Source organism: Chelonoidis abingdonii, chromosome 1 (assembly GCF_003597395.2).
Source record: "Chelonoidis abingdonii isolate Lonesome George chromosome 1, CheloAbing_2.0, whole genome shotgun sequence".
Taxonomy (NCBI): domain Eukaryota; kingdom Metazoa; phylum Chordata; order Testudines; family Testudinidae; genus Chelonoidis; species Chelonoidis abingdonii.
In genome coordinates, this window is record NC_133769.1 from 42,024,340 (window position 1) to 42,081,627 (window position 57,288).

Below are 57,288 nucleotides of genomic sequence, written 5' to 3' on the forward strand. Positions count from 1 at the left end.
TTATCTCTAGCTTGCTTGCTAGCATATATATACCTGCCCCTGGAAATTTCCACTACATTCATCTGATGAAGTGGGTATTCACCCACGAAAGCTCATGATCCAAAACGTCTGTTAGTCTATAAGGTGCCACAGGATTCTCTGCTGCTTTTATTAGTGTTCTTGTGGTGCCTCATTGACAAAAGGAGATGTTTTTCCAAGCTGTGATGGGACCCCTGAAACATATGCAGCTGAAGTATTCAAACATATTGTAACTGAACAGCACATCTGTGAATGGAATGGGCTGATCAGCTACCAAGGTGGCCCTAGAAAATACGCTCTTCCCCAAAATGTGACTACCTATCTGGAGTTCCTGCTTCATGAAAAGTTTTCAGCTCTCAGCAACCATGATTGGGTCAGAATCCATGAGGGAATTAATAGGATGCTGTGTTTGCTTCCACATGGCTTAGCCTGTTGTGGCTGCGTGCAAACATGCACAACTCCACAGCTTGCCTCCTCCCTGATCATAGCACATTTCTGGACAAAATCAACACTCCAGTCGTACTTGGGAGAAATGATTTTGTTACGTGCCTGAGTAACCCCTACATGGGTTACCTCTACCAGAAATGGACTAGATTGGGAAATAGAACACAGTTTCCAAAACACATGCTGAGTTCACTGTTTCTAGACAGCTCCATAGACCATTGAGCAGTTATAGAGTGGCATACGTACAGGCATGGCAATGTAAGATTATTATTTTTAAGAAACAGGAATGGCCCTGGCAAAAATTTGTGCCTTTCAAGTAAAAATACTCTTTAAAGCTGTTCTTTATTGTTTGTATTTCCTGATCGCCATTTTGAACTCCATGTGGTGCAGGGGTAGGGGGAGGAGAGGGAGATGGGACGCGGAGGCGCTGGATACAATCTATCATTATAGTATATACACTGGTAGCGAGGCTTCTCATAACTGTTGCACTGGTTTTTAGAGCGGAAAACCCTGCCATTATTGTAGTAATAAACTTTATATTGGAATCAGAAAATTACCAGGCTCAGGGGCAGCTTCTGTCTCTTATAGGTTTTCTGCCAGCTTGGCAGTTGGGATGACATCAAAGAGCTCTTCTGAGTATGGGATGTTGCTGACCCTGGTTTCAGAAACAGAGTCACTTTCTGCTCCTCAATTGAAGTCTACTGCTGGCTTTCGTCAGTTCCCACAGTAGATTCAGGAGCCAGCCTGGCACCATCTCAGCTGACCAAGTCATCATGCACCCTGGCTGGCTCTGTGCTGGGTGCAGTGCCCAGCATCTGGTCAAACTCCTCAGAGAAAGGGCATGAGACTGGTGAATTGCCTGAGGTGTGGTTCTGGTCTGTGGTCTTCTGGACTCACTCTTGAGCTGCTTAATCCACTCCATGCACTGGTTCTCAGTGTGGAAAATTTGTAAAGCTGTCAGCTTTTAAGCTGTCTGTTCTTACGCATGGTCATTGCTGGTATTTCTTCCTAAAGTTCACAGTTTTACTGACCTCACACCAGAAATTTACCAAAATCTGGCTGTGCTCCTGTGACTAGGAAGTAGCGCACTTTGCAAAAGGCTTGTTCTGTTCAATCCCCATTGCAAACACAGAACGCTCTTCGATGGTATGCTTGCAGCTCAGTGATCAGAAGACAATGGAGTGGTTAATGCTGAGTCTGACTCACTGAGCTGCTGCTGTACACCGAGGGAGGTGGCTTCCATTTTCCAGAGATTGTTGGGGTAGAGAGGACTAAAGGTATGTCTACACTACGAAATTAGGTTGAATTTATAGTAGTTGATTTTTTAGGAAGTGATTTTATACAGTTGATTGTGTGTGTCCCTGCTAAGCGCATTAAGTCAATGGAGTGCGTCTACAGTACCATGGCTAGCATAGACTTTTGGATATGGATAGTCTGGATTTGCACTATGGATAGCTATCTCACAGTTCCCGCAGTCTCCACCGCCCATTGGAATTTTGGGTTGAGCTCTCAATGCCTGATGGGCAAAAACATTGTCGCGGGTGGTTTTGGGTACCTGTCATCAGTCGCCCCTCCCTCCGTGAAAGCAACAGCAGACAATCATTTTGCACCTTTTTTCCGTGCGGGCGCCATACTGCTTTCAGCAGATGGTGCAGTAGGACTGCTAACCCTCATCATCGAACGACTGCTTCTGCGGCAACTCTGCTCTCCTGCTCTGGCCCCAGACGGTGCAATAGGTCAGAAAAACTCGTCTTCCAACCACTGCTTCCACTGCTACTCTGCTCTCCTGCTCTGGCTGCAGATGGTGCAATAGGTCGGAAAAACTGATCTTCCAACCACCGCTTCCGCTGCCACTCTGCTCTTCTGCTCTTGTCTCGATCGATAGCAAATTTTTCCATGTTGGCTGTCATGGACTCCCGCTTCCGCTGCAACTCTGCTTTCCTGCTCTCAGGAATCCACCTCACAGGTCCACTCGTCATTCTCTATAAATATCTATTCTTGTGGCATCTGTCATCAGCCACTGCTTCCGCTGCAACTCTGCTCTCCTACTCTTCTGCAGATGCCATACCACAGCAAGCATGGAGCCCACTCAGATCACTGCGGCAGTTATGAGCATTGTAATCACCTCTCATATTATCCTGTAGTTTGTTCAGAACCAGAATCTGCAAAAGCAGGTGAGGAGGCAAAGGCAGTGTGGTGATGAGAGTGATGAGGACATGGACACAGATTTCTCTCAAAGTATGGGCTCTGGCAATTTGGACATTCTGGTGGCAATGGGGCAGGCTTATACCATGGAATGCCAATTCTGGATCCAGGAAACAAGCACAGACTGGTGGGACCACATAATGTTGCAGGTCTGGGATGATTCCCAGTGGCTGAGAAACTTTCGCATGTGTAAGGGTACTTTCATGTAACTTTGTGACTTGCTTTCCCCTGCCCTGAAGCGCAAGAATACCAAGATGAGAGCAGCCCTCACAGTTCACAAGTGAGTAGTGATAGCCCTCTGGAAGCTTGCAACACCAAACAGCTACCAGTCAGTCTGGAATCAATTTGGAGTGGGCAAATCTACTGTGGGCTGCTGTGATCCAAGTAGCCAACGCAATCCCTGAGCTGCTGCTACCAAGGGTAGTGACTCTGGGAAACGTGCAGGTCATAGTGGATGACTTTGCTGCAATGGGATTCCCTAATTGTGGTGTGGTGATAGACAGAATGCATATCCCTATCTTGGGACCAGACCATCTTGGCAGCCAGTACACAAACCGCAAGGGGTACTTTTCCATGGTGCTGCAAGCACTAGTGGATCACAAGGGATGTTTCATTGACATCAACGTGGGATGGCTCGGAAAGGTGGCATTCGCATCTTCAGGAACTCTGGTCTGTTTCAACAGTTGCAGGAAGAGACTTACTTCCCAGATCAAAAAATAACCATTGGAGATGTTGAAATGCGTATAGTTATCCTTGAGGACCCAGCCTAGCCCTTAATGCCATGGCTCATGAAGCCATACGCAGGCAGCCTGGACAGTAGCAAGGAGCAGTTCAACTATAAGCCGAGCAAGTGCAGAATGGTGGTAGAATGTGCATTTGGAAATTCGAAAGCACGCTGCCACAGTTTACTGACTCGGTTAGACCTCAGCAAAACCAATATTCCCATAGTTATTGCTCCTTGCTGTGTGCTCCACAATATTGGTGAGAGCAAGGAGGAGACATTTATGGTGGGGTGGGAGGTTGAGGCAAATCGCCTGGCTGCTGGTTACGTACAGCCAGACACCAGGGCAGTTAGAAGAGCACAGCAGGGCAAGCTGTGCATCAGAGAAGCTTTGAAAACCATTTTCATGACTGGCCAGGCTACAGTGTGAGAGTTCTGATTGTTTCTCCTTGATGATAACCCACCCCCTTGGTTCACTCTACTTCCCTGTAAGCCAACCCTGCTCTCCTCCCCACTTCGATCTCCGCTTCCAGAGGCAATAAAATCATTGTTGTTTCAAAATCATGCATTCTTTATTAATTTGTCACACAAGTGGGGGGATAACTGCCAAGGTAGCCTGGGGGGTGGGGTGGGGGAGCGAGGGAAGCCCGGTGGGCTGGGTAGAGAGGAGGAGGGAGGCAGGCCACACGACACTTCAAAAACTTATGAATGCAGCACTTGCTGTTGCTGGGCAGGCCCCTGGATGGAGTGCGTTGAGTGCCCGCGTCCCCCCCACGCCCTGTTTGGGCCTCTGAGTGAGTAGCTTATGGAACTTGGGAGGAGGGCAGGGTGGTTACACAGGGGCTGCAAAGCAGTCTACGCTTATTCCTGCCAGCTCAACTATACGCCCAGAGCAGATCAGCTTGATTCTCAGTAGCCTCAGCATTGCATCCTGCTCTCTCATCATGGCTGCTTGCTCTTGTCCCGCACCTTTTGTCTGCTCGCCCCATGTCCTCGTGTTCATTTTTTTGCTTTCTGGATCTAGCCATTGTTGCCTCCACGCATTCTGCTGAGCTCTTTTCAGTGCAGAGGACTGCATGAGCTTCAGGACATTTCATCACGAGTGCGTTATCTTGCTTCTTATCTGTGCGCTCTGGGACAGCGATAATAGGGAGCGTTGAAAATTTGCAGCTGTGGGAGGAGAAAAGGGGAAAGGGGAGTATTTTTCTTTTTTAAAAAACAGGAACCCACATTTAGAAAACCAAAGGTTTTAGGGGAACTTTCCGGTGGAACCAAGCTTTACATTACATAGCACCTTTTGGTAACAAGGTCGCATTTGCCTCTGATATTGAGGGCCTGCCGGTTTTCGGAGGGGCTGTGGTTTTTGGGTTAACGGGCAGCACAAACCAACAACCCCCCTCACCCAATTCTCTGGAGATCGCTTCACTCTCCCCCCCTGCGGGCTAACAGTGGGATGTTTTCTTTTCAGCCACAGGCACACAGCACCAGCAGGAACGGCACCTCTGATTCCTGTTTAATAAATTCCCTATTTCACTAGTGACCTGAATGTATCAGTCTCCTGAAGATAACACGAGGATAAAGAATGGATGTGGGGATGCCTTCGAATGCATTCAGTAGCTGTATTGCACGAATGCATCCCAGTCTTCCAGGGCAATTATCATTAAACACACTGCTTTAAACAATGTATTATATTTACAAAGTCACTCACTAGAGTGCCTTCTCTGCCTTCAGGTCCGGGAGCCCACTTTGGAGGGTTGGGTGAGTATTGCCTCCGGGTGTAAACTTCTGAGTCAGGAGACGTTTCTCCACTTGCCTTGCTTGCCTTACCTCTTCCTCTCAGCTCATCTTTCCTGTCCCCAAATCCTCCATCCCTGTTTAGTGAGACTTTCCCCTTGCAGGAGTCCGAACAGGGGTGGGTGTGGTGGGGCACCTCCTCGAATTGCATGCAGCTCGTCATAAAAGCGGCATGTCTGGGGGTCTAACCCGGAATGGCTGTTTCCCTCTTTGGTTTTTTGGTAGGCTTGCCTGAGCTCCTTAAGTTTCATGTGGCATTGCTGCAGGTCCCTGTTACAGCCTCTGCCCTTCATGTCCTTGGAGATTTTTTCAAATATTTTGGCGTTTCGTCTTTTGGAACGGAGTTCGGATAGCAGTTTCATCTCCCCATATAGCAATCAGATTCAGTACTTCCCGTTTGGTCCATGCTGGGGCTCTGTTGCGATTTTGGGACTTCATAGTCACCTCTGCTGATGAGCTCTGCATGGTCAGCTGTGCTGATCAGCTTGCTACGCTGTCCAAACAGGTAATGAAATTCAAAAGTTCACGGGACTTTTCCAGTCTACCTGGACAGTGCATCTGAGTTGAGAGTGCTGTCCAGAGCAGTCACAATGGAGAACTCCGGGATAGCTCCCAGAGGCCAATACCGTCGAATTGTGTCCACACTACCCCAAATTCAACCCAGCGATGTCGATTTCAGTGCTAATCCCCTCGCTGGGGCGTAGGTGCCAACTTTCTCCGGCACCAGTGGGTGCTCTCACCTTCCAGCCCCTGGCCCCTGCCCTGAATCCACCCTTTTCCTGTCCCTGGCCCTGCCCTCATTCCATCCCCTTCCTCAAAGTTCCCACCCCAACTCTGCCCCTTCCCTGCTCCTTCCCTTCCCCAAATCCCCACCCTAGCCCCGCCTCTTCTCCAGCATGCTGCATTCTCCCTTCTTCCCCTGTTCTCTCCAGCTGTTTCGCAGCGCAAGTGCTGGGAGGGAGGGGGGCGAAGCAGGACGCAGTGGCGTGCTCGCGGAGGAGGCAAAGGTGGAGGTGAGCTGGAGGAGGGGGGCAGGGTGGGGGCACGGGGAGCTGCCAGTGGGTGCTCAGCACCCACTAATTTTTCTCTGTGAGTGCTCCAGCCCCAGAGCACCCATGGAGTCAGCGCCTATGCATCGGGGAGGAGTACAGAACTCGATTTTAAGAGCCCTTTAAGTTGACAAAAATGGCTTCATCATGTGGATGGGTGCAGGGTTAAATCAATCTAATGCAACTAAATTCAACCTAAACTTGTAGTGTAGTCCAGGGCTAAGGTAGTTAGTCCATAGGCAGCAGCAGCTCCAGGCACCAGCACTCCAAGCGCGTGCCTGGGGCGGAAGGCTATGGGGGGCACCTTGACAGTCCCTGTGAGGGCAGCAGTCAGGCTGCCTTTGGTGGCTTGCCTACGGGAGGTCTGCTGGTCCCGTGGATTCGATGGTAATTCAGTGGTGGGTATGCCGAAACTGCGGGACCGGCTGACCTCCTGCAGGCAAGCCGCCGAATCCATGAGAATGGGGACCTCCCGCAGGGATGTCACCAAAGGCTGCCTGACTGCCAAGCTTGGGACAGCAAAAAAGCTAGAGCCGCCCCTGTCCATAGGATTGTGGGATACTTCTGCTGCATTCCCAGGATATGAGTTAAGTGGCACTGTGTCTATACTGCAAAGCAATAGGGCTCGAATCCTGGGTCCTGGCTTGACTCAAGCTCGGACCCTCCATCCTCATAGGGTCCTGGGACCCTAGGTCTGAGCCCTGGGTTACTGTGATTTGTGTGTAGATGGAAGAGGGATTAGGCTTGACCCTAAGTTTGATTCTGGGTTTATACTGCAGTAGAGACGTACTACCTCTGGCTGAAGGAGGATTTCTCACTAAGATGGAGTCAAAGGCCTCTCTAGAGTCCTTGGAACAGGTGACAACTGGTCACCAATTGCCCCAAGAAATAAGGATGATCACGATAGCGCCATGCTTGACAGCGGAATCCCCGGCTGTCTATTGTGCTTTGGGACCTTTGCAAAGGACTATGGTGTGCTGAAAGCAGACATCTGAGGCTATTTGGGGCTCATCGGGGAAGAAAAACCAATTCAGATGGGAACAGTTTTCCCTAGATTTATGGTCTCAAGCAGTGGCAATGGCTATGGGATTTCTGCCCTTGATGGCAAAGGAGGATGTACAGTGCTTTGAGGAAATTGTGCAGGTGATGGCACTGGACTGTTTTGTCTGATCCTACCAGGAGGGCCCAAAAAAGTAGATTTGCCACCATCAGGTAACACACCTGAAGGAGGCATCACGACTCATACAGAACTTCTCTGTGGCAGAACTGGACTGTCGGATAATTGAGAGACCTTTGAAACAGGTCCCCCTTTTGAGAGTGAGGCCAGCAGTGGCTAAGACTGAGGCTGTGGCCAGGAGATACACAGGCTTCTACTGAGAAGGTCCCAATGGGTCATGGGGCCAGGTTACAACCTTCAGGAAGGTAAAGGCCAGGGTGTGAATTTGCTGGGTGCAGTCTGGTCTGTTAAAGCCATAGGTGCTGGAATTAGGGGTGCTGGGAGTGCTGCTACACCCCCTGGCTTGAAGAGGTTTCCATCATATTCAGGGTTGACAGCCTGGTTAAGTTGCTGTCAGCACCCCCACTGTACAAATTGTGCCAGTACCCCTGGCTGAACCGCTCTGTCCGTTTTAATTCTCCAGTCCAGCATGTCTTTTACAATGCTTTGCCAGTGAACAGCAAACCCCTTCAGGCTCTGTTCACTCACAGCCACCAGCATGCAGTCACACTCAGCTGAGTTACATGAAAACTGTCCCAGACTCTCATGAACTACACAAGGGACAACACCCACAAATTCCCCAATCTCAGCATTGCAACCCAGAAACATGCATCTCAGGACCCCCCACCCCAAACAGTGTAAGCTCATTAAAAGTTTATCATTCCATCAAAGAGTAATGAATATGCAACAGCCTTTGTTAACCTGAGTAGAGAGCCTCCAAACACTTTCGCCAAAACACATTACTTTACATAAAAGATTGAAACAAGTTTATTAGCTAGAGAAAGATAAGATTAAGTGATTATAAGGGATAGGCACAAAAGTCAGAACTGATTACCAAAGAAATAAAAGACAAAACTGCAATCTAATTCCTAACCTTTACCATGCTAAATAAGATTAGAAAGCAAAATGGTGTCTCACCAAAAACTGTCAGCAGACCATACTGACTGCTTTCCAGACAGGACCATCCTAACCCCCCACTCCACAACAGTTCCGTGATGGTTCTTTGTCTTTCAAACAATCTTGCTGCTATTAGCAGAGGTAGGGAAAGAGAAGTAACGAGGAAGCCATTGTCTCTTATTTTATACCCTCCTCCTCTCGTTGAGGATGACCACCCCTTCCACTAGGGTGCAGACAATCAGTCTGTGGTGTATGTGAGAGTCAAAGCTCGTTCCAGGTGAATTGTAAATTTCTTGTTCATGTCTTCTGCATACATGAGGGTGTGATGTTCTGTACCTTGTGGGAACACCCAGCCCCCCATGTTCATCCTTATAAAATGATTGTGTGGTATCCAATGCAACGTTTGTCATGTTGGGTGTCTTTGGAAGGCTCATGATGCACTGAGCATTGTTGTTATAGTGATGTTATAGTCATGGATTGGAGTGACCTAGCAGATTCCCAGTCTAGATAACACCAGGGAAACGTCACAGAGGGATGACATGCAAATCCTTTGTTTACATTCCCCCCAATGGCAAATGGTTGCTTCAGTAGCTAAGTTTTCTAACTCCTGTGGTCAGTCTTTTGTTGACACTGAAGAGCGAATCTGCAAGTGTTCCTCAGAATTGCAACGTATTTCAGTAACGAAGATATAGCAAAATCTTATAACTCCATGTACAATGTACACACATTTTAACAGAACAATGATGCTCAGCAGATTATGAGTTTTCAAATGATACTTCATAAGGCATACTTTGTACAAAATATATCATAACCATATGAAAGTGGTGAATGTAGGATACAGGGTGTCATATGGAGTACAGTATTAGATCCCAGTTTTGGGTCTGGAGTTGGTGAGAGGGTCCCTGACTAAAGGTAAGGGGGAGTTCCATGGTGGGGTTGGGGAGTCCCCTAATTTACTTCTGCCTGGTCTCTCTGCCCATAAAGTATCAGGACTGTCCCCATGTAGGGTGATTATTTACAAGACTTTTATAGTTTCACTCACAGTGAATGGAACAGAGATGTTAGGCCTGGTGGATTCAGGTTCCTGGGAGACATTTGTGCAGGACCAGCTGATAATCCCATAGACCAATAGGCTTCATCCATTGGGATATCCAGCCCTATCCCATGGCCAATGGGAGGTTGGAATACTGTAGCTAGACAGTTAGCTTACCTGGTGGGTTTGGCCCATGACTATGGTTCCATAGCCAGTCTCTGAATGGAATCAGTTGAGATAGACCAGAACCATCACCAACACCTAGAGAAGAACTGGCCATTGAGGGCTCTTTCTATTCTTTGATCTTGAACCCTTTGGTCCCTGGCCCAAATATCTAAAGGAATGTCATCGTACAAGGGGATGTTGATGACATTGCTATTCTTTTAGAGCCCAGCAGCCTCTGGAAAAGGCAGAATGGGCAATGTAATGTTGAACCATACATTCTGCATTTGTAAGGACAGGACCCCTCTGTCATAGCTTTCCTACTCAGATCTGAACCTTAGAGTTCAGAAAAAGATGCTAGCATGAAACCTCCAAGCTTAATTACCAGCTTAGATCTGATAGCGCTGCCACCAGCCAGGAATTCCAGTGCCTGGCTCACTCTGGTCTCCCCAAAACCTTCCCTGGGGGACCCCAAGACTCAGATGCCCTGAGTCTCACAACAAAGGACTTAGAATGCCTGGTCTCACAACAAAGGGAAACAACCCCTCCCTTGTCTCCTCGTTTTTCCTCCTGGATGACCCTGGAGATCACCCTGTTTCAATTCTCCACCAATTCCCTGTGAGCTGCAGACTCATATCTCCTTGAGCCCCAACGTAGAAAAATCCAAGAAGTTTTAAAAGAAAGCTTTATATAAAAAAAGAAAAAAAGGACATAAAAATGTCTCTGTATCAGGTGACAATATATACAGGGTTATTGCTTAAAGAAAAAAAAATGAAATAACAGCCTATTCCAAAAAGAAATACAATTAAAACATTCCAGCAAACTACCAATGTAATACAAAAAAACAATATAAGCCTATTTCTTTTCTACCTTTGACTTACAACTTGGAAACAGAAGATTAGAAAGCCTGTGAGATAGAGTGATCCCTCAGAGACTAGAGAGCAACAGAAACGAGACAAACCACATACCCAAAACTTCCCTCCTTGAGATTTGAAAAATCTTGTTCCTGATTGGTCTCTGGTCAGTGTTTGGTTCTCTTGTTAACCCTTTACAGGTAAAAGAAACATTAACCCTTAGCTATTTGTTTATGACACCCCCAATCCCTCTCTTGGGGTAGATGCTCAAGTCCAGTCAGTCAAAGCCAAAGGGATGATGCAGTATTTCATCGCTGTCTGGAAGACTGGCTAGTGTGAATGGGGTATTAGTGACCTGCCTGGGATTCTCGGTACTTTACTGTGAACTTGAGGGGAACATCCTGGATAGGCCAGACAGAAATAGCTGAAGCAAGCTCTTGTTCCCAACCAGACCAGAGAAAGGTATTGAGCTTGGCCTGCCATGCACTATGGTCACATCATTTAGGGGAAGAATGAGTCCAGGAGAAGGGAGCAGATTGATTCATTTGTCTGGAAATCTACCAGACATTAAAGACTATTGAGCTTCTTGACCTCAATACAGTTGGTGACAGACATGCCCACAACGGCTCCCTTTGTCTCTCTCTGCTGGTGGGAGCTCTGTTTGATCAAACTGGGGTGGACCTAGAGGGACCCTAAAGCCAATCTGAGTGGTTGCTGATTTATCCTAGGAACTATGCGCTGGAAACCCAGAAATATTGCACCTTTATATCTTTGCTGATGCCAAGCACAGCTAATGAGGACATTAAAGTATTCCCACTTAGAGATCCCAAGGGTGATCAGAACACTGTGTTCATGTGCTGGAAATATGCCTAGATTAAGTATCAGAACGGGTAGCCGTGTTAGTCTGAATCTGTAAAAGCATCAAAGAGTCCTGTGGCACCTTATAGACTAATAGACGTTTTGAGGCATGAGCTTTCTAGGTGAATAACCCACTTTGATTGGATGCATGCAGTGAAATTTCTAGGGGCAGGTGTTAAAAAAAAAAAATTCCTTCTCCACCCTATGGGTGGTAATGTTCTTCTCAACCTTGGGTCCATCTACCAGAGGCCTGGAGATTGAGGGTCTGCACAGTATCTTAACTGATTCCTACTGCACTCTTCTGGACAGAGAGCCCTGATGCTGTTCCTGGGATCTCTTGGAGCCACTCACCAGCTTAGGAGTCACAGCCCCGAGTGCTCCTACCACATGGGACCACATTTGCCTTCACTTTCCACATCCTCTCTAGTTCCTCTTTCAGGCCTGGTACTTCTCCAGTTCTTTCATATTCCTTCTCCTGATGGAACTTTGCACTGCTATATCTATCACCACCGCTGTCTTCTGGTCCTTGCTATTACCACGATGTCGGTTGATTGGCCAGTACGTGCCTGTCCGTCTGATCTGGAAGTCCCACATCTTAGCCGCTATTCTCCACAACCTTCTGTGGAATCTCCCAGCTGGTCTTGGGAGGGTCTAGCCCATACGCTGTGCGATGTTCCTGTACACAATGCCAGCCACTTGGTTGTGCCGTTCAGTGTATGCTGTTCCTGCCTGCATCTTACATCCTGCCACTATGTGTTGGACTGTCTCTGGGGCCTCTCTGCACGTCTGCACCTTGGGTCCTCTCTAGTGTGGTAGATCCCTGTCATAGAGATAATCTGTGCTCAGTGCCTGTTCCTGTGCTGCTATGATCAGTGCCGTGTGTCTTAGTCCAGCCCTTCCAGCCACTGGTAGGATTTCCCAATGTCAGCCACCTCAGCTATCTGTCGATGGTAACATCCCATGCAGGGTCTTGTCTTGCATGGCACTTCTTCTGCTGGTCTTCCTCCCATGTCTCGCTGCTGCCTCAGGCCATTCTCTCAGCAGCTCATCTTTGGGGCCATCTTAACTGATGTACTCCTGGATGTTCCGAGTCTCATCCAGGACAGTGGCTTTGACGCTCACCAAGCCCGCCCGCCTTCTTTCGGCTGGTATACAGGCTCTGGGTATTGGACTTGGGTGGGTGAAACCTCCGTGCATTGTGAGGACTTCCAGGTTTTCACTCGGCAGCCTCATGTCCTCCTTTGGCAGCTCACTATACCGGCAGGGTATCTGATGACTGGCAGGGCATATCCGTTGATGGCATGGATCTTGTTCTTCCACTGAGCTGGCTCTTCAGGACCTGTCTTATCCTTTGATACTGGTGTTGCTGTCTTCCTTGCCTCCTATCAATGTTTCCATGTGACTGTGGGACGCCAAGTACTTGTAGCTGGTCTATATGTCTGCTGTGTGGCCCGCTGGTATGTTCCACCCCTCAGTCTTGACTACCTTCCCTCTCTTCACTACCATCCGGCCACACTTCTCCAGTCCGAATGACATCCCGATTATCCTCATGTAGATCCCGCGTCAGGTGATTGCGAGTCGATGTCTCGTTCATTCTTAGCATACAGCTTGATGTCATCCATGAGAGGGAGGTTGGTATGTGTATGTTCACTGAACCTGTACCCGTATCCAGTCTTGGTGATTATTGCTCGAGGGGTTTAAGCCTATGCAGAACAGCAGTGGACAGTGCATCACCTTGGTATATGCCACCTTGATGGCCACGTTGTGCAAGCTGCCTTGAGTTGACTCTAGTGTTGTCTTCCATAGTCCCAATCGAGTTCTTTGAGGAAGGTCCTTAGTGTCCTGTTGACTTTGTATAGCGCCAGACATTCACAGATCCACGGTGCGCACATGAGTCATAGGCTTTCCTGTAGTCAATCCAGGCTGTGGCTCAGATTGGTCTTGTCTAGACCTTGAGTCTTGGGCGACTGCTCTATCTATGAGCAACTAGTGTTTTGAGCCTCTGTGTTGTTCCTAATGCCCTTCTGAGCTGTGCTCATGTACTGGTCCATGTGGTCCTGTAGCTTGGCAGCTATGATGCCTGATAGGACTTTCCATGTTGTGGGGAGGGAGGTTATTGCCGGTAGTTGGACGTTTTCTGTCCCCTTGCAGGGGTCTTCATGAATCAGCACTGTCCTTCCTTGTGTTAGCCAGTTTGGGTGGGAGGCCTGCTGCTAGCAGCTGTTCAATCTGTGCTGCTACGCGTTCATGCACTGCTGTTAGTTTCTTAGCCAGTAGGTGTGGACATGTTGGTCCAGCTCTTCATGTTCTTGACCCGCTGCTGGATGTCTTCTACTGTGATGGTGACTGGTTTCTGTTCTGGGAGATTGCTGTGCTCTGTTCTCAGGTCCTGCAGCACCACTTGCACTGGTGTTATTAAAGTCTTCTCTTTCTCCCATATGTTCTTCCAGTACTGTCAGTTTCTGCTGCTGTGGCTTGCTGTTATTGTGTTGTTGCACTGCAGTTGGGAGTACACCTTGGATGGTTCTTTGGAGAACAGGGCATTTACTTTTTTGGCCTCTGCTTCTCTAGTGTATCTCTTTAGCCTGGTAGCTAGTGCTGTGAGCCTTTGTTTTTAGCAGTCTCTAGGCTTCAGATGGAGTCAGGTCTTGTATTTTTTCAGTAGCCGAAGTCTTATCCTTAATCTCTACACCCTTCTGTAGTTCACCAGCTGACTAACTTTCTCCGAGTCACCTTGATCTTATCCTCCAACCTCATTTTCCAGGGTGGGTACATACCTGTTGTTCTTCTTGATCGTGTGCCAAGATCTCAGGCGATTACAGAGGCTGTAGCGTATACCAGTTCATTGGTTTGAGTTATGGTGGTAGTAGAGATTGTCATGAGGGCTTATGGCATTTCTAACATACTATCTGATGGTACTTCTCCACTGAGCTGGAATCGTCTCGGATTGACTGTAGCTAGTTTCTCCATGATCTTATGCCTCTATCAGCTGCTGTGGCTCGCAATGGAGGGTGGCATGGAAGTTTCAGCTTCAAGTGTGGGTGCACATCACTTGTTCTTCCATGTCTTCTTGAGTCTGGGATGTAATGTGGAGTTAGTCTATCTCAGCTGTGACAGCAGCTTCCTCTTTACTATGTTGAAGCGTTGGGTAACTAGCTGTTTCTCAGTAAGAGTGGATGTAGGTCTTTTGCCATCCACAGTCCCTCATACGTTTCATATAGCCCTCTCATTAGGTCTACTGTTGTAGAGCATTCATCAATTCCAGGTTCTCTTGTCTCATCCATGAATGGTGTTCCAGTAGCCCACTTATGTCAGATTGTCCTGGTTCCTCAACATCTGGCGCGCGGACCTTGTTAATCTGGGCGACGTCCGAGCCGCATGACTCTCCTAGTTCGTGTCACTCTCTATTTGAGGTAAGCTAGGTGAAAGCGTTAGGGGGTCTTTTGCCCAAGGACCCTACTAGAAAGTTAGGTACCAACCGGGATTTGAACCCCAGTCTCTCGTATCAAAGGGCGGCGCTCTTTTACAGACACACACACACACACACACACGATAATGACGTTAGTTCAATTAGGGAGGATGAGGCCTCTTCTAGCAGCTGTGGTGTGAAAACCAAGGGAGGAGAAACTGGTTTTGTAAGTTTGGCAAGCCATTCACAGCATTTGTTCAACCCTGAGCTGATGGTGTCAAATTCCAGATGAACTGAAGCTCAGCAGTTTCTCTTTGAAGTCTTGGTCCTGAACTTTTTTTGCTGCAGGGATGCCACCTTAAGATCTGCTATCGTGTGGCCAGGGAGGTTGAGTGCTCTCCTACAGGTTTTTGTATATTTGCCATTCTAATATTGATTTTGTGTCCATTTATCTTTTCATAGAGACTGTCCAGTTTGGTCTGATGTACATAGCAGAGGGGCATTGCTGGCATATGATGTGTATATTACGTTGGTGGACGTGCAGGTGAATGAAAACGGTGATGGTGTGGCTGATCTGGTTAGGTCCTGTGATGGTGTCGATATGTGAGCAGAGTTGGCATCGAGGTTGTTGCATGGATTGGTTCCTGAAGTTAGAGTATTATGGTACGGTGTGCAGTGACTGGTGAGAAATGCTTCAGGTTGGCAGGTTGTCTGTGGGCGAGGACTGAGCTGCCACCAAAGGCCTATGAAAGTGTGAGATCATTGTCCAGGATGGGTTTGCAGATCCTGATGATGCATTGGAGGGGTTTTAGCTGGGGACTGTATGTGATGGCCAGTGGAGTCCTGTTGGTTCTTTCTTGGGTTTGTCTTGCAGTAGGAGGCTTCTGGGTACACGTCTGGCTCTGTTGATCTGTTTCCTTATTTCCTCGTGCAAGTATTGTAGTTTTGAGATGTTGGTGGAATTTTGTAGGTTGTTGGGTCTCTGTTGAGGGTTAGAGCAGATGCGGTTGTACTCAGTGCTTGGCTGTAGACAATGGATCGTCAGTGGGATCTGAGAGAAGTGGCCTGTAGAATCTGGTATTGGAGAGTTGTCTGGCGGCCTCCTTTTGGTAGTCAGACCTGTTCATGACGACAACAGCACCTCCTTTATCAGCCTCTTTGATTATAATATCAGGTGGTTTCTGAGGCTGTGGATAGCATTGCGTTCTGCACGACTTAGGTTATGAGGCAAGGGATGTTGTTTTTCCACAATTTCTGCCTGTGCACGTCAATGGAAGCATTTTATGTATAGGTCCAGACTGTCATGCTCATGAAACCTCATGCTCCAAAATGTCTGTTAGTCTACAAGGTGCCACAGGTCTCTTGCCTAGATTAATATATGATTGTCAGGGCCCTGCTTGCCACCTGCAGACAGATGGGCTAACAGACCACTACAACTTTAAGTTAAAGGGAATGCTGCAAAAATTTGTTACTACTGAACCTCAAAATTGGAGTAAAATGGTACAACACTTATTGTTCATAGTTGCAGAGGTCCCACAGGCCTCTATGGGTTCCTCACTGTTTGGCTTATTTTAAGGTAGTCTGTACAGGGGTAGTAGTAAGAAGCCCCAAAACAAATGGTGCAGTTTGAATGTGCTGGTACCAAGCTGAATAAGAGTATCTGGTTTGGCATTGACTTCAGGAAAGCTAATGCAGTGTTGAGGTTTGACACCTATCCCATGGACAAGCTCTTGGATAGAAAAGGAAAGGCTACTACATAGATAACAATCCTGGACCACAGCAAGGGGTTCTGGCAGACACCCTTTACTCCAGAGTCCAGGGAGATAACATTTGGACTACACCAATTTTGGACCCTTCCATTTGGGCTCCAGGAGTCCCAAGCCACATTCCAGTGATTGATGGATAAGGTGATTTTACCTCACCAATCATATCCTGCGGCTCTCTGCGATGTGGTAATCTATTTAACCATCTGGTTGGAACATCTTGAGGGGGTGCGGCAATACTACTGTCCCTTAAGGCAACGAGACCAACAGCCAACCAAGCTGAGTATCAAATTGGCAATGCAGAGATGAAATATTTGGACTACATCTTGGGGAATGGGTAAGTCAAACCTCTGGGCAGGAAGGTTACGATCCTTCTAGAATGTGTGAACCCCACTACAAAATGGTAGGTCACATCCTTTGAGGTTAGCGAGGTATGATCAATGCTCCGTGCCTCAGTTTTCACAATAGCTACTCCCTTATCTGATCTCTCGCACCGTAAGGCACTCTGGAAGGTACTGTTATTCACTGGTGAAACCTTGTTTTGGACTGAGTTAACTTCAGTGAGGTTGATGGGTGTGAACACATCCTTTGCTTAACATAACTGTAAGGCTAAGAGTCATGAACACTCACATAAGACAAAAGGGTTATGTGAACCCACCCAGGAGTTTTTAGACTGGGTGAGTGAAGGGGCTTTTGCTGAGTATTATTTTGGGTAAAGTGTGAGGAAATAGAGAACAGAAACTAATAAAAAACCATCCTCCTGAGCGATGCATATTTCAGCGCTGTAGAGTGGCAGTGTAGACAGTACACCAGCACTGGTAGTTACTCCCCTCATGGGGGTGGTTTTTATTACAGTGCTGAGAGAGCACCTTAATGTTAGTAGTAAAGACATATGAGAGAGACAGGTAAAAAGCAAGAAAACCTAGCCAAGCAAGGCTTGGCTTGCTCAGAATATGACCCTGCTAAAAGCTAGAGAGTTTTTAGGTTTCCTGTTGGCTAATGAGGCTTGGGGCTATAAGCTAAGGAACTATTCTTTTGTTTCTGGTTCCTCCTGTGTCAGAGAAGAACTTGCACATTCCTGGTAAATAAACAAGATTGCAAATAAAAAAAATACCACACTATCAATGTTTTTTACCCCCCACTGAAACATCTGTAGGATCCTAAACTTTGACTAGCCGCATAGGGTGAAAAAAGGAACAGTACATTGGCTCCCAGTTTGTGCAAATGCTTTTGGGGAGTTCAAACGGCTCCTCTGCAGTGAATAGTGCTGTGTAGTCCAGATTCCGTGAGGAGTTCATCCTGCAGATGGATGCCTCTGAGCAGGATCTTAGAGCCATTCTCTAACAGGGGCAAGAGAATAGAGAGCAGAACGTCCTACATCAATTCTACAATGTTCCACAGAAAATTCCTGCCCTTAGAGAGAAACTGTTTGGTAACAGAGGAGGAGAGATTAGCAATAAAATAAGCAGTCAAGGCCATTAGATTTTACCTGCTTGAGGCACCTTTTGCACTGGTTACTACCCAATGCCCCTCTGAAGTGGCTGCTTACACAATCAAAACAAAAATTTACACTCTGTCCCTCAGCCTTGCAGTGGGTGATAGATTACATGACCCGCTGGTTTTATGAAAAGCATAAAATTGGGCTTCTACTAGATTGACTCCATAACCAAGAGATCCCAGGCACAATAATCCAGTCAAGATTTTATAGGCTGTGCCTTCGTACCATATTCTATAAGATATTTCCCATTTTTTTGCAACTCGATTAAAATAAAGATATTTATTATGGAAAATAAAAAAACTTCAACCACTTTTGAGACAGTAATGCCTTTACACGCAGCTTTGAAAAATCTGTTTGAAGCTCTGATGAAGGAACATGCTCGCTAATCTGACATTAGAAAAGCACACTATTTACTGTAGATTCATCTATAAAAAAATCTTGCATACAACTGTTTAGCAGAATTTATTTGGAAGTCAGGTTTAAAATTTGTTCTGAATAATTTAGAGAGGAGACAAATAGGGGATCTGACAAATATATAATAAATGCCATAGGAAAGGCTATTTGTATTTTCTCATAATAAGAGAGCCATGTAAAACTCAAGGAAATGTGAGCTCTGAAAGCACAACAACTAGTGGAGATTGGGAGCCTTAGGAGTGGGAATCTGGGTCCAAGAAACTTGATGGGCAAAGGAGAATGGGAATAGAGATCTGGAATCTGAGGAGCAGGTGCCTAAAGTCTCATGGAGAGGGAACTGTTGGGGACGCAGGGCTTGGTGATGGGGGCCAGAAGCTGGGCTGGGAGCTAGAGAGCAGTAGTTTCAGTGTAGGAGTTAGTGGGGTGTGGGGGCTTGGAGCTGTGGGGAATGGTCACCTGGAGATGTGAAGAGGAGAGAGAAGCCCTAGGTAGGATGCACATGGAGCATATACAAATCAAGGCACCTGCTTACTTTTGTAAATGCTAATACAATTTCTTCAAATAATAATTTGATGAAAAACTAATGTCTATATTTTTAGATGTCGAATATAGTTGTATAAAATATATTGGCCAGAGATGGATACAAGAGCTGTTTACCATCCAATCTGATTTGCAGAATGGCACTACTAAACAGCATATGATTGTATTATGGTGCTGACATTGAATATGACTCCAAAACTTGGTTTATGACCTTGAGCCCTACCATGAACTTCTATCCAGGAAGTGACTGAGACACTAACCAAGCCAATTGTCTGAGAGATGGTTTACTTTTCAATATTGTCTCTTTTACCAATGTTTGTCTCTTTTCTAATGGTGTGAAGAGCAGGTTGTTTATTGTACACATTTCCTCATCAAAGCTGGAAGTGGCAGCAAAGGGTGCACACAAAGGGATCTTTCTGTTGATTTGCTCATTTCATTTCTTTTTGGCAGAAAGAAAAGGAATTTGATTTTCTCATTTACTGTCAGATGAAACACAACAACGTGTAAATTGCACTAAGGAGGTTGAGAATGGTACACCTACAGAAACACACACTAACAGCTTAAACAACAAACTGTAGAGATGACTGGATGAAATCACAAATTGGCAACATTTGTTACAATCCATCCGATTGATCCTCCCACTATTTTTTTTAATAAAAGTGGCAGAAACCTCCAGCCCCATAAGGGCAGTCTATAATTTTCTCACTGGGGCTAGCAGTGTTTAGAGCAGTAGCAGTAGTTTTGTCCTGCCAATGGTGCATTTACCACTGCCATTTAATCTTGCTCAGAGCAGCCCTAGATGACACAAGAGTAGAAATACCAGCTGTCAGGCTACATTCACTCTTCCACCATTTCTTGTACAGGTGGAGCTGTCTCTGGTGTTTGCACAAGAATCGGAGTGTAAAGGTGCAGGGCCAGGGCTCGACCCTCTCTGGGGAGGAGGGGAGCCACACCGGCCTCAACACACATCATTTGAGGCGGCCTCTGTCTTCCGGGGTGAGCGCTGCTGCACAGTCGCTTGGGTTCCAGCCTTCTGCTATAGGGCGGAGCAACAAATACAAAATTATAGAGGCTCAGACCCTTGTGGCTCAGGGTTGAGCAGTCAATAGTTCAGGCAGCTCAGGCCCTTTGGGGCAGGACCAAGCAGTGACACAGTTAAAGGGGGCCCAGCCCTTGGTTCAGGCAGGGCACCAAACACAGTTACAATAGCTCAGACCCTTGTGGCTGAGGGTTGAGCAGTCACCACTAGACTTGATGGCCTCCTTAGGCCAGGATTCTGCCACCCAGGTATGGGTGGCAGGGGGAACACAGGCCCACCCACTCCACTGCGTTCCAGCCCAGGGCCCTAGTAGCTGCTATCATCGCTGATGGTCAGTGGGGTTCCTGGCCGCAACACACTGACATGGGTTCCGGCATACCTGCAGTCTGACTGGAGTCAGCTGCCCCTGGGCTACTTCCAATCTCCCCCTCTGGGCCTACCTGACCTGGGGCATCAGTCCCTGGGAAGTCTAGTAGCATGGGCTCCTCCCAGCCAGGGCTGGGCGGTAGGTCCAGCAGTACCTCTGGGAAGTCCGGCCAGGCCTGGTCCAGGGATTCCTCGGGGTAGTAGCAGGGACGGGGCGGCTCCAGCAGCTCCTCATCATAGCGGGGGGTTGTGGGAAGCTGCTTGGCAGCTTCCTCGTCATACCAGGCCGTGGGAAGCTCCGGCCAGTCAGCGCAACAGCCCTGCAGGCGATCGCAGAAATTCCCAGTCACAAGCACCCTCTGGCAAGGTTTCTGCTCCGACAGCAGCTTGGGCCTCCAGCCTGAGGACTGAGGGCCAGCTTTTTATACCTCCGGGTCGCCTTCCTGACCCTCTGAGGGCGCAGCGCTCACTGCCTCATCAGTGCCCACCATTCCCTTAAGGTGTTGATGGGGCTCTGACCCTTCCTGGAGAGGAGAGGAGCCCACACGCCAGGTTACAGGGAGAATTTCAGCAAATCTGTAGACATAGGCAAAGCCTAGGAACTGGAGAGAGAGTTGGGAAGGGCTGCTTGTCTCTCTCACCAACAGAAGCTGTCCAATAATCATATTGCCTCATACACAGGACTGGCGCCTTAGGGTTTCTGGCGCCCTAGGCGCCGGGAACATTTCGCCGCCCCACGCGCGGGTCGTCGTGGCTCTGCGCGAGCTTGCAACAGGCATGCTGTGCGCAGGTCCACCGAAGAAAAAAATTAACCGCGGCTCCCTGACCCACGGGCGAGGAGTGGCGCCCTGGGCTGCTGGCTCGCGGCGGCGGCTCCCTGACCCGGGGGGGCCCCCGGGGGGGCCCTGGGCTGCCAGGCTTGCCAGGCTTGGCCAGGCCGGCGGCCTGCTGACCCTGGGGGCGTGAGGTAGCGCCTGGGCTGCAGCTGCGTGGCGGCTCGCTGACCCCGGGGGCAGGGGGCGCCCTGGGCTTGCCGGGCTGCGACCGGCGCAGCGCTGACCTCAGGGGCGTGCTGACGGCAGCGCCATGACCTGGTGGGGACACCTTGGCTGCGCCGGCAGGCAGCTGCTGCCGCGGCAGCTCAAGCCCCTCCAGCAGCAGCGGCTGCAACCATTTTAAAAAAATTTGGGGGGGCGCCACTTTTTTGGCGGACCCCCCAAATGCCTTGGTGCCGCTAGGCAACGCCTAGTTTCCCCTAAATAGTTGTCCCAGCCGCAGCTGAGATTTAAAGGGCTCTGGGCTCCCTGCCGCTGCGGGCAGCCCAGACCCCTTTGACTCCTGGCTGGGGCTGGGATTTTAAGGGCTCTGGGCTCCCCGCAGAGTGCCATGTGCGAGGGATTTAGAATCCCCCCGCGGGCCGCACAGTGAGGCTCCGCAGGCCACATGTGGCCTGCTGGCCGTATGTTGTGCAGGCCTGCATTAAGGCTTAGTCCTAGGCCCACACATCGGATGAGGAAGATAAAAAGAAATATTGAATAGCAACCCATTCCCTGAATGAGGCAGGGGTCCTGTGGAAACAAAATAGCATGTGACCATGTAATTAGAGACTATCATATGTATTGCCAAATGCAAAGAGGCCAAATTAAGGTGTTACAGGCAATTTGAATTCTGACATTTCCTAACTTTTGCCTGCCTAACTTCATAACCTAAATGTTCTTTAAACTTTATTGTCTTTAATATTACATTTAAAAACTAATTATAGCAATTAACACGTGGGACATGCCAAATACCTAGCAACCACCACAGGGAAAGTGGGAGAATGTTGTAACTTTTCTCTGATGTTGCTTCTCGCAGTGTGTCATTCTGAGAGGGCAGGAAATGTAAGGCTGTTCCTACTCAGAAACCTAAGCAATGAGAAGGCTGTGAAGAAATATAATTTCATTCTGTGTCTGAAACTGATGATCAAAATTTTAAGCCTATCTGCTCAGTAAAGTAAAGCAAAGCAAAGGACTATAGAAGCAATCACATCAGCTAACATATGCTTTTTAAACTGAACACCAAAAAGCAACAAATCATCTTTGCACTTACTAATGACAATATAGTTTGTGGTTCCAGCATATGGTGATATCGATGATAATCATAGATTCATAGACTCTACCGGCTCCGCGCAGGACCCGCTTGGCTCAGCCCCGGCCGCCGCCCGCTCCCCGCGGGGCTCTGGGAGAGCCGCGCCCCCCCGGAACGGGAGCTGGCGGCTGACCCGCACTCCGTCCCCAGGAGCCTGCGTAAGTGCAGCCCGGCCGGGAGCCCCCTGGCCCCTGCGGGGCTGCTGCTGCTGCCCAGGGAGTCGGGGACAGCGCGAGCTGCCCCGTGTGCGGGGCGGGCTCTCCCAGCTCAGGCGCCCGACTGACCCGCTCTGCCCGCGGGCCGGGCCGGAGTCCCGCGGGGCCAGGGCTGGGCCGGGTTCCTGCGGTGGTGGGGCGGGTTCCTGGAAGGGGCGGTGAGCAGGGCTGGGTTCCTGGGGGTGGCGGTGGTGGAGGGGCAGGGTTTCTGTTGGGGGCGCTGTGGGATGGGGAGGGCAGGGTTCCTGTTGCTGGTGGGGCAGGTTCCTCGAGGTGGACTTAGGGCAGGGCTTTCCTGTCTCTACTATGGAGCTGAAAAGAGTTTGTGGTGGGGCCATTCATGAAGTAACACACAGTAGATGGGGCCTCAGTCACACTTCAGTACCCTGCACAGAGCAGCAGTGGAGCTGAAAATTTGGCAGCTGTGTGGGTCAATATTGTTAATAGCAGTTATAGTTTGGGTTTCACAACTGTATAAATGCTTGTTGTTATTGGGGGATGAGTCAGAAGAATCTCATCAGCTAGGGGGAGTCTAGGTGGGTTTTAACAATTGTGGGTGCTATGGTAGTACTAACAATAGTAACTGAAAAATAGGTAAAGTCCCTACAGCTGGGCAAAGTGGTGTTGACAAACGTAAGAGCCCCAAAAACATGGGTCTTTGTGCAGCCTTATTTTTTACACATGCCTAAGATTGGTTCTTACAGGAGCCAGGGATTCAAAATGTCGGTTATTTTATCTTTTGATTTAGGGATTTGACTAAACTTTAGGAGGAAGAAGAGTTTCCTTGATTCTATAGCTCTTGAAGCATTTTCCCTTCACTGAAATGCACTGAAGTAAACAGATTTTTTAGATTTGAAAATGGTTGATAAACACCATAGACTTTCCATCTTAAAAAAGGCACAGTTGACCTCTGAGTGGGTTCAGTGCAGTTTTAGTTTTTAGGAAGTGGGGGTATGATGTTAGTGTTGTTTAAGTCTTATGGTCTGGGAGGTGACAGAGAATTTGTTTATTTTAGCAGAAACAAGCTGCTGGATGTAGAAGGAAAGTAGGTCGTGCACACAGAAAATGCCTCTAAGGGATAAGTGTTGTCAGACTGACCATCATCACCATGGGTGCTGTGAACCAGGTATAGTGCTATGTAATACTTTTATTTTTTTTTAAATTGATTCTGTCCTCTAAGAAGCTTTCAGAAACTGGCAGTGACATCAGAAATGTGCAGTAATAATGAAGATATTACATCAGCAAATATGAAGTTTCCTAATTGCAGTTTTTAAAATGTTTTTTAAATATCCTAAAACTGTCACAGTAAATTACTTCAGGAAGATCAATTACTTAGTTCTTACAGGGTGCATAATAACCCCCAAGCTCACATGGGCATTATGTGCACTGAACTGAGGGGAAGGGAAGAGGCTAAAATTGTAGTGTTCTGATTTTTTTTTCTAGTCTATATGTCCTTTTGTGTTTTGTTATGCTCAAATATAAGAGGATGTATTTACTTTGTACCTTATCTGTTAAATGTTGACGAAGTCATAGGTTTTGTTTTTGAGGGGAAAAAAACAACCCAAACTACCATGAGCTTGTTTTGAAATTAGGTTTGTATAATAACATGGAAAATGTCAAGAGTAAAGGTGAAAGTGTGCACTGTGGAGTCCAACCATCATTTTGTTAAGAGACTTTTCATTATTGTTTTACTTAATGTTTATGGTTGGAAGTTTCAAACAAAAATCTGTTTCCTCATCAATTTTTTCTTCTTTTTGTCTATTGCTTTGTTGTGGTAGGGCTGTTTATGAGGAATTTTCCTCTTTTTTCATATCTTTTCCCCCCAGTCCTCCTTTTTTAAAGTATGAATGGCATGAATTTTTGGGACTGATGGGGGAAGGTGTGGTCTACCAATTTTGAAAGTGTATCTGTAGTTTTGCTAAAGGTAGTTTGAGAAATAAATAAATAAAAACTTTCAAGTTACTGTAATTTTAAAAAAAATTGACTATATAGTTCTTGTCTTAGAGCATTTTTTCCGGTTCACATATGAAACTCCACTTGATGTCAAGTGGAAGTAGCACACGTATATCAGAGGCAGTGTATAGCCTAAACTGTACTTCTTTCATTTTATGAAGAATGGCAGGTAGGTTAGTAGGATACAATATGTCATTGAGCAAGATATCACCAAGCAATTAAATGACTTGTAATGGTGGTTAAATACGTTTGTGTCTAAGGTATGGGCATAGTTGGATAGAATAAAAAGTCTACTCTTCTTAGGCTGTTTTTTCCTAAAGTAATCATTGCAGTTTGAATTTGTTTATAACTGCTCATATTCTAGGGCAGTATTTCCCTTTATCTTTGAAACATGTCTAAATTATTTTTTTAATGTTCAGAAATAGTTTTATCTTATGCATTGACCGCTTTAGTATAAATATATGTGATTTAATTGCAATGTAGACATTCTGGGACCCTCCTGTCTCGCAGGTCGTAGAGCCTAGGTGCCAGTCTGAGCCCAGACATCTACACTTGGGTTTTGCAGCCTGAGCCCTGCAAGACCAAGTCAGCTGGCACAGGCCAGCTGCAGATGTCTAACTGCCCTGTAGAAATACCTAAGGAGATCTGAGCCCTGACTTTGCAAACAGTTACATAAGTGACTTTGCGTTTGAGTAGCCTCATTGAGTTAAATGGGGCTATTCCTGTGTGTAAAATGTTTCATCTGTGTAAGCGTTTGCATGATCAGGGTTATGGTGTCCATATCAATATGGATATATACAATACATCAGTATATCCCACTCAAAATATGACTATCTTGACCACCGGGGATGTCTTAACTTTTTAGTTACATGTCACTAGAGTTTGTAAATATATTTTAATATTGTTTACAAAGAATGGGAGGTGAATCTAAATCAAATTTAGAAAAAGTGTCATTTTAGGTGGAATATCTTTTCTGAAGTTTGCTTGATTTAAAAAAATCCTTGAATATAAAATGAATAAGAATTGAAATATATAATTTGCAGTAAACATTAACTAGATATGTTCATACTTATTTAGTACATTTGTTCTAAATAACAGTTCGTTTGAGGGCATAGTCAACCCTTGAATATAAATCCGTACCTTTGATTAAAGTTACTAGGATCTGCCCATATGAGTGCAGATGTTGAATTTAGCATTTTCATTTTTTTTCCACATACTTATTTTGTTTTTGCCTGCACCGAAAAATGAGACGAGGCTTTTGTGAAGGCACAATCTAACAAGCAATTCTATGAAGTGAATAGTCTAAGCTGGCAGAGACCACTAAGTTATCTACAGTTCTTCTATTTTTGTGTATGTACATATTCATATCCATGTTTATGAAACATCATACACAGAACTATATGAATATACATTTAAAAAAACTAATCAAAATCACAACATATTGCCTGAAATAAGCAGCTTTGGTAGAAAATCTGTCACTCTTCAGATTAATTTCAACAGCAAGGAGGTGAGTGCAAAATTCCAAATGCCATCCCTAAGCCCTTATTATTACAAGGAATAGGGGTAGTCACTTTTATTAACTCTCAACTTTGAAAAAGGAAAAATTTTTCCTGATGACCTTGTCCTGATTTTCAACCAGCCTCAATTATTGAGCTATATATATATATGTGTGTGTGTGTGTCTCGCTCTCCTCTAACTGTCATCCTTGATGTCTTGCAGTGTATTTGTTAGAACCTGGTGATCCTCCTTTGTTACAGCAACCTCTGCAGATGTCAAAATCTGGTATTCAACAAATTATTGAGTGTTTTCGATCAGGTATGAGTTATTTGTTTTGGGTTTTTTTAGTTATATCCTTGCTTCTAAATATATGATAACACAAGTGTGTCAGTAAGGTTACTGATTCCATAGAACCAATTTTCTACACATAATTGCAAAATGTTTGGCTGAGATTTAAGCTCTGTTCTTGTGAGATCACCAGTTCCTATAGGAAGTATTTTCATACAAGGTGATGAAAAGATACTCCCAATTACATTATGCTATATTCTTAAAACCAGAAAGTTTCAAGGAATTTTGCTTTTGTGGCACAGTTGTCATTATCTCAGATACAATTTCTGCTAAGGGTCCATGCCCATGTATCACCTTTTCTTGATGTTTGTTCCTTAAACTTTGATAAGAGAATAAAAAAAATAGTGTCTGCCCTGCACTGTGTTATATAGATAGTAGGCACTGCTATTACAATACTAGGATTTTTTTTGTGTTGTCCAGTACTGTCGGGGGTTGGCTGTGTACTCCAGGCTGGCAGCAATGCCTAATGGTGATATTCCTGAGTGTAACATCTAACAGCAAGATTCCAAGGGTTGATTTCACTGGCAGTTACAGTTTAGGGTAGTGTCGCCAACTGGGGAGAATCCAAAGGCCACTTTGCCTAGTGGAAATAGCTCGGGGTAGTGTCGTCCACTGACGAGAGTTCAAAGGCTGCTTTTCCTAATGCAGGCAGCTTGCGGCCCAGTTAGCGCACGCATATGGCCTAGCTCTATGCTAAAAAAAAAATAAAGTTTTCTGCTCCCTGTCCTGGCAGGGGCGGGGCTGGCTGAGGAGGAGATGGTGCCATGGAGCCCTGCTGGAGTGGAGGGAAGGTGAAGTAGCCCTCTGTGGCGGGGGAGGAGCTCCCATGCTGCAGGGACATGCTCCCATGCTGTAGGGTTGCCAGGGTAGGGGGAACCTTTGTTATCAGATCTGTCTCCAGAGTCTCTTCCATTGGCCATAATGAGTCGCCACCCTCGGCTCCTGCGGTCAACTAGCTTCCAGCGGCTTGGCTATGGGATTCTGTCCTGGTGATGTAGAGCGTTGATGGCTTTCCAGCAGGAGGCTGCTGCACCTGACTTCTCTCCTCCTCAGTCAACCCAGACTGAGCTGAGTTGCTCCCTTTTAAATGCTCCCTCTACTGGGATCATGCCGAGCAGAGGGATGGGGGTATAGCCTCTTGGGCCTAGAGCAGCTCTTTAACCCCTGTCCACCAGTGCGGGGTTGGTACACCCCATCACAAGTGCCAGTGCTTGACAATGAATATATGTATCTGACAGTAAAAACTGTGTTTTGGTTGAGCATGCTCAATATAGGTAATGTTAGAAAATTTTGATCCATTACATGGGCAGACCCATCTGAAATGTACTAAAGTACATTTTTATTTCCATAGTTCGCAGTATAAAGACATAGAGATTCAGTACCAGTGTTAAGGTTTTAGGAGATTTCTTTAATGCTAAAATCTAAATTTATTTAGAGATTTTCCTTTTAGATCTGTGGCAACACAGTTATGTGTGATTGAAAGACTTGTGAATTGTTTCTCTTACTATATAACTACCAAGAAATATGGCTGTGCTAGCTCCTGCAGATCTGTGTGATCATCGTTAGCTATCCTCGGTACAAGGATGATGTTTGCCAGGGTGAAAAAAGTTAGTGATGAGACTTCTGTATTCTCCGTTCATTTGTATTTAAGAAACACATATTACAGTGACCAGAGCGAAAATGGGATGTGAGAGATGTCATCGGTGACCTTTTATAAGGAGATGGAAATTTGGACGGAATTGCCTAAGATCTTAGATTTGTGTGTACACCCTTCTCTCACCTGAAGTGGATTAGCTGGAGTCTCCTTGGGTAGCAGAGTGACCTAATTTCAAGTAATTTGTCCCCAGGTTGTTCCAGAATATCTTTGCTGGCATGCCATAAATTCATGGCTTACTTCCCTCTCTTTTCTCATTTTCATTAAGAGAATTGGTCAGAAAGGAAAACAACTTTTGACTAGGGTTTTACTAGTTTTGAACAAATGACATTTCATTATGGAAAAAGCGACAAAGTCCTGTGGCACCTTATAGACTAACAGCTGTATTGGAGCATAAGCTTTCGTGGGGGAATGCCTACTTCGTCCCATGAAAGCTTATGCTTCAATATGTCTGTTAGTCTATAAGATGCCACAGGACTCTTAGTCTGGATCTGTAATAAGCAACAAACATGGCTACCCCTCTGATACTTGACTTCATTATGAAAGAAACCTTTGATTCTTTCAGTAAGCTTTTAAGTGAAATAGGGCAAGAGAGCAGGATGTTTTTACCCTTAATAAGCAGTTCCAATCAAGGTTTTTCCTAATTTAATAATATTACATATAAAAAATACATATGTCTTTGTCCTCATTGTTAAGGGAGTATGCATGCTGAATGCTATTATACCAGGAGAACAAATTGCTGAAGTTTTGAAAGATAAACTTGCATATGTGATACACAAATATTGTGATTCTTATGACTACTGCAGTGCTTCTTGTCAGCGGAGTATCTGCACTATCTGAAGTCCTGTGCCAGTCTTCTGTAGGCTTCATGATAAGCTAGTTTCATAGTCTCAAAATGTTACTGGAACTTGATAAGCTGACAACTACCTAGTAGCCAAAAATAAATATAAAAGATGGAGATGCTTCAATAGATTTGAGAGGCAGCATCCTCCTGAGAAGCCTAGTGTTCATTGCATCCATCTCCATTTCCCATAAAGCTGGATAAGATCTTTCCTCCTCCTCTTCCCTTTCAGTGTGCCCACAACAGCAAGGGAGGTTCTCTCTTCTGCTGACAGTGTCCCAAAACTTTACAGTTAAACTCACAAGAATCTGGTTATTTTCACTCTTACATAGTATATGCTTGGGCAGTAGGATCAGTGAAATTGACTTATTTCCTTGTAAATTTCATTCTACTGCTGCTAGTGTGGGAGAGGCATGCTACCTGCACTGACCAGAAAACCTTTTGTCAGGTGCCATTAACAGATTGGAGATCTCCCCTCCCCACACTAATTACTGCACTTAGTGGAATTTTGTCTGTATGTAGGGAATCTTCAAATATGTTTAGGTATGTTTTCCTCAGTGGTTCTACTTTGTGCAAAAATTCAGCTGTTTCTGGATTAGGTCCAGGTAAACAGCTTTCCCTCAGAAGGGATTCTTTGCACATTTTTCTCTGGTTTGAAGTTGCTCTTAACTCTGTGTCCGAGTTGGCATTGTTTTTAAACCAGTCCCCCCATCTTCCACAGCCTTCCCCAAAATGATTAAGTGGTGGTAGAAAAAATCATTGCTATTACAAATATATTATAGATATATCAAAAAAGTATTTGAAGAAATTTGATTCAAGGGACTCTAACTTAGAACTTTTATTGAAGGGAACCCGTCTGTGAAGTGTTACAGTGGGCCCAGATTAATTTTTTTTGGCATTCTATGTCAACTTGGAGAATATTTTGATGTTAAGAGATGTGATGATAACATCTGTCTATGTCAATATTTTTGACTTGGGATTCTAAAAGTAACCATAGTGCATATTTTTTTAAGATATTGCGTGTATGATGATCCTGTAGTATGGTGCTTTACTACACCAACAGTTTAAGTAAACTCATATTTTTTTCCAGTGGATGTTTTATGTGAACTGTTTACTTGTGGATAAAGTGCAGATATCTTAGGTACTTGTATGGTCCTGTTACCATAGTTTCTGAGTATCTCACACTTTTTAATATATTTATCCTCCCAAAACCCCTGTGAGGTAGGGAACTATTATTGGGAACTGTGGCACAGAGAAATTACGTGACTTTCCCAAGGTCACACAGGAGTGCTGGTGGAGCAGAGCATTGAACCCAGGTCTTCCACGTCCCAGGCTAGTGCTCTTACGCAGCGATTCTCAAACTTCAGCAACCCAAGGACCCCCATTTTGATTTAAAATTTTTCCGGGACCCCCAAGCCTTCCGTTCAGACCCGGGCCCTGCCCCCCCTCTCCCCCTTCCCCCCAAGGCCCCCCCCCGCCACACCTGTTCCCTTCCCCCCCTCACTGTATCACCCCTTCCTCACTCTCCCCCACCCTCACTCAGTTTCACCAGGTTGGGGCAGAGAGTTGGGATGCAGGAGGGAGTGCAGGATCTGGGCTGGGGCAGTTGGTTGGGGTATGGGAGGGGGTTCAGGGTGGGGAGTTACCTCGGGCGGCTCCTGAAAGTGGCACATCTCTCTGGTAGAGGCTCCTAGGCGGGGGGTCAGGTGGTCTCCGTGCGCTGCCCCTGCCCGCAGGAACCACCCCTGTAGCTCCTGTTGACCACCATTCCCAGCCAATGGGAGCTGTGGAGTCAGTGCTCGGGTGCTGGCAGTGCATGGAGACCCTCTGCCCCCACCCCAAAGGGCCACAGGGATGTGCCGGCCGCTTCTGTGAGTGGTGCAGAGCCAGGGCAGCCAGGGAGCCTACCTTAGTCCTGCTGTGCCTCTGGAGGGAGAGGAGTTGATCATTGGAGCCTGCAGACCCTCTGGAGTATCCTCAGGGACCCCCAGGGGTCTGCGGACCCCAGTTTGTGAAACGCTGCTCTAACCTATGGGCCAGTCTTCACTGATGCCAAAGACCAAAAAAAGTCTCTAGGTAGTCCGTAACTAGTTAATATACTAATCTTTAATTAAAGAATCCCCGTATGTTTTATTGGAGTTTTTTTAAAATTGTATTCTTTTAAAGTACCTGAGTAAATTGCCACAGTAGATTAATCTTTATAGCTTCTTGGATTTTTCTAAAGTTGTTTATATATTATAAAAATGTCTAAAATCACAGCACTTTATTGAAAGATTCTTTTCATTTTTCAGCTCTCTTTACAAGAAAACTCACATTACAATTAATAGGTTTGTCTTAAACTCTCTAAAAAGCTAATATATTGGGAAATGCTGCCATTTTTAACTCACCCTGTTGTACCTAGTTATTGGTGGTGGTGTTGAGAAGCCTGCAGCACAGCACCATTACCCAGTTCCTACAAATGGTATTGCTACCTGCCTGATAAATGTTACAAAGGCGGACAGGGGCAAAACATTTGAAGGAGAGGTGAAGAAGAAGAAATGGCAGTACTGCAAGCAGTGCGGACCTGAAACAGAAAAAGACTTCCAGCCTTTCACCACAAATGAAATAGAAGGGGCAGTTTAAACACTGAAAACATGTAAAGCCTGTGGGCTTGATAACATCTCCCCTGAATTCCTGAAGAACCGTGGGAAAACTAGCAGACAGTGGCTAGCCATGTTTCTCTTTAGTCATCCAGGTGAATAAAATATCTAAGATCTATCACAGAGCAAAAGTAATAGCCTTGCTAAAACCTGAGAGACTGTTGATTTGCAACAAGTTAGCACCCGTCTCTTTGCTAAGCCATGTGTGCAAATTATTTGAAAGGATTATCCTTCAGAGAATTTCCCCAACTATTGATGAGACTCCTGTGTAGATCATGCAGGTTTCAAACCAAATCACAGTACTTGTGACCAAGTGCTGGCAGGCACCACCTACATTGAGAGTGTTTCTGCATGGTCTAGAAGCCAGGCACAAGTGGAGTAGGACCCCGTTTATTCGGCCCACCATTATCCAGCTCTCCATATTAACTGAACAAACAGCACCCAAAGGTCCAGAAGTGGGTGATCTCTCCTGTGGTCGCTAGATGGTGCTGCAGCCTTGCACTTAGCCATTCTCTAGATTATCTGAATTTTTGATTGTCCGATCTGGCCCCAGTCCCAATGAGATAAACAGCGTTCTGCTGTATTCCTGTTTTCAAGCTTCAGATGTAGCTAATGCCTATCATGATGAATCCAACAGACCAGCATCCTGGTTTTGTTCTTCCATGCCATCTTGGGGTAATGCTCAATCATTTCAGATGTGGAATGGTCAGATGTGCTGCTAATAACTACAAGTGGGGGCCTTTGACTCCCTGCTTTGTCGTAGTGGGCAGTTTAGACCATGTACTTATAGATTGCACCCATTGGCAAGAGCTGTCTGATTTCCCTCATGGATATGCATAATGCCCTTCCCTCACCTGTTGAATGGTTAAGACATAGATTAACCTGTGTGACTTGATTGTGTACGTAGATGCAATTGCAATATGTATGTGTATGTATAGTGTTGACTAGGGACTTACACATTTCATATGAACTGCAGTATGTAGGCAGAGGTGATCTCCAGATACAGTGCCAGCCTTGACGTTAAATATTATGGTTTAGATAGTATTTGCATAAAACTTCTGTTTTCTACCTTAAACTGAGTAACTCATAATATCCTAGTGCAGGGATCGGCAACCTTTGGCACGCAGCCCCTGGAGGGCTGGGCTGGTTTGTTTACCTGCTGCGTCCGAAGGTTCGGCCGATCGTGGCTCCCACTGGTCGCGGTTCGCTGCTCCAGGCCAATGGGAGCTGCAGGAAACAGTGTGGGCCAAGGGATGTGCTGGCTGCAGCTTCCCGCAGCCCCCATTCGTCTGGAGCAGTGAACCGTGGCCAGTGGGACGAACCTGCAGACGCGGCAGGTAAACCAGCCCGGACCACCAGGGTGCTTACCCTGGCAGGCCGTGTGCCAAAGGTTGCCGATCTCTGTCCTAGTGTAAAGTTAATAATTGTGTGCATAATGCCAGGTCCACAACCTCTTAGGTTCAATGGGAGCCTTTCCTTTGGCTTTAAGCATCGAGTCATGGTCATACAGTCTTTGAGCTCTCGAAGCACTTAGTTATTATGGTGCATGTAGTGCTATCTACTTTTGACTTCTGTTAAGTATATCTTAACCTTATGGTCAAAACACTGTCAAGATATACTTTTTAATTCATATTTAAAAAAAACTCTCTTATTGTTTTTATCAAACAATATAAAATTTAAAAATCAACGTAATTTTAAAATCTCTCACTTCACCATTTAGGATGTTTTATTTTTTGTGTTTTACTAAAGTTGGATAATCTGGGTTCACAACTCTGCAGAAGAATCTTTGAGTCAAAAATATTTTTGGATATTTTCTGTCAGTTAACAAAAACATTTGTATTTCTGCTAAATTGTGGGACTATAGAAAGTTTCTTTTCTAGTTCCATAATTGTGTAAGAAGATATGTAAGCCACACAAAAACTTGTATATTGTCTTATTTTCAGCTGTTCAATTTTATAGACTGTTACAAATAATTTGGTTATACTAAATCTAGAGGAAATGCTGTTGAGTTCTTGACTTCCACTGCAGAAAGTCAGGATTAAATTTATCTTTTGTTGTGCTTTTAATATGTATATCAAAGTTAGTATTTCCATGACTATTAGAGGTTTCACTTTTTATGTTTATGGCAGCTATTTTATTTTTTAGTTCAACTTCCCAAAGCCTCTATAGATACTAGTTTCTCTGCATCTGATCTCTGTATATTCTGTATAAATTAATGCTAAGTTATATTTTCAGAAGAGGTAGTAATATCTACACTTCCAATTGTTTTTAACAGGAGGACTCCCACTTAGTGAGCTAAAATCTCTTAACCCACATTCCAACATTTAAAAATACTTTTTAAAGTGACAGTATACTTATGGTGGACTAGATAGATGGCTCAACTGTTCAGTAATTTATAGAGCTTTTCACTGATTCAGACTATTGACTTAGTAGTTATTAGGGCATTCAAGCAATTAAAAAAAATAGAATGCCATTTATTTCAGTATTTTTGGATGTTTTCTACATTTTCAAACATTGATTTCTATGACAACACAGAATACAAAGTGTACAGTACTCACTTTTGATTACAAATATTTGCACTGTAAAAATGACAAGCAAAATAAATAGTATATTTCAATTCATTGCATACTATTACTGTAGTGCAATCTTTTTATTGTGAAAGGTGCAATTTACAAATGTAGACTTTTTTTTTGGTTACATAACTGCACTCCATAAAAAAACAGTGTAGAACTTTAGAGCCTACAAGTCCACTCAGTCTTACTTCTTGTTCAGCCAATCACTAAGATACACAAGCTTGTTTCCATTTGCGGGAGATAATGCTGCCTGCTTCTTGTTTACAGTGTCACCTGAAAGTGAGAACAGGGGATTGTTGTATGGCATTGTTGTAGCCGACATTGCAAGTTATTTGTGCCAGACGCGCTAAAGATTCATTTGTCCCTTCATGTTTCAACCATCACGCCAAAGGATATGCATTCATGCTGATGACGGATTCTGCTCGATAACAATCCAAAGCAATGTGGACTGACGCATGATCATTTTCATCATCTGAGTCAGATGGCATCAACAGAAGGCTGATTTTCTTTGTTGGTGATTTCGGTTCTGAAGTTTCTGCATCAGTGTGTTGCTCTTTTAAAACTTCTGAAAGCATGCTCCATGCGTCCTTGTCCTCAGATTTTGGAAGACACTTCAGATACTTAAACCTTAGGTCAAGTGCTATAGCTATCTTGAGAAATCTGATATTGGAACCTTCTTTGCGTGTTATCAAATCTGTAGTGAAAGTGTTCTTAAATCAAACAAAATATGCTGGCTCATCACCCGAGACTACCATAACAGAAAATATATGGCGGAATGCAGGTAAAGCCATGGAGCAGTAGACATAAAATTCTCCTTCAAGGAGTTCAGTCACAAATTTAATTAACTTTTTTTTTTTTTATTATTATTTTTTTTTTAAAGAGCATCATCAGCATCAAATCATGTCCTCTGGAATGGTGGTCGAAGCATATCTGGCACGTAAATACCAATTTGTCATTGAAATCAATATACTTGAAAATGTAGAAAAGCATCCAAAAATATTTAATAAATGTCAATTGGTACAGTTTAAAAGTGTGATTAAAACTGCGATTATTTGAGATTAATTTTTTAATTTCATGAGTTAACGTTGATTAATCGACAGCCGTAGTAGTTATGTAAAGTTTTTATCAATTTATGTCTAATAGATTGACATTACCAGTTAATCTTGCTCCGTTTTTGTTTCGTTTTGGAAACTTCTTGTTTAATGTCCTAGCATACTAAAGAAATTTGAAATAAAAACTCAGTTAAACCCCATGTCAATTAACCAGTGTCTCACTAAAGTTTGTAGTGGACAAATGTCCATGTTACAAAACCCGCCATCACTATATGCACTCTTGTTAGCAGTTTCAGCACAGAGGCCGATGAAGGAATGGATTTGGAGCATGAGCTATTCTCTCACCACTTTAACTGGCTCTTCAGGAAAAGTCAGGTTTGGAGTACATTAGCAAGGCACGTCGGCACTTTATGTATGTGATTTTAAACTATAACATTTGCATGCTTATAAACACAAACTCTACACTTGACACAAAACATGCTAATTCAAAACTAATCTTAAATTTTGTATTTTTCTTCAGCGAGGAAGACAATGGGCAGACTAAAGATATGAGTCCAAATTCTGCTCTGTAATATAAATGCAACTACATTGATCTCTGGTACCCTCATGCAACAGTCTAGAATTCGTCTACTATTCGCTTTTCATTTTTTTGTGTTCTTTAGAATTTTCTGCCCTGTTTGACAGTCTTTTTGAGTGAAAGTGCTTTGGTGTACATCCTCAGCGCTACCTGAGGACCTTGAAAAGGTGCTAAATAATTATTTTAATGACTAGGTGACTGTTCCTTCCTGCCACCTGATAGGCAGTTATAACTCATTAACCAAAAGCTCCCTTTCTGAATTTAGTTCTTGGTTTTAATCTTAAATCTTTCAGTCTTTTTACTTTTAACAATATCTATAATCTTCATTTTTTTCTTCAGCCTAGTCTTTATGCAGTAATCCAGAATGTATGTAGCTGAGTTACAAATGACAGTGATAATAGCATTTTGTCTTGCATTATTTCCTGCTTTAGCACTGAAATTTGTTTGATTTAAAATGTTTTTGCTTTAATGAGAGAGTGTGATTTTAAAAAAAGTGCCTTATTTTAAGTGTCACATTTCTTTTGTTCCAGGAACTAAACAACTTAAACATATCTTGTTAAAAGACGTGGACACCATTTTTGAATGTAAAATATGCCGCAGTCTCTTCAGGGGATTACCAAATTTAATTACTCATAAAAAGTTCTATTGTCCTCCAAGTCTCCAGATGGATGACAGTAAGTTTTATTCACCGAAATATTTAATTAAACAATCTAGAATTGAGTAAATTTTCCCTTTTATATTGTATGTAAAAACACCATCAGGAACAAGATGTAACTAATCTAACAGGTAAATTAGAGGACTGGTGAAGCAATGAAGTACTTCACTTTTATTAGCTTGTCACTTTCAGACTCATTCTTTCAATTTGTCTGAAATGATCTGTCAAATGGAGTTTTCTATTCAGAGAAGGAGGGCAAACAATGCTCCAAAGATATTAATTTGGGCCATGTGGCAACTTAAGGCCTTGGTTCTGCAAAGGATGTGTGTAAGTTTTACTCACATGAGTAACGTTATGAATGTGTTCAGTTATTGCAGAATCATGATCCAAGTCATGAAATTCAGGGTAGTTGAAAATTCCTGTATTTCCACAGGAAAAAAGAGTGAGAAAATATAAGAGGTTAGATCTTGTATATGATGATTTTGAATATTTCTCCTTTAGGGATTTAAAGCAGGGCTGATAGCATTATGATGAGCCATACGGTGTTAGGTAATTAATTTTCATGTTGGCCTTGATATGTTGTTGAACAAGTAGTGATATTTTATTAATAATTTTAAAAAGACACTTTCAAGATCTAAAAGTTGGTCACCTTTACCTTTACACATGCCTCGTGTTAGCGTATGCTTCCTTGAACTCTTAAGATTTTTATTTTCCTTCAACCAATCCTTTATGCAGTGAGAAAAATGCAAGATTGATGGATTGACACATAATTTGCTGTTAAAAATGATTAGTATATTATGACAAAACATTCCCTAATTTAAAATAATGTATACCCAGATGACAACCTGAATTTGGTTTTGTTCTTATGGAGGTGGGGGAGACAAACATACAAATGTGATAGCCTATGCCAAGCTAAGTTCTAGGTCTAACACCGTGACACAGTACCTCTGAGTAAAAGCACGTTTTAAATAGCCCAGACAGACAGAGTGGAAGGGGCAATGAAGGCATAGAGAGGTAAATTGCCTTGCCTGGTGTTACGTCACAGGTTAGTGACAGCTGGGAATAGAACCCAGGTTTCCTAGTGGTATGTCTACACTTAAAATGCTGCTGTGGAGCTGCTGTAACATGTCAGTGTAGATGCTACCTATGCTGACAAGGGCGTCTCCCCTTGGTGTAAGTCATCTGCTTCCTGAGAGGCAGTAACTAGGTTGGCAGAAGAATTCTCCCATTGAGCTAGTGCTGGTCTATGCTAAGGGTTAGGCTGGCATTTTTCACACTTCTGAGATGTAGCTATACCAAAGTAAATTCCTAATGTAGATCAGGCCTAAGTCTTTGTCTTATGCCTTACTTACTGGCTTACAGTGCCTTTTTGACCAGCTAATGGTCTGCTTCCTCATTCCCATCTTACTTTAAAGTTGTACTTCTGCACAGAGGTTTTACTTGTGCCTGCTGCTCCATTAAAGTAACAAGGATGTGTTGATGTTGTTCTAATAAATTTCATTTAGCAACTGAAGATGTGGGTAAAGCACTTCTGTTATTACCATGCAAGTGTATGGCATTAGCTTTCTCTCATACTTTCTGGACTGAACTGGGAAAAAATAAACAAAACTAAAGGGAAGAGGCTGAAAAGTTTAGGAAAACATACTTTGGACTCCTCCATCTAATTTTTTTATTCTATGTAACTTTTATCCATAGGTTTATATGGAATTGAGCTATTAAAATTTTGTGGCTCATGTGTCTAACAGTTTATTAAAACCTTTTGGGAAAGGACATATCTATACTCTTTACAGCAATGAACACATTGGCAGTTAATCAGTTTTTAAAATATATTTTACTGAGCATGCTTTTTAAACCATGTTATCAAGAGTTTCTGATTTGAAATTGAAAACACATTGAGCAAAGGCAATTGGCAGTATTCCTAGAGTAAATTTCTTTGTTGCACTTATCCTTGCTGAATTAGATGTAATGGGCAAATATTATGTAGATATTAAATTTTAAAGGAGCATAATGTTAGATGTACTCAAATTTGAGCATGCTGGAGCTGTGAAATTAACAAGGAAGCCAAGCAACTAGAGCCTGACTGTCCCCTGTGCAGGAAGGTGAGAAGTTTAGGTGGCTGCTGCCCACTCCTGACAGGGAGATGAGAAGTCTGGGTGGCTGTCCCCCACTCTCAGATGAGAGCCCAGGGGGCAGCTGGGCTCCTGGTGGAGAGCTGTGTGGAGCTCTCAGGCCCCAAACACTGCCCCTCTTGAGTCTGTGGAAGCGCTCCTGGTGAGGATGTCCACACTGACCTCCTTCTGTCCATGGTGCACATCAGCCATCTCGGTAATTACTGTGGAGGCTATGAGCTGACCTTTAAGGCCTTGGCTACACTGGAGGGTTACAGCACTGGTAGTGGCTTTACAGCGCTGCAACTCACTCACCGTCCACACTTGCAAGGCACATACAGCGCTGTATCTCCCTGGCTACAGCACTGGCTGTACTCCACCTCGGCCTGGGGAATAACGACTATAGCGCTGGTGATGCAGCGCTGCTCCGCCAATGTGGCCACCAAAAGCGCTGTTATTGGCTTTCAGAGGTATCCCAGAATGCCTGTTCAGCCACTCTGCTCATCAGTTTGAACTCCTACTGCCCTGGCCTCAGGTGACCCGCCCTTTAAGTGCCCTGGGAATTTTAACAGTCCCCTTCCTGTTTGCTCAGCCAGGTGTGGAGTGCAGTCAGTGACTCTTTCCAGTTGACCATGCCTCCATGCACCAAACAAGCCCCAGCATGGAGCAATGGCGAGTTGCTGGACCTAATCAGTGTTTGGGGGGCGGAAGCTGTGCAGTCCCACCTGCGCTCCAGCCGTAGGAATTACGATACCTATGGGCAGATATCAAGGGCCATGTTGGAAAGGGGCCATGACCGGGACACCCTGCAGTGCAGGGTTAAAGTGAAGGAGCTGCAGACTGCCTGTTGCAAAGCCCACGAGGGAAACTGCTGCTTCGATGCTGCCCCCACGACCTGCCGTTTTTACAAAAAGCTGGACGTGATACTTGGGGGTGACCCCACCACCACTCCGACGACCACGATGGACACTTCTGGAGCGGGGGGAGAAGGAGGAGGAAACAGAGTGAGGGTACTGGGGTAGGGGGAGACACCCCGGAGTTCCTGGAGGCATGCAGCCAGGAGCTCTTCTCAAGCCAGAAGGAAGGTAGCCAGTCGCAGCAGCTGGTACTTGGTGGAGGACAGACAGAGGAGCGGGTTCCCGGTAAGCGGCTTTTATTTTCAGGATGGAAATTTTTCAGGAGAGGAGGGAGGGTTAGGGCTGCATGCATGCATGCCTAGATGTGGAATAGCGCATTGATGTGGTCTATCATGTCGCGGTAATCGGCCTTGGTAATCTTTTCAAAAGTTTCAGCCAGAGCGTGGACAATGCGCTTGCGCAAGTTTATTGGGAGAGCCACTGTGGTCCTTGTCCTAGTCAGGCTAACGCATCCACGCCACTGTGCCGTGAGGGGTGGGGGGACCATTGCAAGACACAGGGAAGCTGCACAGGAGCCAGGGCAGAATCCGCATTGCTGAGGAAGACCCTCCTGCGCTTCCCAGGTGACCTGCAGCAGCGAGATATCTTCCAGGATCAACTCCTTTGGAAAATGTTGGGATAGTGTTCAGTGTAGGTGCCCCCTGCAGCTGTTTGCTTTCCCCAACACACAGAAACCCTGAGGACAGTAGAGGACTGAAGCAGTCAGTCCCCCTTACTCACCATTTCGGGGCTCCCGTGTGTTATGTGCGCTGTCTTTGGGATGGGAAAATTATGCTACTGTGAAGAATGTTACTCCTTAACTGTGTGGGAATAATTGTCTGGTATAAACAATGCTTCCTCTGTTAAGTGTTGCATTTTTTGCCTTTCCAGAAGCAACCTTGAGATCTTGGCTGCCTATCAACAGCTCAAAGATTACAAAACCTTTGGAAGAAGCAGCGAAAAAGCAAAGAAGACCTGCTGCTAGCAGTTGTGGAGCACACTCTCACAGAGAGGAGGGAAAGGGAAAGCAGGATCCGCCAGAAAAATGCAGCGGACAGGAAGAAAAGCACAAAGTAGCCACTAAGCATCCTGGCATGCCAAGCGGACTCTATCCAGGCGCTCGTAGCCATGCAGGCAGAGCACTACCACATCCACCCCCGCCCCGTCCCAAAGCTCTTTCCTTTGTGCCCCAATGTCAGCTCAAATCCCCCTTCCCCAGCATCCAGGTTCTTACCACCTCCAGCTGTCTCCAACACCTGTATGTTCACTGACCAGCCCTTAGAACCACGACCATTACCCTCTGCACTCAACCCTCATGACCATGCAGTGTAGCCATCCTGAAGTGCAGCAATCATTGCACAGCACTCCAGACAGGACATATTCAAACCTGTGACTGTACAGTTCCCCACCCCACCCCCCTGCCCTTTTAGGTTCCCAAAAAGTTGTGTCTATCAATAAAGTTATTTTCTTTTCAATAAATGAATTCTTGACTTTGAAAACAGTCTTTATTATTGCAGAAAGTCAAAGATATCTTAGCCTAGGAAAGAAACAGGCACTGCAAATCATTTTAGGAAACACAGATTCCTACTAACATTGTAACCACTGCACTTCACTCCCGTGCAAGGCACCAAACATGACTGTTCGTTTTCAGCCTCAAAGTCCTCCCTCAATGCATCACTAATCCTTGCAGCCCAGTGCTGGGCCTCTCTAGTAGCCCTGCTCTCTGGCTGTCCAAATTCAGCCTCCAGGCGTTGAACCTCGGAGGTCCATGCCTGACTGAATCTTTCACCCTTCCCTTCACAAATATTACGGGGGGTACAGCATGCGGATATAACTGCGGGGATGCTGCTTTCCCCCAAGTCTAGCTTCCCATATAGAAATGGCCAGCGCCCCTTTAAACGGTCAAAAGCATGCTCCACAGTCATTCAGCACTGGCTCAGTCTTTGCTCCTGTCAAGGTTCCCTGTGTACGGTTTCATGAGCCACAGCATTAACGGGTGAGCGGGGTTTCCAAGGATCACAATGGACATTTCGACATTCCCTACTGTGATCTTCCAATCTGGGAAAAAAGTCCCAGCCTGCAGCTTCCTGAACAGGCCAGTGTTCCGAAAGATGCATGCATCATGCACCTTGTCTGGGCCAGCCTGTGTTAATGTCAGTGAAACGCCCACGGTGATCCACAAGTGCCTGGAGAACCATGAAGAAATACCCCTTCCGATTAATGTACTCGAATGCTTGGTGGGGTGGTGCCAGAATAGGAATATGCGTCCCATCTATTGCCCCCCCACAGTTAGGGAAACCCATTTGTGCAAAGCCATCCAGAATGTCCTGCACATTCCCCAGAGTCACGCTTCTTCTTAGCAGGATGCGATTAATGGCCCTGCAAACTTGCATCAACACAATTCCAACAGTCGACTTTCCCACTCCAAACTGGTTCCTGACTGATCGGTAGCTGTCTGGAGTTGCCAGCTTCCAGATTGCAATAGCCACCCACTTCTCCACTGGCAGGGCAGCTCTCGATCTCGTGTCCTTGCGCCGCAGGGTGGGGGCGAGCTCAGCACACAGTCCCATGAAAGTGGCTTTTCTCATCCGAAAGTTCTGCAGCCACTGCTCTTCATCCCAGACTTCCATGACGATGTGATCCCACCACTCAGTGCTTGTTTCCCGAGCCCAAAAGCGGTGTTCCACAGTGCTGAGCATTTCCGTGAGTGCCACAAGCAAGTTTGTGTTGTACGCGTCACGCGACTCGCTATCATCGTCGGACTCCTCATCACTTTGGATCTTAAGAAATAGCTCAACTGCCAAATGTGATGTGTTGGCGAGACTCGTCAGCATATTCCTCAGCAGTTTGGGCTCCATTTCTCGCAGAAATTGCGCTGCACAGAAACGGTTGAGAGAGTCAAGATGGTGCCAAACGTGGACGGAAATACAAGGATTGCTGGGATGTGAAGTGATGCATCACGGGGCGTTGGGACAGGAAGCAGAATGACCCGCACCCTCCGCCCTCTTCCCGCAACTCACTGCCCCAGAATGGGAAGAGGTGCTCTGTGGGATAGCTGCCCATAATGCACCACTTCCAACACCGCTGCAAATGTGGCCACACTGCAGCGCTGGTAGCTCTCAATGTGGCCACGCTGCAGTGTTTTCACTACACAGCTGTACGAAGACAGCTTTAACTCCCAGCTCTGCACACCTGCAAGTGTAGCCAAACCCTAAGTCTGTTGTGTAGACATGCCCTTAGGAATTGCTTTTCTGTTGCTCTTGAATATTTTTCTATGCAGGGTTGGATGCTTCAAAAACATGTAGATATTTGAAAATCTTCTTCAAAGCTTAGAATCTTTTTTCCAGTTGTCAAAAGTCCCTTTTATGCTATATTGTCACAGTCTATACAGGCTTGTCTAGCAAATATTAATATTAAAAATAAATAAATAAAATTGGGCGGGAATGCTGTTTTTTTTTGTTTTTTTTTGCAGTTTTAATGTACTTTGAGTATGAAAAAAATTTAACCAGATTTCTAAATATCCATCTGTCCTCTCTCTCTTTTGCTGGTGTGTTAACTTTTCCATAAACACAACCTCCCTTCTTTTTTCCAATAAGAGCTCTGTGGTTCAGCTATTTTTCTTTTTTCCAGTAAAGGGCTACCAATAGCCAAGCAGCTACTAGCAGATGAGAGATTAATTCTTCATTTTCTCTTTTGTGACAATTTTCGTTAGGAAGCCCTAGGAGGATTACCAAAGAAGTATTTGGTAATAAATATCCAACACTCCATGATACTTAGTTGTGAATAGGGGTCTACCAAATTGGCAGCCATGAAAATCATGTCACGGACTGTGAAATCTGGTCTCTGAAGGCAGTGCCACTTGCCAGCAGCATGGGGAGAAGTAAGGGTGGCGATACCATGACCCTTAATAGGGTTGGGGCCACTAGCTTGAGAAATGCTGCAGAGAAATCAGACATTTTTCATGGGTTGGTCACCAACCCATGAAAATTGTGTGATTTAAGTGGACCTACTTATGGATTGCATCCCAGTACTTTCTAATGACTGGACATGTTGACCATATATACATAAAAATCTTCCCTTTCATCATAATTTCTATATTAATCACCATTTGGTTGATATTCATTTTTTAACCTGACTGGTGCGAGGTACCACTGAAACAGTACCTTAAAGAAATTTTCTTTTTTTCTATTACAGACTGAGGTTGTCGTCTTCTCTTTTCCAGATCAAATGCCATTTCTCTGTGGTAATTTTGTCTAAACTGGTCCTTCTCCCAGCTGTTATATATGAACTTTCTTTTGTTGGGAAAGATGTCTGCAAAGATTGATATCAATTAATTATGTTTTTTGTTTTCTAATTGGCTAGATGTCATTGCTTCTATTAAAGTTCGCTTTCTGTATAAAACAGGTTTTCTAGGAAGTTATAATGCCTGACTTGAAAGTACTGGTACCAGGGGAGAGCAGACCCCAGTTTAAGTGAGTTTTGATCTTTAAGTAAGTCAGAAGAGTTTCTTTACTGTGTAGCTAGCCAACCGTGTGTGTTTCATGGCTTCCCAATGTTTGCAAATCAGGGAACTTCAATGTGAGTTAAGATCAAGATTATTTGCAATGAGTGTCATTGGCAAGGGAAAATAATTTTACGTCTAATTCTATTCCAAACCTGTAGAGTAGCCTTTGCTAAAGAACGTGTATAAATTTCTGGGGAGTGTGGGTTGTTTTTTTTCCATTAAGCCTGGGTAGCCTATCGATGTCTACGCTGCTGCAATTTTCTTGTTCAATAAAGACCTAGTGTTGGCTGGGTTAAAGCATCCCCAATCCATTACTGCTTTGAGCTGGCTGGCTTGATAGTACCAGAGATTATTTGGAACAGGTAGTCCACCCTATTGAATGGGACTGTACAAAATATTTGCACTCACTCTTGGTCTTTTCTTATTCCATATAAATTCTAACATTCTCTGTATTCCTGTTAGAGTTTTATCAGAAATTACTGCAGAAAGATTTTGAAACAGGGAAGATATCCATGGCAGAATGTTCATTTTAACTCTGGTTATTCTTCTCAACCAAGAAAATGTTTTGTTCCTTCAGCATTCAAGATCTTCTTTCATTTGCTGAAGGAGTGGTTTGACATTTAAATCAGAGAGCTCTTTTTAGGTTGTTTGAAATTTGAATTTCAAAATATCGTATAGAATTTGTTGTCCAATTGTACCTACATGTTTTCTGGAGGTGTTACTTTTCAGAGTCTGGCAAATTTATAGCTAGCATTTCATATTTGGCATAATTTGCTTTAAATCCAGATGCTTTCCAAACGTCCTGGACTTTGTTAGAAACTAATTTTAGGTAAATATTTGGTTTAAATAAAATTATTATATCATCTGCATAGAGTGCTATTTTCTTATGTGCTCCGGCGGGTTTTATTCCTGTGATTAATTCCTTGTTCCTTATCCGCTGAGCAAAAGACTTCGTGGCCAGTGCAAAGATTACAGATGGAGACTAAGCAAGGATGTCCTTTAATTCAAATGGGAGATTTAACCCCATTACTTGCACAACTGCTTTTGTGCTGGTGTAAAGAGCAGTTATCCATTTAAGGAACTGGGGGTCCTGTATAGGACAGGACTTGAAACAGCAAGTTGTTCTTTGAGGAGTGTCCCTGTGGGTGCACCACTTCAGGTGAATATGCATCCCTGCACTTTTGGGCTTAGCTACACTACTGCTTAAGTCGATGCAACTTATGTTGCTCAGGGGTGTGAAAAAAAATCCCCGTGAGCAACGTAAGCTACATCGACTTAAAGTTGTGTACACTGTCCCATGTTGGTGGGAGATGCTCTTCTGTCTCCATAGCTTCCACATCTCATTGAAGTAAAGTAATTATGTCAATTGGCGAGTGCTGTCCTGTCAACATAGCATGTCTTCACCAGACATGCTATACTGGCACTGCTGCAGTGTGGTAGTGAAGACAAGCCCTCAGCTTGGAGAATTTCAACAATAGTAATTGTCTGGGTTGCTCTCCCCTCTCCCACACTGTTGTCAGTGCCTATCTTGTATGCCTGACAGTTTCTTCTCAATCATCCTTGGCCTGAAATGGAGCTTCCAGCAGTGTGAAAACTGATAGCTTTATTTAGTGTTTAGAATAGGTTTTTAGAGTATTCTTAATATACTAGTTAGAATCCCTTTTTACTTTCCCTGTTTATTTTTTTGTTTAAAAAAGAGAGATATTTTCCTGCCTCTTAGAATAGTTCATGTTCACCCTTAGGGCTGAACCACTATAGTTTGAGCCATTCCCGATTCACTGGGCTTCAAGTGCTTCCTTTCCTGCTGGGACGCAATCCCAGTATTGGATGGGAACTCTCATTGCGTCTGGTGCTTAGGTGAGACACACATCCCACAAAAATGCTTTCACTGCAGCATCTTAAAGGAAGGAAGGCTAATTCCTCCAGAAAAGGTAGCGAGGAAAAGAGCATCAATTTTTCCCCCTTAAAGAGCCACCGAAAAAAATGTGTCTCCGGCTCATTCTGTATCCTTAGTACTGACCACTCAGCAACTGAGTACGTACAAGGCACTGGGATCCTCTGGTACCATGCATACTGTGGAAGCCAGTGACCTCAAGCGAGGCGGCTCAGAGCCAAGAGGCAAACAGAGGCCCACCTCCTTTGCTACGGCACCAATGGAGCTGCCTGTAGACGCGATATTGAGGTGCTCCCTGCAGCATCACCACCTGCTCCAGTAGCGTAGAGCACTCAGATGTTGGCACCGATGCCTGCAACTACAACAGTGTTGTTGGCACCAAACCTCTTCGGCTCCAAAAACAGTGGTACACCACCATTTCCTGCAATACAAAGATATACTTATTTCATTGACGTCGGAATCACCACTCTGTGGTAACCGAGTATCTCTGGTATGCATGGTACCATGTCAACTGGCTTCACCTCTGGCCACTCCATTTTCTAATGAGGAGGGTTTTTTTCATCTCACCGCTCCTCTGCCATCCAAACTACTGCAACTTTAGGCCCACCTGTACAGCCTAAATCTCACACAAGATTGACACCCAGATCTGGGATGGCCACCCCTGGATGCCACCACCTGTGCCATTTCCCATGCAATGGCCCTGTTGGGACCTCTGGACAGCATACAGGAGACAATACTCCAGGCACCTGAGCTCCTACAAGGAGGGATTAGATTGTCTGCACCACACTCAATGGGGCTACACCATAATTTGCCTCTCCTGAAGATGAGTTTATTGAAGTAGAATATTCTGAGTGGGTTTTTAAACTTCTGTTAAGGCTTTTTCCTTTTAATGACATTATTTTGCCCTTTGACATTCATAGATGTTACTTTTAAATAAAAGTAAAAGCCATTGGGAGTAACTGTTTAGCTTATTGAAAAAACTTGAAATGTTGGATTCTTTAGCTGTTTGATTACATGAATCCTTGTGTTGTGAGTATCTCTGGTTTCTGATTATTTTCCATTCACAATTGTGTGCCTGAACATGACTTGTTTTTTGTTCCATATATCTTTCTTGTATATATTCTCCCCACCATCCCCAGTTCCCTCCCCTCTCCCCTTACTCTAAATCAACAAATAAAATGCCAACATAACATGTAAAACAGTCCCAAAATTATTGTGCTTTGCTCTGTTCTCCATGTGAACACTTGGACTGCTTCTCTAGCAATCCAAAGAAGGTACATTTTCCACCTATGGAACCTTGACGCCTTGCCCTAAGGGATAGATCAGCATCTCATCATTTGAGTTACAAGAAAATTTAGACAGAACACCTAAAGGCTCATCCCCATCCCTCTATTTTTTTCAATCTCTTTCATCCTTGGGATCCACCTCCATTCCTCCCTTATAGTCTTTATTTTGTCTGTCAGGGCTGGCCAAACTTACAGACCCTCCGAGGCGCATATGACAGCCAATAGGCCCACCACTCTGCAACAGGGCAGAATCCCCAAGCTTTGCCCTGAGTCTCTTAGGTGGAAAATGTGGGGGAGATGCCACAAGCCACACCTTAACTGTAAAAAAGCCACATGTGGCTTGCAAGCCATTGTTTGTCCACTCCTGGTCTATGTTTTAAAATGCAGAAGACAGCTATTACTGATCATCCCAATTAAAGCATACTTCATACTGTTTTCTTTGTAATGTTAACATAGTTACCGTTCAATTGGTCATTCCTGGTGACTCCCAAGAAATCTCTTCTGGTTATCTTTAGGTTACTCCTCTAGTATCAGAGTTCTTTTTTTCATTTTCACTTCTGCCATTGCCAGTATGGTCTCTAGAGTCTTAACGTTTTTTCTTTTCCCAATTCCCTTTTCGTGGGTTTTACCATTTGCTAAGGGTTTTTCAGCGGTTTATCTGTAGTTACTACCTGTGGAGAGTCGTCTTGATTTGGATTTCTATCCCAAGCATCTTGAATGTACTTTCTCTTTGTTTAAAGTATTTTCTGTATAATACTGATTTTTGAAATCTAAGTGGGAGTCACCTTTTGCAGTGGATATCTGCCCTGTTGAGTGCTGCTGTAATTTTCCCAGTGCTGCTTTTTTTACTTTTCTTTTTTAAAGTTAGGGCAGAAAGGTCAATGCCTTTGAGTTTGAGTTCTGAATTCTGACTTTTTTTCATAATTAATTTTTTCTGCTGATAATTGCAAAATTTCAGCATTAGGTCTCTGAGTTTGTTAATTTATTATTATGAAGCCCAGGTGTGTGTGGTGGTGGGGGGCAGGGGGCAGTAGTGCCCTGTGTGCTTTCTCCACTTTTACCTCTTACAGACAGCTCAGCTGTAATGATGCCACAATTAAACTTTTTACATACCAGATTGGGCTTCCTCCTTCAGCATTTTCAGGCAGTTCCTTAATTCTGATGTTTTTCCTTCTCACTCTGTTTTCTGTGTAATCCAATATAAACAGAATTGCATTCTGCTCCAGCTCTGCAAGTCTGTTTCTCTCTGTGTATGTCTATGCTGCATTTAGACATCTGTGGTTAGCCCACACTAGCTGAGTTGGGCTTGGGCTTAGGGGCTCTTTAATTTCAGTGTAGACTTTTGGCCTTGGGCTGCAGCCCATGCTCTGGGACCCTGCCACCTTGCAGGGTCCTAGAGCCCATGCTCTAGCCTGAGACCGGAAGTCTACTCGGCACTTAAACAGCCCCTTAGTCCAAGTCAGCTGGCACAGGCCAGCCAGGTATGGATATCTACTTGCACTGTAGACCTATCCTCACTTGCTTTCTTAGGACAGTCTCTAGCGTAGGGCTTGCTATTCCTTCTTGACTGCAAGAAGCTTGGTCATCATATCATCTCTGATGGAATTATACTCTGAGATCATCTTCAGAATGCCTACTTTGGAAGCCATTTGATTTTCTTCAGCCCGGGCATTTCTGGCTGATTTGGCTGCCATTTGTTCACTTGAAGTCTGAGAAGTCCCACCACGCTGCCAGAAACACTCTTCTGAGTGAGGTCTCTTTACATTTTCAGATTTTCTTGGAGAATCCATCCTCTGCAACTTTGTGATCTCTTTTTTGGGGGGAGCTTAGTAGGTTTTGGAAATTGATAGAGGCAGGTTGCTTTGCTATTACCTCAGAACATAGGCTTCAGTTAGCCATTTTATTTTGGTCTCCTGTCATGACTAGCCATTTTAGTGAACTCGATTGACTGATCTAATAATTGTTTTTAGGAAAGATGTTAGCTAGTCAGTGGATTTGAGAGAGACTGAGAAATGTAGTATTGGTTTGATGTTCACATCCTATATCAAGAACTGTAACTTGCATCTTGTCTGGATGATCTAATAGAGCTTTATCTCTAGATAACTGTAAAGTTATTGACAACTCTTTTTTAAAAAGCATCTTAGAGATAGTTTATAATATATTCTAATATATTGTCATAATAATATATGCTGGAAATAATAGAATTGCAGGGAAAATGTGTCCCAGTTCTTAATTTTGTTTTGGTGATTCAGTAAGACTCTCAGGATAATACTTTTTAAAGGACATACCAAGAGTATTTTGTTAACTGGTTGAGGGCTCATTATAAATTGAACATATAACTAATTTCACTTAGAGGGAAGGATCAATAAGTATACTTTTTAGTCTGTTATGAATATTTACAAGCAAAATCTCATCTGATCTTAAAACACCTTATGCTTCCTTGACCTTTCCATTGCAAGTTATTTTAATATTAATATAGCTGTTTAAAATTTAAACATTTTAAAGTAAAATTTAAAGTAGCTTAATAAATTTTTTGATTTGTTTACACAGATTTAAATGATCTGAACACTAACCATATTAAGATTATTTTGAAAAGTGCTGATCAAATTTGTTTTATGTATATTTTTTTTTTTCAATTTACCAAGCACCCATCTGGCTCTCTAGGCACTTCCCATTTTATAAAAACATATAAAAAGTTCTTTCTGCCAGTGAAACTCCCAACCCGCCACAAATGAAATTCTCTTTTCATCCTCATACCCTATTTGTTGTTCCCTTATAGAAAACGTGTAGTTGTATAGGCCTTGTAGTATGTCCTAAAGGTCAGTACATCTGGGATCTGATGGACACGGTTGAGGGTTGGAGGGAGGCAGGGAGAAGTAACATTCAGAGTTGCAGGTCCTTCATTGAGACTACTCTACCTCTAACCCCCAGAAAAGCTCTCCCTAATGATATTGTACACTAGGTAACACCCATGAAGAACAAGGTCAGGTGTTGCATCTTGATAATTTTGACTTTGGGCAGTAGTTGGTTTGTTGTTTTCCTAGAAAAGAAATTCATTACAGGCACAAAGCACATCTTAAACTTGGGGGCTGCCAGTTCAAGTATACCAGAAGGAGTTAGTTAATCTCTGAGGTAAACCAAGATCTTTAATAATTCTAAGGACATTTATACTGATGTAATAAAAAGATTTGTTGATTATCCAGAGAAAATCCACTACTGACTGGACATGGTAACTGGTGGTTAAATTGGCAAATTAAGCAAGATTTCTCCCTAGTAGGCTGGCTGTAATTATAGTAATTGTTGAAAAGTAGTACAAACATGAACTTTAAATTAAAAACAAAATTTGTGGGCACATAATTCAATGATTAGGCTGATATTCAAGGCTCACTTTGAAATTTAAAACCTAATATAATAACTTGGGATTTCTAGATGATTTAACAATAACCTTTTGTTTTTACAGACCTTCCAGATGTCAATGATAAACAAAGCCAAGCCGTAAATAATCTTCTGGAAGCCATTTATCCTAGAGTGGACAAACAAGAATATGTAATTAAGCTGGAACCTATAGAAACAAATCAGAATGCTGTGTTTCAGTACATTTCAAGAACTGACAACCCAGAAGAGAACATTGAGATTAGCAGTAGTCCTGATCAAGCTCCATTACAAATACAGGAACCTACCACTGAGCAACCCAAAACTGTTTCAACTCCAAATACAGAAACTTTAGAGTTGCCACCTGCTGATCCTGTAATAAATGTAATGCCTACTCCTGATGAACAACCTCCAGCATTAAATCCTGAATTGGACTCTTCTGATAATTCTGATTTTGGCCACCAGTTGATTTGTTGTTTATGTAGAAAAGAATTTCATTCCAGACGTAGTGTACGTCGGCACATTAGAAAAGTACACAAAAAAAAGATGGAAGAACTAAAGAAGTACATAGAAACAAAAAAGAAACCAAATCAGTGCTCCACAAAAGGACGAAATAAGAATGTGCTTGTAACATTAGGTAGAAGTTGTCCTGTATGTTATAAATCATTTGCTACAAAAGCCAATGTAAGGAGGCATTTTGATGAAGTTCATAGGGGGTTAAGGAGGGATTCCATTACTCCTGATATAGCTACAAAGCCTGGGCAACCTTTGTTCTTGGATACAGTTTCTGCTAAAAAATCTTTTAAGACCCGAAAACAAAAGTCTTCCTCAAAGGCTGAATACAATTTAACTGCATGCAAATGCCTTCTGTGCAAGAGAAAATATAGTTCACAAATAATGCTTAAAAGGCACATGCAAATTGTTCACAAGATAACACTTTCCGGAAAGAACTCTAAAAAAGAGAAAGGACCCAATAATACTGCCAACGGCACAGAAATAAAAGTAAAAGTTGAACCAGCAGATTCTGTAGAATCTTCAACCCCTTCCATCACCCTTTCTCCACAGAATGAGTTAAAGGGAACAAGTCATTCAAATGAGAAAAAGAACACACCAGCAGCACAGAAAAATAAAGTTAAGCGAGACCTTGAAACCCCTAAATCAACCAATCCATCTGCTGCAGGTGGCCAGCAAAAAACAAGGAAGCCAAAACTTTCAGCTGGCTTTGACTTCAAGCAGCTTTACTGTAAACTGTGTAAACGCCAATTTACTTCTAAACAGAACTTGACAAAACACATTGAGTTGCACACAGATGGAAATAACATTTATGTTAAATTCTACAGGTGTCCTCTCTGCACTTATGAAACACGTCGCAAACGTGATGTGATAAGGCATATAACTGTAGTTCATAAAAAGTCATCACGTTACCTTGGTAAAATAACTGCAAGTTTAGAAATCAGAGCAATAAAAAAGCCTATTGATTTTGTTCTAAATAAGGTGGCAAAAAGAGGCCCTCAGAGGGATGAAGCAAGACAGATTGGTTCCAAACAGGATGTCACCTCTAACTCGCCGAGTAAAAAGTTTGAAGGAGCTGATGTTGGCATAGAAGTAAAAGTCACAAAAAACTTTTCTCTTCACAGATGCAATAAATGTGGAAAGGCATTTGCCAAAAAGACTTTTCTAGAACACCATAAGAAAACTCACAAGGCAAATGCATCTCATTCACCAGAAGAAAACAAAACCAAAGGCAGAAGTACAAGATCAAAAGCTCTTGTCTGGTGAGAAACAACTAGTGTTTTGCCTCTATTTAAAAACAAACAAACACCACCACAACCCCCCCCCATCTGATTTTTGTTGCCTGAACAGATGCTTTCCAATAGATGATGGTGTAGGAGATACAAAAGTAATGTGGCTATCACATTTGCCTCTTCAGCAAAATATGTTTTCAGTGGCTTGGAGACAAGTCAATTTCTAAACTTTTTTCTTCTGCAGGAAGTTGCAACCTAATAAAGTTAGGCTGTACAGTTCTTCTAAACTGTTTTAATATGATAAAAATCAATTTATATTGGCTTATGTTTACAGTAGACATTTTAAAATTAGTTTTGCACTTATTTGGTACTTGTTCACATGGTTTATCCTGCTAATGTACACATTTGTAGGATAGTTACAAAAATATTATGGTACTTTTATAGCTGATGTAAAAGTGAATTACAGCAGAGTAAATAAATCTCTACATCTAACTTGGAATGAGCAGCCAGCAATAAACTTTATTATTTTTCTTTTAACTTATTCTATTAAGTTTCCCTCACTCTCCCAACATCATGGTATTATCGTAAAAGCATCTCTTTGCATGAGTAAGAGTTTCCACGATAGCGCCTTAAATATGAATGTTTTTTCTTTAATGTGTTGATTTACTGTTTTTCTGCAGTCCTGCTTCATAGAAAAAATGGTGGCACAGGTAGTCTTCTAATTATAAAATATATTTCTTGGTTAAATGGAAATAACCTATAGATGGCCATGAAGGCTTTTTGGATATTGCAGATATTTGTAATAAAAACAGGCCTGGGTGTGGGGAGGGGAAGCAGTCTTTAAATTATTACTTTGGAACTCTCTCCTTGTAATAAATACCTGTTAAGTGAAAATAAGGCTAAATACATATACCTTGTCCTGTATCTGCTATTGACTTCAACTCAGAAGTGCTCTTTTCCCGAAGACAGCTCTGTCTTGGTATACCTTCTGCAGTGGATTACCAGTCAGGCATATGTAGGTGGGTTTTCAGTGGTTTGGTAACCACTTTCTGCTTAAGAAAATGCAACTTAATGAGCTGGGTTCTCTCTTAAAAATCCCACTAATCTTGTTTGAGGAAGAGAATGTTTTTAAATTTTTTGTTTGTGGTAAATTTTAGGTACCATCTTGCATTTAAAAATAGTTTCACTGTTGTATAATTAGTAAACAAGTTGTATTGGTAAACTCAGAATATTAATTTATTCCCATTTCTCCTCAGATAACTTCAAGTGATGTACGGAAAGTTTGGAGTTCATTTGAGTGGAAAGACTTTAATTTGGTGTTAGAACCACTAATATCTTGAAAATGGTACCATAAGAAAAATGTGGAAATACTTTAAACTATTGTTTTCTTACTAAATTAATAACTATGCTCATGGCTTGTTATGACAGTGCCGCGTCCCAACACTGTCAGGTAACTGTTGATTTGCAATGCACAACCTGCATCTATAGACTAGCAGTTAACTACCCTTGTCTCTAAGCAGTTCAGCAAGTTATCAATAGAAAATGAACTTTCTGTGCTTTAAAAACAAAAAACCCTTTACAAAAAGCATTTTTTGGAAGAAAACTTATTTTTATTTAGGAAATCAACTTGAGAGGTCACCACTGATACTGACCATAGTACTGCTAATGCTGATGAACCAATTCTGTGACTTTTTATGTCGTATTCTACTTGGCTGGCGAACTTTTGCTTTGTTATGTACTGTTTTAAATTTATTACAAATGAATGTATAAAAGCAAACACCATATTAGTGTATATTGGCTGAATAGTTCTAATTTTTAGTAATTGTCATAACTTCAGTTGGACTAATTTCCCAACTTTTGGGTGTACTGAATTTCACTGTACTAAAGTTACTGCAGAGATATTGCCAATAATTTTTTTTTTTCATGCATGGTTCATAGGACAGCCTTTCATTTGTAAACATTTAGGAAGTTTACAAAAACACCTACATTCCCTATTCCATATTCTTTAATTTTGTGTTTAAATTTTATACACAAGCACTTTAATGATAGCTGCAGTTAATTTTTCAGTTATTGTTTTAAAAAAACACACTAATATTAATATGAAGGTAGTGAATATTTTCTGATGTTTTATAGACACAGACAATCCATGCACAACCACTTCTTACAATGCTAGTTTTATTTCTTTAAATGTTAATAAAAGGGAGGATAGTGTGAGAGAAACTCAGAATATTTTTTTCTCGCAAGATCTTAAATGACCACTTTAGGTAGCACTTGACTTTATTGTAGGATTTGCAAAATGCTTACTGATCCTTTTGTCTATTTTATAATCAAGATATTAGAAAAACAGTAGCACACCTGCCATTATGGAAGTCTTGGCAGGCTTCCGTGCATCAATTTTTTTTACTTTTTAGAAGATATTTTATTTAGTGATTTGTGTCAAATTGCCACAATTTGAAAGGTACTGTACATCGGAAGAAATACCATGTTTTTATATAGGTTCACTCTCTTGCTTAGGGAGGTGCCTTGTCATGTATACTTTTTGTATTAAAAAAATGTAAAAATGTTGATCTCAAGGTCATCGATTAAAAAAAATGCTTTTATGGATAGAAGAATGTTTGGCCTTTTTAGTGCTTTGCACTAAAAAAAATACACTGTGAAGGGGAACTGGACTATAACTGTTGCTGGAAATGTTCTATATTGAATGTACATGCTCTTGTTTGGATAAATGTACTGTATTTGGAAATAAATCAGACTGGCAGTTACTTTAACAAAGTGTGCTTAGGAAAAAAAGGTGTATTCCACTGAAACTGGAATGCCTTTGTTCAGTCATAAACCAATTCAATTACTACCAGCAGCTACACTTCAACATTTGCATTTCTAGAAACTTTATTTCTCTATCATTGAGTCTGGTTTGTTGTATTTTTCCACTGGAATTAAAAATACTTTTTGCCTTATGAGAAGCTTAGCAGTTGCAGTGAACCCTTTTTTTCTACACTTATAGTGACCTTCATTATGTAATTAAGAAATCCTTGTCTAATCTTAATTTTCTGTCACTTGTGAAAACTGTCCTTGTCTTGATTTTAGTTAAGCAAAACTTTGTTATGGTCCTTGTTAATAGTGTTGTAAATCAAATACTGATGCTCAGGAAGAATGAATGTAGATTTTTATAAGAAAGGTAGGATCCTTATTTTTATATAAAGAATGAGGGAGGCTTTTGTAACAGTTGCCCATTTTCATTTGATTAGAATATGCCCAGAGAACCCCTACTGTTGGCGTATGATTTTAATATATTAAAAAGTAGGTTGCCCTTACGTGTCCAGCTCCCTAACGCCTATTCCTGGATCTCTCTGTGTTAAGATCAGGAAAATAAAATGCAGGAGTGGTGGTAGAGTGACGGGAAGTTATTCAGCTAATTTTAGTATTGTAGTGATGCTTTGTGGTCATCTAAATCTTAATGTAATCTTACTGTGCTACGTCCTTCATGTCTGTCTTAAGAAAAAAAATTGAAGTATTCATAATTTTTTTTATAGATTTTTGTTTAATTTAATACAGGAAACTTTCTGTATTAAGTGCCATTTTATTTGGTAAGTAACTAGACCTTAACAAAAGGACCCTGAAATATCATAGATTTTAAATTATCCAAAGGCATAGACCATTTTTTTTACATAATCCTTTTACTTTTATAACAGGATCTGTTATCCCAGAGCCTCCTTCTGGTACAGTTTCCCCTTTTCTATACCATAAATATCTCAGTTCTTCTTGCCTTTCCTGGTATCTTGTTCCGATTCCAAGTGACTTAAAAGTATCCGTATTCTCAATACTATTTGTACTATTCAGGAGATTACATTGTAAATATTTTTCCAATACATCTAAGTCATTTTATAAGTTTAAACCTAATCAAATCATTAACTTCTAGAATTAGCTGGGCAGTTCCTTGTTTTTAAAGGTATTAATAATGGATCATTTATGTTGAAGGATTTAGATGGAGGAAAAATAGTATGTTGTAAATTTTTTTTTCCCTGTTGGGGTGAGAGGTCAGCAGGATAAGAAATCATTAAGGTAAGACAAGGGCTGGCTCCAGCTTTTTTGCCACCCCAAGCGACAAAGGAAAACAAAACCTGATTGAGCTGCTGCCGAAGTGCCGCCGACAAGGAAGAGAGGGACTGAAGGACCCACCGCCGAAGACTCGGATGTGCCGCCCCAATAACGGACGGAGTGCCACCTCTTTCTATTGGCCACCCCAAGCACCTGCTTCCTTCACTGGTGCCTGGAGCTGGCCCTGGATAAGACTCTCTTGCTGAGATACCTATAGGCCTAAACTCTGGCAGGGATGCTGGTTATAGGTGGTGATGAGATCAGAAATGTGGGCAGTGTGGTGTGAGAGGCCAGGAGATGTCATAAACTTCAGTGAGTCTTGAAATTTGAGAGGATAGATGAAAGGGTTTGTACCATTATGAGAAAAAATCTTTTGGGCTTATGAGGTGAGGATGATCTTGTATTCTCTCAGCTAATTTCATGGAAGTGGGACTGGTTAGACTGGAATGCAGAGAGAATGGGAGTGGGTGATGTGTTGATGTTGCTCTCCATATTTGGCAAGAGCAGCAGAGTGACGATAAACACATTTATAGACCTGCTAGGGATCAGTGCAACAGCCAGCGTGAGTATGAGTGATAGCGTTACACAAGTGAAGATGCTACAAATTCATGAATCTCTGGGGCAGACCTGCAGGTGGCTCCGTGAAGGTGCTCCAAATCTGCCTGTAGAAGGGTCCTAGTTTCTGACCTTTTTAATAAAACAGGTAGTACATAGGCTTGATCCTGAACTTTGTCTCAATGCAAAGACACTTTTGCATCCATAATCGAGACATATACTTCATACAGGAGGCAGCAAGACCTATTTGCTGAAGAACATCTGGTTTGCTACTACTATTTGAACTCTGCTTGTTATGTAGATTGTGGCAAATTGCCGGTATTGTTCTCTGGGTCTCGCGCTTTCTCTTCTCTGGGGTAGGTTCAGGGCGATATTGCTTGCCTCTGAACCAGTTCTTAATCACTCCCCTAGTGTCCTTGGAG

The 57,288-nt window shown here is 43.4% G+C and overlaps 1 protein-coding gene across 4 annotated transcripts; it reads left to right on the forward strand.

The window, feature by feature from the left end:
• The first annotated feature begins 22,437 nt into the window (after positions 1-22,437).
• On the forward strand, positions 22,438-55,116 carry ZNF800 (zinc finger protein 800). 4 transcript variants are annotated; one of them, XM_032769363.2, is made up of 6 exons: positions 22,438-22,565; positions 23,638-23,748; positions 26,295-26,390; positions 36,287-36,430; positions 50,560-52,246; positions 53,473-55,116. In XM_032769363.2, coding segments are annotated over exons 2-6 (1,989 nt in total). In that variant the 5' UTR covers positions 22,438-22,565; positions 23,638-23,687; the 3' UTR covers positions 53,474-55,116. The 4 variants fall into 4 exon arrangements, with proteins under 4 accessions (XP_032625254.1, XP_032625249.1, XP_032625250.1 ...); XM_032769358.2 differs by lacking the exon at positions 53,473-55,116 and having other exon boundaries at positions 50,560-52,753; XM_032769359.2 differs by lacking the exon at positions 53,473-55,116 and having other exon boundaries at positions 22,450-22,565; positions 23,641-23,748; positions 50,560-52,753.
• Positions 55,117-57,288: the final 2,172 nt, after the last annotated feature.

Coding starts and splice junctions, on each gene's coding strand:
- ZNF800 (XM_032769358.2), top strand. CDS start 23,688: ATGCCTCTAAGGGATAAGTGTTGTCAGACTGACCATCATCACCATGGG. Junction 23,749..26,294: donor CCATGGGTGCTGTGAACCAG/GTATAGTGCTAT, acceptor GATGTCTTGCAG/TGTATTTGTTAGAACCTGGT. Junction 26,391..36,286: donor TATTGAGTGTTTTCGATCAG/GTATGAGTTATT, acceptor CTTTTGTTCCAG/GAACTAAACAACTTAAACAT.